This window comes from Rhipicephalus microplus, chromosome 2 (genome assembly GCF_043290135.1).
Source record: "Rhipicephalus microplus isolate Deutch F79 chromosome 2, USDA_Rmic, whole genome shotgun sequence".
NCBI lineage: Eukaryota > Metazoa > Arthropoda > Arachnida > Ixodida > Ixodidae > Rhipicephalus > Rhipicephalus microplus.
In genome coordinates, this window is record NC_134701.1 from 56078413 (window position 1) to 56150501 (window position 72089).

Sequence of the window (72089 nt, forward strand, 5' to 3'; positions counted from 1 at the left end):
GCTCGTTTTCCGTGTTTTAACACAATATAATGAAACCTAACAGACAGTAATGCCAAGGAATGTACAGGGGAAGTTATTAGAACCAATGAAATGTAAATAACAAGAAAGGAAAGTAAATGAAAAATGAAAAAATAACCAGCCGTGAGCAGGAATCGAACCTACGACCTTCGAATAACGCAGCGGATGCTCTAACCATTGAGCTACCACAGCGGCCGTCCCTCTATTCACTTTTTTGGGTTTATATGTGAATTTAGAAATAGGAGTGACAGTCAGCGCCTTATATAAGCCAAACGACGAGTGTGAAAACACTGTTATGTGCATGTTTGGCGTCAAGTAGCACGTGAACCTATTATGAGCGGGCAGCTGAATTATTGTCTCTCTTATACAACCTAAACACACCATGTCTGCCAGTACGAGACCCTCGTTCAATGAAATAAGGGAAAGCAGTGTATACCTAAGGGCTCGTTTTTCCGTGTTTTAACACAATAATAATGAGATCTAACAGACAGTAATGCCAAGGAATGTACAGGGAAGTTATTAGAACCAATGAAATGTAAATAAGAAGAAAGAAAAGTGGATGAAAAAATAACCAGCCGTGAGCCAGAATCGAACCTACGACCTTCGAATAACGCGTTCGATGCTCTAACCACTGAGCTACCACAGCGGCCATCCCTTCATCCACTTTTTTGGGTTTATATGTGAATTTAGAAATAGGAGTGACAGTCAGCGCCATCTATAAGCCAAACGACGAGTGTGAAAACACTCTTATGCGCATGTTCGGCGTCAAGTAGCACGTGAACTTATTATGAGCGGGCAGCTGATTAATTGTCTCTCTTATACAACCTAAACACACCAAGTCTGCCAGTACTAGACCCTCGTTCAATGAAATAAGGTAAAGAAGTGTATACCTAAGGGCTCGTTTTTCCGTGTTTTAACACAATATAATGAAACCTAACAGACAGTAATGCAAAAGAATGTACAGGGGAAGTTATTAGAACCAATGAAATGTAAATAACAAGAAAGGAAAGTAAATGAAAAATAAAAAAATAACCAGCCGTGAGCAGGAATCGAACCTACGACCTTCGAATAACGCAGTGGATGCTCTAACCATTGAGCTACCACAGCGGCCGTCCCTCTATTCACTTTTTTGGGTTTATATGTGAATTTAAAAATAGGAGTGACAGTCAGCGCCTTATATAGGCCAAACGACGAGTGTGAAAACACTGTTATGTGCATGTTTGGCGTCAAGTAGCACGTGAACGTATTATGAGCGGGCAGCTGATTAATTGTCTCTCTTATACTACCTAAACACACCAAGTCTGCCAGTACGAGACCCTCGTTCAATGAAATAAGGGAAAGAAGTGTATACCTAAGGGCTCGTTTTTCTGTGTTTTAACACAATAATAATGAGATCTAACAGACAGTAATGCCAAGGAATGTACAGTTGTTATTAGAACCAATGAAATGTAAATAAGAAGAAAGAAAAGTGGATGAAAAAATAACCAGCCGTGAGCCAGAATCGAACCTACGACCTTCGAATAACGCGTTCGATGCTCTAATCATCGAGCTACCACAGCTGCCGTCCCTCCATTCACTTTTTCTGGTTTATATGTGAATTTAGAAGTAGGAGTGAAAGTTAGCGCCATCTATAAACCAAACGACGAGTGTGAAAGAAACACTCCTATGCGCATGTCTGGCGTCACGTAGCAAATGAACAACTTATTATGAGTGGGCAGCTGATTAATTGCCTCTCTTATACAAGCTAAACACACCAAGTCTGCCAGTACGAGACCCTCGTTCAATGAAATAAGAGAAAGAAGTGTATACCTAATGTCTCGTTTTTCCGTGTTTTAACACAATATTAATGAGATCTAAGAGACAGTAATGTCAAGGAATGTACAGGGGAAGTTATTAGAACCAATGAAATGTAAAGAAGAAGAAAGAAAAGTGGATGAAAAAATAACCAGCCGTGAGCAGGAATCGAACCTACGACCTTCGAATAACGCGTTCGATGCTCTAACAACTGAGCTACCACAGCGGCCTTCCCTTCATCCACTTTTTTGGGTTTATATGTGGATTTAGAAATAGGAGTGACAGTCAGCGCCATCTATAAGCCAAACGACGAGTGTGAAAACACTCTTATGTGCATGTTTGGCGTCACGTAGCAAATGAACAACTTATTATGAGCGGGCAGCTGAATAATTGCCTCTCTTATACAAGCTAAACACACCAAGTCTGCCAGTATGAGACCCTCGTTCAATGAAATAAGAGAAAGAAGTGTATACCTAATGTCTCGTTTTTCCGTGTTTTAACACAATATTAATGAGATCTAAGAGACAGTAATGCCAAGGAATGTACAGGGGAAGTTATTAGAACCAATGAAATGTAAAGAAGAAGAAAGAAAAGTGGATGAAAAAATAACCAGCCGTGAGCAGGAATTGAACCTACGACCTTCGAATAACGCGTTCGATGCTCTAACAACTGAGCTACCACAGCGGCCTTCCCTTCATCCACTTTTTTGGGTTTATATGTGGATTTAGAAATAGGAGCGACAGTCAGCGCCATCTATAAGCCAAACGACGAGTGTGAAAACACTGTTATGTGCATGTTTGGCGTCACATAGCACGTGAACTTATTATGAGCGGGCAGCTGATTAATTGTCTCTTTTATACAACCTAAACACACCAAGTCTGCCAGTACGAGACCCTCGTTGAATGAAATAAGGGAAAGAAGTGTATACCTAAGGGCTCGTTTTTCCGTGTTTTAACACAATATAATGAGATCTAACAGACAGTAATGCCAGGGAATGTACAGGGGAAGTTATTAGAAGCAATGAAATGTAAATAACAAAAAAGAAAAGAGGATGAAAAATAAAAAGATAACCAGCCGTGAGGAGGAATCGAACCTACGACCTTCGAATAACGCGTTCAATGCTTTAACCACTGAGCTACCACAGCGGCCTTCCCTACATCTACTTTTTTGGTTTATATGTGAATTTAGAAGAAGGAGTGACAGTCAGCGCCAATTATAAGCCAAACGACGAGTGTGAAAACACTCTTATGCGCATGTTTGGCGTCACGTAGCACGTGAACTTATTATGAGCGGGCAGCTGATTAATTGTCTCTCTTATACAACCTAAGCACACCAAGTCTGCCAGTACGAGACCCTTCGTTCAATGAAATAAGGGAAAGAAGTGTATACCTAAGGGCTCGTTTTTCCGTGTTTTAACACAATAATAATGAAATCTAACATAACGTAATGCCAAGGAATGTACAGGGGAAGTTATTAGAACCAATGAAATGTAAAGAAGAAAGAAAAGTGGATGAAAAAATAACCAGCCGTGAGCAGGAATCGAACCTACGACCTTCGAATAACGCGTTCGATGCTTAACCACTGAGCTACCTCAGCGGCCTTCCCTCTATTCACTTTTTTGGGTTTATATGTGAATTTAGAAGTAGGAGTGACAGTCAGTGCCATCTATAAACCAAACGACGAGTGTGAAAACACTGTTATGCGCATGTGTGGCGTCAAGTAGCACGTGAACTTATTATGAGTGGGCAGCTGAATAATTGTCTCTCTCATACAACCTTAACACACCAAGTCTGCCAGTACGAGACCCTCGTTCAATGAAATAGGGGAAAGAAGTGTATACCTAAGGGCTCGTTTTTCCATGTTTCAACACAATTTTAATGAGATCTAACAGACAGTAATGCCAAGGAATGTACAGGAGAATTTATTAGAGCCAATGAAATGTAAATAAGAAGAAAGAAAAGTGGATGAAAAATTAACCAGCCGTGAGCCAGAATTGAACCTACGACCTTCGAATAACGCGTTCGATGCTCTAACCATTGAGCTACCACAGCGGCCTTCCCTCCATGCACTTTTTTGGTTTTATATGTGAATTTAAAAGTAGGAGTGACAGTAAGCGCCATCTATAAGCCAAACGACGAGTGTAAAAACACTGTTATGCGCATGTTTGGCGTCAAGTAGCACGTGAACTTATTATGAGCGGGCAGCTGATTAATTGTCTTTCTTATACAACCTAAACACACCAAGTGTGCCAATACGAGACCCTCGTTCAATGAAATAGGGGAAAGAAGTGTATAGCTAAGGGCTCGTTTTTCCGTGTTTTAACACAATATTAATGAAATATAAGAGACAGTAATGCCAAGGAATATACAGGGGAAGTTATTAGAACCAATGAAATGTAAAGAAGAAGAAAGAAAAGTGGATAAAAAAATAACCAGCCGTGAGCAGGAATCTAACCTACGACTTTCGAATAATGCGTTCGATGCTCTAACCACTGAGCTACCACAGCGGCCTTCACTCCATCCACTTTTTTGGGTTTATATGTGAATTTAGAAGTAGGAGTGACAGTCAGCGCCATCTATAAGCCAAACGACGAGTGTGACAACACTGTTATGCGCATGTTTGACGTCAAGTAGCACGTGAACTTATTATGAGCGGGCAGCTGATTTATTGTCTCTCTTATACAACCTAAACACACCAAGTCTGCCAGTACGAGACCCTCATTCAATGAAATAAGGGAAAGAAGTGTATACCTAAGGGCTCGTTTTTCCGTGTTTTAGCACAATATTAATGAGATCTAAGAGACAGTATTGCCAAGGAATGTACAGGGGAAGTTATTAGAACCAATGACATGTAAAGAAGAAGAAAGAAAAGTGGATGAAAAAATAACCAGCCGTGAGCAGGAATCGAACCTACGACCTTCGAATAACGCGTTCGATGCTCTAATCATTGAGCTACCACACCGGCCTTCACTCCATCCACTTTTTTGGGTTTATATGTGGATTTAGAAATAGGAGTAACAGTCAGCACCATCTATAAGCCAAACGACGAATGTGAAAACACTGTTATGCGCATGTGTGGCGTCAAGTAGCACGTGAACTTATTATGAGTGGGCAGCTGAATAATTGTCTCTCTTATACAACCTAAACACACCAAGTCTGCCAGTACGAGACCCTCGTTCAATGAAATAAGGGAAAGAAGTGTATACCTAAGGGCTCGTTTTTCCGTGTTTTAACACAATGTTAATGAGATCTAACAGACAGTAATGCCAAGGAATGTACAGAAGTTATTAGAACCAATGAAATGTAAATAAGAAGAAAGAAAAGTGGATGAAATTATAACCAGGCGTGAGCCAGAATCGAATCTACGACTTTCGAATAACGCGTTCGATGCTCTAACCAATGAGCTACCACAGCGGCCTTCCCTCCATCCACTTTTTTAGATTTATATGTGAATTTAGAAGTAGGAGTGACAGTAGGTGCCATCTATAAGCCAAATGACGAGGGTGAGAACACTCTAATGCGCATGTTTGGCGTCACGTAGCACGTGAACTTATTATGAGCGGGCACCTGAATAATTGTCTCTCTTATACAACCTAAGCACACCAAGTCTGCCAGTACGAGACCCTCGTTCAATGAAATAAGGGAAAGAAGTGTATACCTAAGGGCTCGTTTTTCCGTGTTTTAACACAATGTTAACGAGATCTAACAGATAGTAATGCCAAGAAATGTATAGAGGAAGTTATTAGAACCAATGAAATGTAAATAAGAAGAAAGAAAAGTGGATGAAAAAATAACCAGCCGTGAGCCAGAATCGAACCTACGACCTTCGAATAACGCGTTCGATGCTCTAACCACTGAGCTACCACAGCGGCCATCCCTCCATTCACTTTTTTATGTTTATATGTGAATTTAGAAATAGGAGTGACAGTCAGCGCCATCTATAAGCCAAACGACGAGTGTGAAAACACTCTTATGCGCATGTTCGGCGTCAAGTAGCACGTGAACTTATTATGAGCGGGCAGCTGAATAATTGTCTCTCTTATACAACCTAAACACACCAAGTCTGCCAGTACGAGACCCTCGTTCAATGAAAAAAGGGAAAGAAGTGTATACCTAAGGGCTCGTTTTTCCGTGTTTTAACACAATTAAATGAAATCTAACAGACAGTAATGCCAAGGAATGTACAGGGGAAGTTATTAGAACCAATGACATGTAAATAACAAGAAAGAAAAGTAAATGAAAAATAAAAAAATAACCAGCCGTGAGCAGGAATCGAACCTACGACCTTCGAATAACGCGTTGGATGCTCTAACCATTGAGATACCACAGCGGCCGTCCCTCCATTCACTTTTTTGGGTTTATATGTGAATTTAGAAATAGGAGTGACAGTCAGCGCCATATATAAGCCAAACGACGAGTGGGAAAACACTCTTATGCGCATGTTCGGCGTCAAGTAGCACGTGAACTTATTATGAGCGGGCAGCTGATTAATTGTCTCTCTTATACAACCTAAACACACCAAGTCTGCCAGTACGAGACCCTCGTTCAATGAAATAAGGGAAAGAAGTGTATACCTAAGGGCTCGTTTTTCCGTGTTTTAACAAAATATAATGAGATCTAACACACAGTAATGCCAAGGAATGTACAGGGAAAGTTATTAGAACCAATGAAATGTAAAGAAGAAAGAAAAGTGGATGAAAAAATAACCAGCCGTGAGCAGGAATCGAACCTACGACCTTCAAATAACGCGTTCGATGCTCTAACCACTGAGCTACCACAGCGACCTTCCCTCCATCCAATTTTTTGGGTTTATATATGAATTTAGAATTAGAAGTGACAGTCAGCGCCATCTATAAGCCAAACGACGAGTGTGAAAACACTGTTATGCGCATGTTTGGCGTCAAGTAGCACGTGAACCTATTATGAGCGGGCAGCTGATTAATTGTCTCTCTCATACTACCTAAACACACCAAGTCTGCCAGTACGAGACCCTCGTTCAATGAAATAAGGGAAAGAAGTGTATACCTAAGGGCTCGTTTTTCCGTGTTTTAACACAATATTAATGAGATCTAACAGACAGTAATGCCAAGGAATTTACAGATGTTATTAGAACCAATGAAATGTAAATAAGAAGAAAGAAAAGTGGATGAAAAAATAACCAGCCGTGAGCCAGAATCGAACCTACGACCTTCCAATAACGCGTTCGATGCTCTAATCATTGGGCTACCACAGCTGCCGTCCCTCCATTCACTTTTTCTGGTTTATATGTGAATTTAGAAGTAGGAGTGAAAGTTAGCGCCATCTATAAGCCAAACGACGAGTGTGAAAACACTGTTATGCGCATGTTTGGCGTCAAGTAGCACGTGAACTTATTATGAGCGGGCAGCTGAATTATTGTCTCTCTTATACAACCTAAACACACCATGTCTGCCAGTACGAGACCCTCGTTCAATGAAATAAGGGAAAGAAGTGTATACCTAAGGGCTCGTTTTTCCGTGTTTTAACACAATAATAATGAGATCTAACAGACAGTATTGCCAAGGAAGGTACAGGGAAGTTATTAGAACCAATGAAATTTAAATAAGAAGAAAGAAAAGTGGATGAAAAAGTAACCAGCCGTGAGCAGGAGTCGAACCTACGACCTTGGAATAACGCAGTGGATGCTCTAACCATTGAGCTACCACAGCGGCCGTCCCTCTATTCACTTTTTTGGGTTTATATGTGAATTTAGAAATAGGAGTGACAGTCAGCGCCTTATATAAGCCAAACGACGAGTGTGAAAACACTGTTATGTGCATGTTTGGCGTCAAGTAGCACGTGAACCTATTATGAGCGGGCAGCTGATTAATTGTCTCTCTTATACTACCTAAACACACCAAGTCTGCCAGTACGAGACCCTCGTTCAATGAAATAAGGGAAAGAAGTGTATACCTAAGGGCTCGTTTTTCCGTGTTTTAACACAATAATAATGAGATCTAACAGACAGTAATGCCAAGGAATGTACGGATGTTATTAGAACCATTGAAATGTAAAGAAGAAGAAAGAAAAGTGGATGAAAAAATAACCAGCCGTGAGCAGGAATCGAACCTACGACCTTCGAATAACGCGTTCGATGCTCTAACAACTGAGCTACCACAGCGGCCTTCCCTTCATCCACTTTTTTGGGTTTATATGTGGATTTAGAAATAGGAGTGACAGTCAGCGCCATCTATAAGCCAAACGACGAGTGTGAAAACACTCTTATGTGCATGTTTGGCGTCACACAGCACGTGAACTTATTATGAGCGGGCAGCTGAATAATTGTCTCTTTTATACAACCTAAACACACCAAGTCTGCCAGTACGAGACCCTCGTTCAATGAAATAAGGGAAAGAAGTGTATACCTAAGGGCTCGTTTTCCGTGTTTTAACACAATATAATGAAACCTAACAGACAGTAATGCCAAGGAATGTACAGGGGAAGTTATTAGAACCAATGAAATGTAAATAACAAGAAAGGAAAGTAAATGAAAAATGAAAAAATAACCAGCCGTGAGCAGGAATCGAACCTACGACCTTCGAATAACGCAGCGGATGCTCTAACCATTGAGCTACCACAGCGGCCGTCCCTCTATTCACTTTTTTGGGTTTATATGTGAATTTAGAAATAGGAGTGACAGTCAGCGCCTTATATAAGCCAAACGACGAGTGTGAAAACACTGTTATGTGCATGTTTGGCGTCAAGTAGCACGTGAACCTATTATGAGCGGGCAGCTGAATTATTGTCTCTCTTATACAACCTAAACACACCATGTCTGCCAGTACGAGACCCTCGTTCAATGAAATAAGGGAAAGCAGTGTATACCTAAGGGCTCGTTTTTCCGTGTTTTAACACAATAATAATGAGATCTAACAGACAGTAATGCCAAGGAATGTACAGGGAAGTTATTAGAACCAATGAAATGTAAATAAGAAGAAAGAAAAGTGGATGAAAAAATAACCAGCCGTGAGCCAGAATCGAACCTACGACCTTCGAATAACGCGTTCGATGCTCTAACCACTGAGCTACCACAGCGGCCATCCCTTCATCCACTTTTTTGGGTTTATATGTGAATTTAGAAATAGGAGTGACAGTCAGCGCCATCTATAAGCCAAACGACGAGTGTGAAAACACTCTTATGCGCATGTTCGGCGTCAAGTAGCACGTGAACTTATTATGAGCGGGCAGCTGATTAATTGTCTCTCTTATACAACCTAAACACACCAAGTCTGCCAGTACTAGACCCTCGTTCAATGAAATAAGGTAAAGAAGTGTATACCTAAGGGCTCGTTTTTCCGTGTTTTAACACAATATAATGAAACCTAACAGACAGTAATGCAAAAGAATGTACAGGGGAAGTTATTAGAACCAATGAAATGTAAATAACAAGAAAGGAAAGTAAATGAAAAATAAAAAAATAACCAGCCGTGAGCAGGAATCGAACCTACGACCTTCGAATAACGCAGTGGATGCTCTAACCATTGAGCTACCACAGCGGCCGTCCCTCTATTCACTTTTTTGGGTTTATATGTGAATTTAAAAATAGGAGTGACAGTCAGCGCCTTATATAGGCCAAACGACGAGTGTGAAAACACTGTTATGTGCATGTTTGGCGTCAAGTAGCACGTGAACGTATTATGAGCGGGCAGCTGATTAATTGTCTCTCTTATACTACCTAAACACACCAAGTCTGCCAGTACGAGACCCTCGTTCAATGAAATAAGGGAAAGAAGTGTATACCTAAGGGCTCGTTTTTCTGTGTTTTAACACAATAATAATGAGATCTAACAGACAGTAATGCCAAGGAATGTACAGTTGTTATTAGAACCAATGAAATGTAAATAAGAAGAAAGAAAAGTGGATGAAAAAATAACCAGCCGTGAGCCAGAATCGAACCTACGACCTTCGAATAACGCGTTCGATGCTCTAATCATCGAGCTACCACAGCTGCCGTCCCTCCATTCACTTTTTCTGGTTTATATGTGAATTTAGAAGTAGGAGTGAAAGTTAGCGCCATCTATAAACCAAACGACGAGTGTGAAAGAAACACTCCTATGCGCATGTCTGGCGTCACGTAGCAAATGAACAACTTATTATGAGTGGGCAGCTGATTAATTGCCTCTCTTATACAAGCTAAACACACCAAGTCTGCCAGTACGAGACCCTCGTTCAATGAAATAAGAGAAAGAAGTGTATACCTAATGTCTCGTTTTTCCGTGTTTTAACACAATATTAATGAGATCTAAGAGACAGTAATGTCAAGGAATGTACAGGGGAAGTTATTAGAACCAATGAAATGTAAAGAAGAAGAAAGAAAAGTGGATGAAAAAATAACCAGCCGTGAGCAGGAATCGAACCTACGACCTTCGAATAACGCGTTCGATGCTCTAACAACTGAGCTACCACAGCGGCCTTCCCTTCATCCACTTTTTTGGGTTTATATGTGGATTTAGAAATAGGAGTGACAGTCAGCGCCATCTATAAGCCAAACGACGAGTGTGAAAACACTCTTATGTGCATGTTTGGCGTCACGTAGCAAATGAACAACTTATTATGAGCGGGCAGCTGAATAATTGCCTCTCTTATACAAGCTAAACACACCAAGTCTGCCAGTATGAGACCCTCGTTCAATGAAATAAGAGAAAGAAGTGTATACCTAATGTCTCGTTTTTCCGTGTTTTAACACAATATTAATGAGATCTAAGAGACAGTAATGCCAAGGAATGTACAGGGGAAGTTATTAGAACCAATGAAATGTAAAGAAGAAGAAAGAAAAGTGGATGAAAAAATAACCAGCCGTGAGCAGGAATTGAACCTACGACCTTCGAATAACGCGTTCGATGCTCTAACAACTGAGCTACCACAGCGGCCTTCCCTTCATCCACTTTTTTGGGTTTATATGTGGATTTAGAAATAGGAGCGACAGTCAGCGCCATCTATAAGCCAAACGACGAGTGTGAAAACACTGTTATGTGCATGTTTGGCGTCACATAGCACGTGAACTTATTATGAGCGGGCAGCTGATTAATTGTCTCTTTTATACAACCTAAACACACCAAGTCTGCCAGTACGAGACCCTCGTTGAATGAAATAAGGGAAAGAAGTGTATACCTAAGGGCTCGTTTTTCCGTGTTTTAACACAATATAATGAGATCTAACAGACAGTAATGCCAGGGAATGTACAGGGGAAGTTATTAGAAGCAATGAAATGTAAATAACAAAAAAGAAAAGAGGATGAAAAATAAAAAGATAACCAGCCGTGAGGAGGAATCGAACCTACGACCTTCGAATAACGCGTTCAATGCTTTAACCACTGAGCTACCACAGCGGCCTTCCCTACATCTACTTTTTTGGTTTATATGTGAATTTAGAAGAAGGAGTGACAGTCAGCGCCAATTATAAGCCAAACGACGAGTGTGAAAACACTCTTATGCGCATGTTTGGCGTCACATAGCACGTGAACTTATTATGAGCGGGCAGCTGATTAATTGTCTCTTTTATACAACCTAAACACACCAAGTCTGCCAGTACGAGACCCTCGTTCAATGAAATAAGGGAAAGAAGTGTATACCTAAGGGCTCGTTTTCCGTGTTTTAACACAATGTTAATGAGATCTAACAGACAGTAATGCCAAGGAATGTACAGGGGAAGTTATTAGAACCAATGAAATGTAAATAAGAAGAAAGAAAAGTGAATGAAAAAATAACCAGCCGTGAGCCAGAATCGAACCTACGACCTTCGAATAACGCGTTCGATGCTCTAACCACTGAGCTACCACAGCGGCCATCCCTTCATCCACTTTTTTGGGTTTATATGTGAATTTAGAAATAGGAGTGACAGTCAGCGCCATCTATAAGCCAAACGACGAGTGTGAAAACACTCTTATGCGCATGTTCGGCGTCAAGTAGCACGTGAACTTATTATGAGCGGGCAGCTGATTAATTGTCTCTCTTATACAACCTAAACACACCAAGTCTGCCAGTACTAGACCCTCGTTCAATGAAATAAGGGAAAGAAGTGTATACCTAAAGGCTCGTTTTTCCATGTTTTAAAACAATATAATGAAACCTAACAGACAGTAATGCCAAGGAATGTACAGGGGAAGTTATTAGAACCAATGAAATGTAAATAACAAGAAAGGAAAGTAAATGAAAAATAAAAAAATAACCAGCCGTGAGCAGGAATCGAACCTACGACCTTCGAATAACGCAGTGGATGCTCTAACCATTGAGCTACCACAGCGGCCGTCCCTCTATTCACTTTTTTGGGTTTATATGTGATTTTAAAAATAGGAGTGACAGTCAGCGCCTTATATAAGCCAAACGACGAGTGTGAAAACACTGTTATGTGCATGTTTGGCGTCAAGTAGCACGTGAACCTATTATGAGCGGGCAGCTGATTAATTGTCTCTCTTATACTACCTAAACACACCAAGTCTGCCAGTACGAGACCTTCGTTCAATGAAATAAGGGAAAGAAGTGTATACCTAAGGGCTCGTTTTTCCGTGTTTTAACACAATAATAATGAGATCTAACAGACAGTAATGCCAAGGAATGTACAGATGTTATTAGAACCAATGAAATGTAAATAAGAAGAAAGAAAAGTGGATGAAAAAATAACCAGCCGTGAGCCAGAATCGAACCTACGACCTTCGAATAACGCGTTCGATGCTCTAATCATCGAGCTACCACAGCTGCCGTCCCTCCATTCACTTTTCTGGTTTATATGTGAATTTAGAAGTAGGAGTGAAAGTTAGCGCCATCTATAAGCCAAACGACGAGTGTGAAAACACTGTTATGGGCATGTTTGGCGTCAAGTAGCGCGTGAACTTATTATGAGCGGGCAGCTGAATTATTGTCTCTCTTATACAACCTAAACACACCATGTCTGCCAGTACGAGACCCTCGTTCAATGAAATAAGGGAAAGAAGTGTATACCTAAGGGCTCGTTTTTCCGTGTTTTAACACAATAATAATGAGATCTAACAGACAGTAATGCCAAGGAATGTACAGGGAAGTTATTAGAACCGATGAAATGTAAATAAGAAGAAAGAAAAGTGGATGAAAAAGTAACCAGCCGTGAGCAGGAATCGAACCTACGACCTTCGAATAACGCGTTCGATGCTCTAACAACTGAGCTACCACAGCGGCCTTCCCTCCATCCACTTTTTTGGGTTTATATGTGAATTTAGAAAAAGGAGTGACAGTCAGCGCCATCTATAAGCCAAACGACGAGTGTGAAACAAACACTCTTATGTGCATGTCTGGCGTCACGTAGCAAATGAACAACTTATTATGAGCGGGCAGCTGAATAATTGCCTCTCTTATACAAGCTAAACACACCAAGTCTGCCAGTACGAGACCCTCGTTCAATGAAATAAGAGAAAGAAGTGTATACCTAATGTCTCGTTTTTCCGTGTTTTAACACAATATTAATGAGATCTAAGAGAAAGTAATGTCAAGGAATGTACAGGGGAAGTTATTAGAACCAATGAAATGTAAAGAAGAAGAAAGAAAAGTGGATGAAAAAATAACCAGCCGTGAGCAGGAATCGAACCTACGACCTTCGAATAACGCGTTCGATGCTCTAACAACTGAGCTACCACAGCGGCCTTCCCTTCATCCACTTTTTTGGGTTTATATGTGGATTTAGAAATAGGAGTGACAGTCAGCGCCATCTATAAGCCAAACGATGAGTGTGAAAACACTCTTATGAGCATGTTGGGCGTCACGTAGCATGTGAACTTATTATGAGCGGGTCGCTGATTAATTGTCTCTCTTATACAACCTAAACACACCAAGTCTGCCAGTACGAGACCCTCGTTGAATGAAATAAGGGAAAGAAGTGTATACCTAAGGGCTCGTTTTTCCGTGTTTTAACACAATATAATGAGATCTAACAGACAGTAATGCCAGGGAATGTACAGGGGAAGTTATTAGAAGCAATGAAATGTAAATAACAAAAAAGAAAAGAGGATGAAAAATAAAAAGATAACCAGCCGTGAGGAGGAATCGAACCTACGACCTTCGAATAACGCGTTCAATGCTTTAACCACTGAGCTACCACAGCGGCCTTCCCTACATCTACTTTTTTGGTTTATATGTGAATTTAGAAGAAGGAGTGACAGTCAGCGCCAATTATAAGCCAAACGACGAGTGTGAAAACACTCTTATGCGCATGTTTGGCGTCACATAGCACGTGAACTTATTATGAGCGGGCAGCTGATTAATTGTCTCTTTTATACAACCTAAACACACCAAGTCGGCCAGTACGAGACCCTCGTTCAATGAAATAAGGGAAAGAAGTGTATACCTAAGGGCTCGTTTTCCGTGTTTTAACACAATGTTAATGAGATCTAACAGACAGTAATGCCAAGGAATGTACAGGGGAAGTTATTAGAACCAATGAAATGTAAATAAGAAGAAAGAAAAGTGAATGAAAAAATAACCAGCCGTGAGCCAGAATCGAACCTACGACCTTCGAATAACGCGTTCGATGCTCTAACCACTGAGCTACCACAGCGGCCATCCCTTCATCCACTTTTTTGGGTTTATATGTGAATTTAGAAATAGGAGTGACAGTCAGCGCCATCTATAAGCCAAACGACGAGTGTGAAAACACTCTTATGCGCATGTTCGGCGTCAAGTAGCACGTGAACTTATTATGAGCGGGCAGCTGATTAATTGTCTCTCTTATACAACCTAAACACACCAAGTCTGCCAGTACTAGACCCTCGTTCAATGAAATAAGGGAAAGAAGTGTATACCTAAAGGCTCGTTTTTCCATGTTTTAAAACAATATAATGAAACCTAACAGACAGTAATGCCAAGGAATGTACAGGGGAAGTTATTAGAACCAATGAAATGTAAATAACAAGAAAGGAAAGTAAATGAAAAATAAAAAAATAACCAGCCGTGAGCAGGAATCGAACCTACGACCTTCGAATAACGCAGTGGATGCTCTAACCATTGAGCTACCACAGCGGCCGTCCCTCTATTCACTTTTTTGGGTTTATATGTGAATTTAAAAATAGGAGTGACAGTCAGCGCCTTATATAAGCCAAACGACGAGTGTGAAAACACTGTTATGTGCATGTTTGGCGTCAAGTAGCACGTGAACCTATTATGAGCGGGCAGCTGATTAATTGTCTCTCTTATACTACCTAAACACACCAAGTCTGCCAGTACGAGACCTTCGTTCAATGAAATAAGGGAAAGAAGTGTATACCTAAGGGCTCGTTTTTCCGTGTTTTAACACAATAATAATGAGATCTAACAGACAGTAATGCCAAGGAATGTACAGATGTTATTAGAACCAATGAAATGTAAATAAGAAGAAAGAAAAGTGGATGAAAAAATAACCAGCCGTGAGCCAGAATCGAACCTACGACCTTCGAATAACGCGTTCGATGCTCTAATCATCGAGCTACCACAGCTGCCGTCCCTCCATTCACTTTTCTGGTTTATATGTGAATTTAGAAGTAGGAGTGAAAGTTAGCGCCATCTATAAGCCAAACGACGAGTGTGAAAACACTGTTATGGGCATGTTTGGCGTCAAGTAGCGCGTGAACTTATTATGAGCGGGCAGCTGAATTATTGTCTCTCTTATACAACCTAAACACACCATGTCTGCCAGTACGAGACCCTCGTTCAATGAAATAAGGGAAAGAAGTGTATACCTAAGGGCTCGTTTTTCCGTGTTTTAACACAATAATAATGAGATCTAACAGACAGTAATGCCAAGGAATGTACAGGGAAGTTATTAGAACCGATGAAATGTAAATAAGAAGAAAGAAAAGTGGATGAAAAAGTAACCAGCCGTGAGCAGGAACTGAACCTATGACCTTCGAATAACGCGTTCGATGCATTAACAACTGAGCTACCACAGCGGCCTTCCCTCCATCCACTTTTTTGGGTTTATATGTGAATTTAGAAAAAGGAGTGACAGTCAGCGCCATCTATAAGCCAAACGACGAGTGTGAAAGAAACACTCCTATGCGCATGTCTGGCGTCACGTAGCAAATGAACAACTTATTATGAGTGGGCAGCTGATTAATTGCCTCTCTTATACAAGCTAAACACACCAAGTCTGCCAGTACGAGACCCTCGTTCAATGAAATAAGAGAAAGAAGTGTATACCTAATGTCTCGTTTTTTCGTGTTTTAACACAATATTAATGAGATCTAAGAGACAGTAATGTCAAGGAATGTACAGGGGAAGTTATTAGAACCAATGAAATGTAAAGAAGAAGAAAGAAAAGTGGATGAAAAAATAACCAGCCGTGAGCAGGATTCGAACCTACGACCTTCGAATAACGCGTTCGATGCTCTAACAACTGAGCTACCACAGCGGCCTTCCCTTCATCCACTTTTTTGGGTTTATATGTGGATTTAGAAATAGGAGTGACAGTCAGCGCCATCTATAAGCCAAACGACGAGTGTGAAAACACTCTTATGTGCATGTTTGGCGTCACGTAGCAAATGAACAACTTATTATGAGCGGGCAGCTGAATAATTGCCTCTCTTATACAAGCTAACCACACCAAGTCTGCCAGTATGAGACCCTCGTTCAATGAAATAAGAGAAAGAAGTGTATACCTAATGTCTCGTTTTTCCGTGTTTTAACACAATATTAATGAGATCTAAGAGACAGTAATGCCAAGGAATGTACAGGGGAAGTTATTAGAACCAATGAAATGTAAAGAAGAAGAAAGAAAAGTGGATGAAAAAATAACCAGCCGTGAGCAGGAATCGAACCTACGACCTTCGAATAACGCGTTCGATGCTCTAACAACTGAGCTACCACAGCGGCCTTCCCTTCATCCACTTTTTTGGGTTTATATGTGGATTTAGAAATAGGAGTGACAGTCAGCGCCATCTATAAGCCAAACGACGAGTGTGAAGACACTGTTATGTGCATGTTTGGCGTCACATAGCACATGAACTTATTATGAGCGGGCAGCTGATTAATTGTCTCTTTTATACAACCTAAACACACCAAGTCTGCCAGTACGAGACCCTCGTTCAATGAAATAAGGGAAAGAAGTGTATACCTAAGGGCTCGTTTTCCGTGTTTTAACACAATAATAATGAGATCTAACAGACAGTAATGCCAAGGAATGTACAGGGGAAGTTATTAGAAGCAATGAAATGTAAATAAGAAGAAAGAAAAGTGGATGAAAAAGTAACCAGCCGTGAGCAGGAATCGAACCTACGACCTTCGAATAACGCGTTCGATGCTCTAATCACTGAGCTACCACAGTGGCCTTCCCTCCATCCACTTTTTTGGGTTTATAGTGAATTTATAAATAGGAGTGACAGTCAGCGCCATCTATAAGCCAAACGACGAGTGTGAAAACACTCTTATGCGCATGTTTGACGTCACGTAGCGCGTGAACTTATTATTAGCGGGAGGCTGATTATTTGTCTCTCTTATACAACCTATACACACCAAGTCTGCCAGTACGAGACCCTTGTTCAATGAAATAATGGGAAGGAGTGTATACCTAAGGGCTCGTTTTTCCGTGTTTTAACTCAATAATAATGAGATCTAACAAACAGTAATGCCAAGGAATGTACAGAAGTTATTAGAACCAATGAAATGAAAATAAGAAGAAAGAAAAGTGGATGAAAATATAACCAGCCGTGAGCCAGAATCGAACCTACGACCTCCATCCACTTTTTTGGATTTATATGTTAATTTAGAAGTAGGAGTGACAGTCGGTGCCATCTATAAGCCAAATGACGAGTGTGAGAACACTTTAATGCGCATGTTTGGCGTCACATAGCACGTGAACCTATTATGAGTGGGCAGCTGATTAATTGTCTCTCTTATACAACCTAAGCACACCAAGTCTGCCAGTACGAGACCCTTCGTTCAATGAAATAAGGGAAAGAAGTGTATACCTAAGGGCTCGTTTTTCTGTTTTTTAACACAATAATAATGAGATCTAAGAGAGAGTAATGCCAAGGAATGTACAGGAGAAGTTATTAGAACCAATGAAGTATAAATAAGAAGAAAGAAAAGTGGGTGAAAAAATAACCAGCCGTGAGCAGGAATCGAACCTACGACCTTCGAATAACGCGTTCAATGCTCTAACCACTGAGCTACCACAGCGGCCTTTTCTCCATCCGCTTTTTGGGTTTATATGTGGATTTAGAAATAGGAGTGACAGTCAGCGCCATCTATAAGCCAAACGAAGAGTGTGAAAACACTCTTATGCGCATGGCTGGCGTCACGTAGCACGTGAACTTATTATGAGCGGGCAGCTGACTAATTGTCTCTCTTATACAACCCAAACACACCAGGTCTGCCAGTACGAGACCCTCGTTCAATGAAATAACGGAAAGAAGTGTATACCTAATGTCTCGTTTTTCCATGTTTTAACACAATAATAATGAGATCTAAGAGACAGTAATGCCAAGGAATGTACAGGGGAAGTTATTGGAACCAATGAAATGTAAATAAGAAGAAAGAAAAGTGGATGAAAAAGTAACCAGCCGTGAGCAGGAATCGAGCCTACGACCTTCGAATAACGCGTTCGATGCTCTAACAACTGAGCTACCACAGCGGCCTTCCCTCCATCCACTTTTTTGGGTTTATAAGTGAATTTAGAAAAAGGAGTGACAGTCAGCGCCATCTATAAGCCAAACGACGAGTGTGAAACAAACACTCCTATGCGCATGTCTGGCGTCACGTAGCAAATGAACAACTTATTATGAGCGGGCAGCTGATTAATTGCCTCTCTTATACAAGCTAAACACACAAAGTTTGCCAGTACGAGACCCTCGTTCAATGAAATAAGGGAAAGAAGTGTATACCTAATGTCTCGTTTTTCCGTGTTTTAACACAATATTAATGAGATCTAAGAGACAGTAATGCCAAGGAATGTACAGGGGAACTTATTAGAACCAATGAAATGTAAATAGGAAGAAAGAAAAGTGGATGAAAAAGTAACCAGCCGTGAGCAGAAATCGAACCTACGACCTTCGAATAACGCGTTCGATGATCTAACAACTGAGCTACCACAGCGGCCTTCCCTCTATCCACTTTTTTGGGTTTATATGTGAATTTTGAAGTAGGAGTGACAGTCAGCGCCATCTATAAGCCAAACGACGAGTGTGAAACAAACACTCTTATGTGCATGTCTGGCGTCACGTAGCAAATGAACAACTTATTATGAGCGGGCAGCTGATTAATTGCCTCTCTTATACAAGCTAAACACACCAAGTCATCCAGTACGAGACCCTCGTTCAATGAAATAAGAGAAGTGTATACCTAATGTCTCGTTTTTCCGTGTTTTAACACAATAATAATGAGATTTAAGAGACAGTAATGCCAAGGAATGTACAGGGAAAGTTATTAGAACCAATGAAATGTAAAGAAGAAGAAAGAAAAGTGGATGAAAAAATAACCAGCCGTGAGCAGGAATCGAACCTACGACCTTCGAATAACGCGTTCGATGCTCTAACAACTGAGCTACCACAGCGGCCTTCCCTTCATCCACTTTTTTGGGTTTATATGTGGATTTAGAAATAGGAGTGACAGTCAGCGCCATCTATAAGCCAAACGACGAGTGTGAAAACACTCTTATGTGCATGTTTGGCGTCACGTAGCATGTGAACTTATTATGAGCGGGCCGCTGATTAATTGTCTCTCTTATACAACCTAAACACACCAAGTCTGCCAGTACGAGACCCTCGTTGAATGAAATAAGGGAAAGAAGTGTATACCTAAGGGCTCGTTTTTCCGTGTTTTAACACAATATAATGAGATCTAACATACAGTAATGCCAGGGAATGTACAGGGGAAGTTATTAGAAGCAATGAAATGTAAATAACAAAAAAGAAAAGTGGATGAAAAATAAAAAGATAACCAGCCGTGAGCAGGAATCGAACCTACGACCTTCGAATAACGCGTTCGATGCTCTAACCACTGAGCTACCACAGCGGCCTTCCCTACATCTACTTTTTTGGTTTATATGTGAATTTAGAAGAAGGAGTGACAGTCAGCGCCATCTATAAGCCAAACGACGAGTGTGAAAACACTCTTATTCGCATGTTTGGCGTCACATAGCACGTGAACTTATTATGAGCGGGCAGCTGATTAATTGTCTCTTTTATACAACCTAAACACACCAAGTCTGCCAGTACGAGACCCTCGTTCAATGAAATAAGGGAAAGAAGTGTATACCTAAGGGCTCGTTTTCCGTGTTTTAACACAATAATAATGAGATCTAACAGACAGTAATGCCAAGGAATGTACAGGGGAAGTTATTAGAACCAATGAAATGTAAATAAGAAGAAAGAAAAGTGGATGAAAAAGTCACCAGCCGTGAGCAGGAATCGAACCTACGACCTTCGAATAACGCGTTCGATGCTCTAATCACTGAGCTACCACTGTGGCCTTCCCTCCATCCACTTTTTTGGGTTTATATGTGAATTTAGAAAAAGGAGTGACAGTCAGCGCCATCTATAAGCCAAACGACGAGTGTGAAACAAACACTCCTATGCGCATGTCTGGCGTCACGTAGCAAATGAACAACTTATTATGAGCGGGCAGCTGATTAATTGCCTCTCTTATACAAGCTAAACACACAAAGTCTGCCAGTACGAGACCCTCGTTCAATGAAATAAGGGAAAGAAGTGTATACCTAATGTCTCGTTTTTCCGTGTTTTAACACAATATTAATGAGATCTAAGAGACAGTAATGCCAAGGAATGTACAGGGGAACTTATTAGAACCAATGAAATGTAAATAGGAAGAAAGAAAAGTGGATGAAAAAGTAACCAGCCGTGAGCAGAAATCGAACCTACGACCTTCGAATAACGCGTTCGATGATCTAACAACTGAGCTACCACAGCGGCCTTCCCTCCATCCACTTTTTTGGGTTTATATGTGAATTTTGAAGTAGGAGTGACAGTCAGCGCCATCTATAAGCCAAACGACGAGTGTGAAACAAACACTCTTATGTGCATGTCTGGCGTCACGTAGCAAATGAACAACTTATTATGAGCGGGCAGCTGATTAATTGCCTCTCTTATACAAGCTAAACACACCAAGTCATCCAGTACGAGACCCTCGTTCAATGAAATAAGAGAAGTGTATACCTAATGTCTCGTTTTTCCGTGTTTTAACACAATAATAATGAGATCTAAGAGACAGTAATGCCAAGGAATGTACAGGGAAAGTTATTAGAACCAATGAAATGTAAAGAAGAAGAAAGAAAAGTGGATGAAAAAATAACCAGCCGTGAGCAGGAATCGAACCTACGACCTTCGAATAACGCGTTCGATGCTCTAACAACTGAGCTACCACAGCGGCCTTCCCTTCATCCACTTTTTTGGGTTTATATGTGGATTTAGAAATAGGAGTGACAGTCAGCGCCATCTATAAGCCAAACGACGAGTGTGAAAACACTCTTATGTGCATGTTTGGCGTCACGTAGCATGTGAACTTATTATGAGCGGGCCGCTGATTAATTGTCTCTCTTATACAACCTAAACACACCAAGTCTGCCAGTACGAGACCCTCGTTGAATGAAATAAGGGAAAGAAGTGTATACCTAAGGGCTCGTTTTTCCGTGTTTTAACACAATATAATGAGATCTAACATACAGTAATGCCAGGGAATGTACAGGGGAAGTTATTAGAAGCAATGAAATGTAAATAACAAAAAAGAAAAGTGGATGAAAAATAAAAAGATAACCAGCCGTGAGCAGGAATCGAACCTACGACCTTCGAATAACGCGTTCGATGCTCTAACCACTGAGCTACCACAGCGGCCTTCCCTACATCTACTTTTTTGGTTTATATGTGAATTTAGAAGAAGGAGTGACAGTCAGCGCCATCTATAAGCCAAACGACGAGTGTGAAAACACTCTTATTCGCATGTTTGGCGTCACATAGCACGTGAACTTATTATGAGCGGGCAGCTGATTAATTGTCTCTTTTATACAACCTAAACACACCAAGTCTGCCAGTACGAGACCCTCGTTCAATGAAATAAGGGAAAGAAGTGTATACCTAAGGGCTCGTTTTCCGTGTTTTAACACAATAATAATGAGATCTAACAGACAGTAATGCCAAGGAATGTACAGGGGAAGTTATTAGAACCAATGAAATGTAAATAAGAAGAAAGAAAAGTGGATGAAAAAGTCACCAGCCGTGAGCAGGAATCGAACCTACGACCTTCGAATAACGCGTTCGATGCTCTAATCACTGAGCTACCACTGTGGCCTTCCCTCCATCCACTTTTTTGGGTTTATATGTGAATTTATAAATAGGAGTGACAGTCAGCGCCATCTATAAGACAAACGACGAGTGTAAAAACACTCATGCGCATGTTTGACGTCACGTAGCACGTGAACTTATTATGAGCGGGCAGCTGATTATTTGTCTCTCTTATACAACCTAAACACACCAAGTCTGCCAGTACGAGACCCTTGTTCATTGAAATAATGGAAAGAAGTGTATACCTAAGGGCTCGTTTTTCCGTGTTTTAACTCAATAATAATGAGATCTAACAAACAGTAATGCCAAGGAATGTACAGAAGTTATTAGAACCAATGAAATGTAAATAAGAAGAAAGAAAAGTGGATGAAAATATAACCAGCCGTGAGCCAGAATCGAACCTACGACCTTCGAATAACGCGTTCGATGCTCTAACCAAGGAGCTACCACAGCGGCCTTCCCTCCATCCACTTTTTTGGATTTATCTGTTAATTTAGAAGTAGGAGTGACAGTCGGTGCCATCTATAAGCCAAATGACGAGTGTGAGAACACTCTAATGCGCATGTTTGGCGTCACGTAGCACGTGAACTTATTATGAGCGGGCAGCTGATTAATTGTCTCTCTTATACAACCTAAGCACACCAAGTCTGCCAGTACGAGACCCTTCGTTCAATGAAATAAGGGAAAGAAGTGTATACCTAAGGGCTCGTTTTTCCGTGTTTTAACGCAATAATAATGAAATCTAACAGAACGTAATGCCAAGAAATGTACAGGGGAAGTTATTAGAACCAATGAAATGTAAAGAAGAAAGAAAAGTGGATAAAAAAATAACCAGCCGTGAGCAGGAATCGAACCTACGACCTTCGAATAACGCGTTCGATGCTCTAACCACTGAGCTACCACAGCGGCCTTCCCTCTATTCACTTTTTTGGGTTTATACGTGAATTTAGAAGTAGGAGTGACAGTCAGTGCCAGCTATAAACCAAACGACGAGTGTGAAAACACTGTTATGCGCATGTGTGGCGTCAAGTAGCACGTGAACTTATTATGAGTGGGCAGCTGAATAATTGTCTCTCTTATACAACCTTAACACACCAAGTCTGCCAGTACGAGACCCTCGTTCAACGAAATAGGGGAAAGAAGTGTATACCTAAGGGCTCGTTTTTCTGTATTTTAACACAATATTAATGAGATCTAAGAGACAGTAATGCCAAGGAATGTACAGAAGTTATTAGAACCAATGAAATATAAATAAGAATAAAGAAAAGTGGTTGAAAAAATAACCAGCCGTGAGCAGGAATCGAACCTACGACCTTCGAATAACGCGTTCGATGCTCTAACCACTGAGCTACCACAGCGGCCTTTTCTCCATCCGCTTTTTGGGTTTTTATGTGGATTTAGAAATAGGAGTGACAGTCAGCGCCATCTATAAGCCAAACGAAGAGTGTGAAAACACTCTTATGCGCATGGCTGGCGTCACGTAGCACGTGAACTTATTATGAGCGGGCAGCTGACTAATTGTCTCTCTTATAGAACCCAAACACACCAGGTCTGCCAGTACGAGACCCTCGTTCAATGAAATAACGGAAAGAAGTGTATACCTAAGGGCTCGTTTTTCCGTGTTTCAACACAGTAATAATGATATCTAACAGACAGTAATGCCAAGGAATGTACAGGAGAAGTTATAAGAACCAAAGAAATGTAAATTAGAAGAAAGAAAAGTGGATGAAAAATAAAAAGATAACCAGCCGTGAGCAGGAATCGAACCTACGACCTTCGAATAACGCGTTCGATGCTCTAACCACTGAGCTACCACAGCGGCCTTCCCTACATCTACTTTTTTGGTTTATATGTGAATTTGGAAGAAGGAGTTACAGTCAGCGCCATCTATAAGCCAAACGACGAGTGTGAAAACACTCTTATGCGCATGTTTGGCGTCACATAGCACGTGAACTTATTATGAGCGGGCAGCTGATTAATTGTCTCTCTTATACAACCTAAACACGCCAAGTCTGCCAGTACTAGACCCTCGTTCAATGAAATAAGGGAAAGAAGTGTATACCTAAGGGCTCGTTTTCCGTGTTTTAACATAATAATAATGAGATCTAACAGACAGTAATGCCAAGGAATGTACAGGGGAAGTTATTAGAACCAATGAAACGTAAATAAGAAGAAAGAAAAGTGGATGAAAAAGTAACCAGCCGTGAGCAGGAATCGAAGCTACGACCTTCGAATAACGCGTTCGATGCTTTAATCACTGAGCTACCACAGTGGCCTTCCCTCCATCCACTTTTTTGGGTTTATATGTGAATTTATAAATAGGAGTGACAGTCAGCGCCATCTATAAGCCAAACGACGAGTGTGAAAACACTCTTATGCGCATGTTCAGCGTCAAGTAGCACGTGAACTTATTATGAGCGGGCAGCTGATTAATTGTCTCTCTTATACAACCTAAACACGCCAAGTCTGCCAGTACTAGACCCTCGTTCAATGAAATAAGGGAAAGAAGTGTATACCTAAGGGCTCGTTTTTCCGTGTTTTAACACAATATAATGAAATCTAACAGACAGTAATGCCAAGGAATGTACAGGGGAAGTTATTAGAACCAATGAAATGTAAATACCAAGAAAGAAAAGTAAATGAAAAATAAAAAAATAACCAGCCGTGAGCAGGAATCGAACCTACGACCTTCAAATAATGCGTTGGATGCTCTAACCATTGAGCTACCACAGCGGCCGTCCCTCCATTCACTTTTTTGGGTTTATATGTGAATTTAAAATTAGGAGTGACAGTCAGTGCCATATATAAGTCAAACGACGAGTGTGAAAACACTCTTATGCGCATGTTCGGCGTCAAGTAGCACGTGAACTTATTATGAGCGGGCAGCTGATTAATTGTCTCTCTTATACAACCTAAACACACCAAGTCTGCCAGTACGAGAACCTCGTTCAATGAAATAAGGGAAAGAAGTGTATACCTAAGGGCTCGTTTTTCCGTGTTTTAACACAATAATAATGAAATCTAACAGAACGTAATGCCAAGGAATGTACAGGGGAAGTTATTAGAACCAATGAAATGTAAATAACAAGAAAGAAAAGGTAATGAAATATAAAAAAATAACCAGCCGTGAGCAGGAATCGAACCTATACGACCTTCGAATAACGCGTTGGATGCTCTAACCATTGAGCTACCACAGCTGCCGTTCCTCCCTTCACTTTTTCTGGTTTATATGTGAATTTAGAAGTTGGTGTGAAAGTTAGCGCCATCTATAAGCAAAACGACGAGTGGGAAAACACGGTTATGCGCATGTTTGGCGTCAAGTAGCACGTGAACTTATTATGAGCGGGCAGCTGATTGTCTCTCCTATACAACCTAAACACACCAAGTCTTCCAGTACGAGACCCTTCGTTCAATGAAATAAGGGAAAGAAGTGTATACCTAAGGGCTCGTTTTTCCGTGTTTTAACACAATAATAATGAAATCTAACAGAACGTAATGCCAAGGAATGTACAGGGGAAGTTATTAGAACCAATGAAATGTAAATAACAAGAAAGAAAAGGTAATGAAATATAAAAAAAATAACCAGCCGTGAGCAGGAATCGAACCTACGACCTTCGAATAACGCGTTCGATGCTCTAACCACTGAGCTACCACAGCGGCCTTTTCTCCATCCGCTTTTTGGGTTTTTATGTGGATTTAGAAATAGGAGTGACAGTCAGCGCCATCTATAAGCCAAACGAAGAGTGTGAAAACACTCTTATGCGCATGGCTGGCGTCACGTAGCACGTGAACTTATTATGAGCGGGCAGCTGACTAATTGTCTCTCTTATAGAACCCAAACACACCAGGTCTGCCAGTACTAGACCCTCGTTCAATGAAATAAGGGAAAGAAGTGTATACCTAAGGGCTCGTTTTTCCGTGTTTTAACACAATATAATGAAATCTAACAGACAGTAATGCCAAGGAATGTACAGGGGAAGTTATTAGAACCAATGAAATGTAAATACCAAGAAAGAAAAGTAAATGAAAATAAAAAAATAACCAGCCGTGAGCAGGAATCGAACCTAGGACCTTCAAATAATGCGTTGGATGCTCTAACCATTGAGCTACCACAGCGGCCGTCCCTCCATTCACTTTTTTGGGTTTACATGTGAATTTAAAATTAGGAGTGACAGTCAGTGCCATATATAAGCCAAACGACGAGTGTGAAAACACTCTTATGCGCATGTTCGGCGTCAAGTAGCACGTGAACTTATTATGAGCGGGCAGCTGATTAATTGTCTCTCTTATACAACCTAAACACACCAAGTCTGCCAGTACGAGAACCTCGTTCAATGAAATAAGGGAAAGAAGTGTATACCTAAGGGCTCGTTTTTCCGTGTTTTAACACAATAATAATGAAATCTAACAGAACGTAATGCCAAGGAATGTACAGGGGAAGTTATTAGAACCAATGAAATGTAAATAACAAGAAAGAAAAGGTAATGAAATATAAAAAAATAACCAGCCGTGAGCAGGAATCTAACCTATACGACCTTCGAATAACGCGTTGGATGCTCTAACCATTGAGCTACCACAGCTGCCGTTCCTCCCTTCACTTTTTCTGGTTTATATGTGAATTTAGAAGTTGGTGTGAAAGTTAGCGCCATCTATAAGCAAAACGACGAGTGGGAAAACACGGTTATGCGCATGTTTGGCGTCAAGTAGCACGTGAACTTATTATGAGCGGGCAGCTGATTGTCTCTCCTATACAACCTAAACACACCAAGTCTTCCAGTACGAGACCCTTCGTTCAATGAAATAAGGGAAAGAAGTGTATACCTAAGGGCTCGTTTTCCCGTGTTTTAACACAATAAGAATGAGATCTAACACAGAGTAATGCCAAGGAATGTACAGGGGAAGTTATTAGAACCAATGAAATGTAAAGAAGAAAGAAAAGTGGATGAAAAAATAACCAGCCGTGAGCAGGAATCGAACCTACGACCTTCAAATAACGCGTTCGATGCTCTAACCACTGATATACCACAGCGACCTTCCCTCCATTCACTTTTTCTGGTTTATATGTGAATTTAGAAGTAGGAGTGAAAGTTAGCGCCATCTATAAGCAAAACAACGAGTGTGAAAACACTGTTATGCGCATGTTTGGCGTCAAGTAGCACGTGAACTTATTATGAGCGGGCAGCTGAATTATTGTCTCTCTTATACAACCTAAACACACCATGTCTGCCAGTACGAGACCCTCGTTCAATGAAATAAGGGAAAGAAGTGTATACCTAAGGGCTCGTTTTTCCGTGTTTTAACACAATAATAATGAGATCTAACAGACAGTAATGCCAAGGAATGTACAGGGAAGTTATTAGAACCAATGAAATGTAAATAAGAAGACAGAAAAGTGGATGAAAAAGTAACCAGCCGTGAGCAGGAATCGAACCTATGACCTTCGAATAACGCGTTCGATGCTCTAACAACTGAGCTACCACAGCGGCCTTCCCTCCATTCACTTTTTTGGGTTTATATGTGAATTTTGAAGCAGGAGTGACAGTCAGCGCCATCTATGAGCCAAACGACGAGTGTGAAACAAACACTCCTATGCGCATGTCTGGCGTCACGTAGCAAATGAACAACTTATTATGAGCGGGAAGCTGATTAATTGCCTCTCTTATACAAGCTAAACACACCAAGTCTGCCAGTACGAGACCCTCGTTCAATGAAATAAGGGAAAGAAGTGTATACCCAATGTCTCGTTTTTCCGTGTTTTAACACAAAATTAATGAGATCTAAGAGACAGTAATGCCAAGGAATGTACAGGGGAAGTTATTAGAGCCAATGAAATGTAAATAAGAAGAAAGAAAAGTGGATGAAAAAGTAACCAGCCGTGACCAGGAATCGAACCTACGACCTTCGAATAACGCGTTCGATGCTCTAACAACTGAGCTACCACAGCGGCCTTCCCTCCATTCACTTTTTTGGGTTTATATGTGAATTTTGAAGTAGGAGTGACAGTCAGCGCCATCTATAAGCCAAACGACGAGTGTGAAACAAACACTCTTATGCGCATGTCTGGCGTCACGTAGCAAATGAACAACTTATTATGAGCGGGCAGCTGATTAATTGCCTCTCTTATACACGCTAAACACACCAAGTCTGCCAGTACGAGACCCTCGTTCAATGAAATAAGAGAAAGAAGTGTATACCTAATGTCTCGTTTTTCCGTGTTTTAACACAATATTAATGAGATCTAAGAGACAGTAATGCCAAGGAATGTACAGGGGAAGTTATTAGAACGAATGAAATGTAAAGAAGAAGAAAGAAAAGTGGATGAAAAAACAACCAGCCGTGAGCAGGAATCGAACCTACGACCTTCGAATAACGCGTTCGATGCTCTAACAACTGAGCTACCACAGCGGCCTTCCGTTCATCCACTTTTTGGGTTTATATGTGGATTTAGAAATAGGAGTGACAGTCAGCGCCATCTATAAGCCAAACGACGAGTGTGAAAACACTCTTATGTGCATGTTTGGCGTCACGTAGCATGTGAACTTATTATGAGCGGGCCGCTGATTAATTGTCTCTCTTATACAACCTAAACACACCAAGTCTGCCAGTACGAGACCCTCGTTGAATGAAATAAGGGAAAGAAGTGTATACCTAAGGGCTCGTTTTTCCGTAATTTAACACAATATAATGAGATCTAACAGACAGTAATGCCAGGGAATGTACAGGGGAAGTTATTAGAAGCAATGAAATGTAAATAACAAAAAAGAAAAGTGCATGAAAAATAAAAAGATAACCAGCCGTGAGCAGGAATAGAACCTACGACCTTCGAATAACGCGTTCGATGCTCTAACCACTGAGCTACCACAGCGGCCTTCCCTACATCTACTTTTTTGGTTTATATGTGAATTTAGAAGAAGGAGTGACAGTCAGCGCCATCTATAAGCCAAACGACGAGTGTGAGAACACTCTTATGCGCATGTTTGGCGTCACATAGCACGTGAACTGATTATGAGCGGGCAGCTGATTAATTGTCTCTTTTATACAACCTAAACACACCAAGTCTGCCAGTACGAGATCCTCGTTCAATGAAATAAGGGAAAGAAGTGTATACCTAAGGGCTCGTATTCCGTGTTTTAACACAATATTAATGAGATCTAACAGACAGTAATGCCAAGGAATGTACAGGGGAAGTAATTAGAACCAATGAAATGTAAATAAGAAGAAAGAAAAGTGGATGAAAAAATAACCAGCCGTGAGCCAGAATCGAACCTACGACCTTCGAATAACGCGTTCGATGCTCTAACCACTGAGCTACCACAGCGGCCATCCCTCCAACCACTTTTTTGGGTTTATATGTGAATTTAGAAATAGGAGTGAGAGTCAGCGCCATCTATAAGCCAAACGACGAGTGTGAAAACACTCTTATGCGCATGTTCGGCGTCAAGTAGCACGTGAACTTATTATGAGCGGGCAGCTGAATAATTGTCTCTCTTATACAACCTAAACACACCAAGTCTGCCAGTACTAGACCCTCGTTCAATGAAATAAGGGAAAGAAGTGTATACCTAAGGGCTCGTTTTTCCGTGTTTTAACACAATATAATTAAATCTAACAGACAGTAATGCCAAGAAATGTACAGGGGAAGTTATTAGAACCAATGAAATGTAAATACCAAGAAAGAAAAGTAAATGAAAAATAAAAAATAACCAGCCGTGAGCAGGAATCGAACCTACGACCTTCGAATAACGCGTTGGATGCTCTAACCATTGAGCTACCACAGCGGCCGTCCCTTCATCACTTTTTTGGGTTTATATGTGAATTTAGAAATAGGAGTGACAGTCAGCGCCATATATAAGCCAAACGACGAGTGTGAAAACACTCTTATGCGCATGTTCGGCGTCAAGTAGCACGTGAACTTATTATGAGCGGGCCGCTGATTAATTGTCTCTCTTATACAACCTAAACACACCAAGTCTGCCAGTACGAGACCCTCGTTGAATGAAATAAGGGAAAGAAGTTTATACCTAAGGGCTCGTTTTTCCGTGTTTTAACACAATATAATGAGATCTAACAGACAGTAATGCCAGGGAATGTACAGGGGAAGTTATTAGAAGCAATGAAATGTAAATAACAAAAAAGAAAAGTGGATGAAAAAGAAAAAGATAACCAGCCGTGAGCAGGAATCGAACCTACGACCTTCGAATAACGCGTTCGATGCTCTATCCACTGAGCTACCACAGCGGCCTTCCCTACATCTACTTTTTTGGTTTATATGTGAATTTAGAAGAAGGAGTGACAGTCAGCGCCATCTATGAGCCAAACGACGAGTGTGAGAACACTCTTATGCGCTTGTTTGGCGTCAAGTAGCACGTGAACTTATTATGAGCGGGCAGCTGATTAATTGCCTCTCTTATACAAGCTAAACACACCAAGTCTGCCAGTACGAGACCCTCGTTCAATGAAATAAGAGAAAGAAGTGTATACCTAATGTCTCGTTTTTCCGTGTTTTAACACAATATTAATGAGATCTAAGAGACAGTAATGCCAAGGAATGTACAGGGGAAGTTATTAGAGCCAATGAAATGTAAATAAGAAGAAAGAAAAGTGGATGAAAATGTAACCAGCCGTGACCAGGAATCGAACCTACGACCTTCGAATAACGCGTTCGATGCTCTAACAACTGAGCTACCACAGCGGCCTTCCCTCCATTCACTTTTTTGGGTTTATATGTGAATTTTGAAGCAGGAGTGACAGTCAGCGCCATCTATAAGCCAAACGACGAGTGTGAAACAAACACTCTTATGCGCATGTCTGGCGTCACGTAGCAAATGAACAACTTATTATGAGCGGGCAGCTGATTAATTGCCTCTCTTATACACGCTAAACACACCAAGTCTGCCAGTACGAGACCCTCGTTCAATGAAATAAGAGAAAGAAGTGTATACCTAATGTCTCGTTTTTCCGTGTTTTAACACAATAATAATGAGATCTAAGAGACAGTAATGCCAAGGAATGTACAGGGGAAGTTATTAAAACCAATGAAATGTAAAGAAGAAGAAAGAAAAGTGGATGAAAAAATAACCAGCCGTGAGCAGGAATCGAACATACGACCTTCGAATAACGCGTTCGATGCTCTAACAACTGAGCTACCACAGCGGCATTCCGTTCATCCTCTTTTTTGGGTTTATATGTGGATTTAGAAATAGGAGTGACAGTCAGCGCCATCTATAAGCCAAACGACGAGTGTGAAAACACTCTTATGTGCATGTTTGGCGTCACGTAGCATGTGAACTTATTATGAGCGGGCCGCTGATTAATTGTCTCTCTTATACAACCTAAACACACCAAGTCTGCCAGTACGAGACCCTCGTTGAATGAAATAAGGGAAAGAAGTGTATACCTAAGGGCTCGTTTTTCCGTGTTTTAACACAATATAATGAGATCTAACAGACAGTAATGCCAGGGAATGTACAGGGGAAGTTATTAGAAGCAATTAAATGTAAATAACAAAAAAGAAAAGTGCATGAAAAATAAAAGGATAACCAGCCGTGAGCAGGAATCGAACCTACGACCTTCGAATAACGCGTTCGATGCTCTAACCACTGAGCTACCACAGCGGCCTTCCCTACATCTACTTTTTTGGTTTATATGTGAATTTAGAAGAAGGAGTGACAGTCAGCGCCATCTATAAGCCAAACGACGAGTGTGAGAACACTCTTATGCGCATGTTTGGCGTCACATAGCACGTGAACTGATTATGAGCGGGCAGCTGATTAATTGTCTCTTTTATACAACCTAAACACACCAAGTCTGCCAGTACGAGACCCTCGTTCAATGAAATAAGGGAAAGAAGTGTATACCTAAGGGCTCGTATTCCGTGTTTTAACACAATATTAATGAGATCTAACAGACAGTAATGCCAAGGAATGTACAGGGGAAGTAATTAGAACCAATGAAATGTAAATAAGAAGAAAGAAAAGTGGATGAAAAAATAACCAGCCGTGAGCCAGAATCGAACCTACGACCTTCGAATAACGCGCTCGATGCTCTAACCACTGAGCTACCACAGCGGCCATCCCTCCTTTTTTTTTTTTTTTTATTTATTGCCTGGCATGGACATTGTACAGGGCAATCATTGCACACACATATATTACAATACAAAGAAAAGAAAAAAAAAACAAGCATTGCCATCAGTCCCATTTGTACTGATGTTGTCCTCTTAAAAATACTTAAGGTTTGCCAGGGGTTCAAACCTTGACAACCATTCTGGCTCGATATCCTCTATTTTGCTACACTCAATGAATGCAGACATGCTTTGCCTGAAATAAATTACTGCTGGCTTTGCGTCCGGGTCGAAATGGTATCCGGCCATTCGTGCACGCCATATACAGTGGAGACCGGTCAACATCACTACATCAAATGGGACCCCATCATCATTTGTTACTGCGAGGTACCTTATTCCGTGTGGGTCTAGTGGAAAATCCTTCTTTATTGTCCTCTGTAATATGTCCCAAAAATGTACCCCTTCCCAACAATGCAAAAAAACATGGTCTATTGTTTCTGGTTTCTTACATATCAAGCAGTGTGACCCCCATGGTGTAAAAAAACCCCGTTCCTCTGTGAAAGTCTTTACTGATAGTGTTCCTGTGTGTAACTTGAAGAAAAAAGTTTTCACCCCTGTAGGTACCTGCATGTTTCTCACCCGCTTCAGTACATTTTGTCCCGGTCTTGCACTGTATATGGCCCTGTACAATGGTACTGGCAAAACCATAGCACATACATCTTTGTACAATTCTTTTCTTCTAACACTTGCTAGATAATCTATCGAAAAGCGTACAGATAAAAAACGTACACTGTCTACCACTTCCTTGAGATACCCACGCAACGTCACGGGCCGGCTATCCGTAGTAACAACAAAATCTGGTAAGGCACTGCCTAACCTGAGCTGGCATACCGTACGCAAAAACGGATCCCTGACGTCACGGAAAAACAAAAATCTATTTACTACTTGTCTCACAAATAGGTGCGCCAAACCAAGACCTCCGTCCTTCACGCACCTGAACAAGTTGGTCCGTCTGCACCTTTCCCATTTCGAGCCCCATATAAAAACTGCGAACACTCTGTGCAGCCTTTGCACGTTGATCCTTGAACAATGTAACACCTGCATCACATACCACAGTTTAGCGATAAAAAACATGTTGCACACAGTAGCCCTAGCGAAAACAGACAGGTTCATGCCTTTCCACCTGTCTGCTTTTTCCTTCGTCTCTTTTGTTTGACGCGACCAATACTCCTCGCTGCCGTTATAACATTCCAGGGGAACACCGAGGTACCTTGTCGGTGTTTCCGTCCAGTGCACATTCGCAAAAAGGTCCGGCTTTGAAGGCCACCTTCCGTGCCAAAGCCCAAGAGATTTCGCCCAGTTTACGCGGCTTCCTGTGACGCTACAAAAATGTTTCACAACACTTATCGTTTCCTCTACACTTTCTTTGTTCGTACAACACACCGCAATGTCGTCTGCATATGCCAGCAGCTTAACTTCCACTGCCGCCAAGCTGAAGCCACGAATTTTTTCATTTTCATTTATCGCTAAGCACATCGCTTCGATGTAAATACAAAACAAAAGTGGACTGAGGGGGCAGCCTTGACGCACAGAACGCATTACGTGAATGGGGGCCCCCAAAGACTTGTTAACAATTAAACGTGTTGTGCAGTTCTGGTACGCCAAGGCCACTCCCTCCTTGATGATGGAACCGACATTAATATGATCTAAGATGACAAACAAAATATCATGCGCAACACAATCAAAAGCTTTCTCCAGGTCTATCTGGAGCAGAGCAACGCCAAGTGAATCTTCGTCACAACACTCTAGCACACACCGCATCTTGTGAATGTTTGAGCTAATGGTTCTGCCTTTGATTCCACAAGTTTGGTGCTCTCCAACAATTTCTTTAATGACACCTTGAAGTCGCGCTGCCAGAACCTTCATAAAGATCTTGTAGTCGACATTGGTCAGCGATATGGGCCTATACGATGTCACCAGTTTAAGTTTTTCCCCTTCGTCCGTTTTAGGGATTAATATCGTATGCGCTTTGCTGAAGGAGGGCGGCAGAGTTTTCCGTTCGTACGCCTCATTGAACAGCTCAGCTAACCCCGGGGACAGTTCTATTCTAAACGTCTTATACCATGCTGCGGTTAGGCCATCGGGTCCCGGTGACTTTCCGGGGTTCAGATGACCAATCGCGCGTTCCACTTCACCTTCCGTTATTCTGCCTTCTAAAAGCTTTTTTGTGTCGTCACTAAGCCGCGGCAAGCGCTTGAGAAACTCTTCTTTAAAACCATGTACATTCGCTTTTCGAATTGCAAAAAGTGACTGATAATACGCAACAAAGGCCCGTTCGATGCTTTCATTGTCGCTCGCGAGAGTCCCGTTGCAATAGACCTTATCGATGTGGTTTCGGCGTCCTTGCGCTTTTTCGAGACCAAGCGCCCTTTTTGTGGGCGTCTCACCCGCGGCAAGATCATTTGCGCGCGCGCGAACCCAGGCGCCTCGATAACGCTCTCTGTCATGCAGTTCTAATTTTTCCTTGACACTGCGCACCTCTTCTTTGCAAGTCCCAGGCTCCCGACTTTCTAGGGCTATCAGCTGCTGCAGTGTTTTCTTAAGACTTCTTTCTTTTATTTGCGCTTCGAATTTTAGCGTGCTCGATCTGTCAAGCGCTTTCATTTTCACCTTCTGCTTTAAACACTCCCATTTCTCTGCTACTGTTTCCGTTTTTTCCATAAGCACTTCATTAATGGTCTCGTGCACTGCTTCTAAAAATGGTTCATCTTTTAGTAACAATGCGTTCAGTTTCCATAAATCCCAGTTGAAAACCTTACGCTGTTTCTTCATGCCTATGCGACACACAACCAAACAGTGATCTGAAAACGACACTGGCTCAACCGAAAAATCGTGACACATAGGCAATACATCTAGGGATAGGTATATGCGGTCTAAACGTGCATGGCTATTGCCATGAAATCGCGTGTAGATCACTTCGCGATTTGCTGCCACACATTCATACACGTCTTCCAAGTCATTTTCGGTTATTAATTTGCCTAGCACGTCACTGCTTTTGTCACGAACGCCAGTGCTGTTGACTCTATCGCGAGCCCTTAAAACACAGTTAAAATCACCTAACAAAACCACCCTCTTATCACACTTTGTCCACTGAAACAGGTTAGAAAAAAACTGAGCACGCTCTTCTACACTATTCGGTGCGTATACGCATATAACTCTGAATTCAGTGGCACCATAAACAAAGTCACAATAAACAATTCTGCCCGACTGGCATGAAAAAACACTTTGCACAAGAAGGCTTTGCAATTTTTTTACAAAAAGAACACAACCCGCGGACGTTCCTATCGAGTGGCTTACGACCGCGTAATATCGGTCAGTGAAACGGCGCACCATGCTCCCGGTCTCCTCCTCTCCGTCTACCTTAGTTTCCTGGACGGCTAGGACGTCTATGTCTTGGTCTGTGAGCAACCGATAGAGCTGACTTTGCCTACGCCTAGCCGCCAACCCTCTGACGTTAAGCGTAGCTATACTGAATGGCGGAGTTAATGCCATAGTGACTTGTTCGCTAAAGGAGTAGGCCCGGAGCATGGCGCTTACCCTTCACGACCAGCCCTCGGCTAGCCGCCTCCAGGACCATCCTGCTTCCCAGCGCTGTTTTCTTTTGCCTTGTCCTCCAGTCTCCGGTCGGTAGGGACTTTCGGCTTAGGTTTGAGACTACGCCGCCTCCCTTGCGGCGCCTTCGCAGGCGGCTCCTGGCTGCTGGTGGACGACGCCCCGTCCTGCTCTACCGAGTCGTCGAGTGGACGCTTTAGCGTGGCGCTGGTCACGCACATCTCGTCGTCGCTGTCCGCCGCCGTCTCTCCCTGACCCTCCGTTGTATCAGCTGTCCCCACTGGAACCACGTCCGTCTCGACCCGCTCAGGCTCGGCCGCTGACGGGGCGCTGGCCGGTGTAGTCGAAAGCTGGAGAGTCTCCGGAAACTTGGGTGTGTCTGCCGGCGCCGCCCCTCCAGTAGTCACAGGGACCACTGGGCTTCCGACCCCATTGGCGGCGTCCTCTGCCTCGGCCGCGTCCATGACGTGATCAGCCATCGCCTCGTTCTTCGCTGGCCCCATTGCACTGGCGTACGTTCGAACGCAATCCGCCTCGACGTGTCCGAAGCGTTTGCACCGCGAGCAACGGGGAACCTTGCACTCTCGGCGGACGTGCCCTTTGCCTTGGCAGCGCAAGCATTGCATCGGCCGACCAGGCACAACCAGCAAGGCCAGCTCTCCATCGATCCTGATCTGGTGCGGAAGGTCTTCGACCCCGACGCCGCTTTTCAGCTTCAGGAGAGCTGTTCTCGTGGTCGAACACTTGTCGGCCATGCCCGGGACACGCCACCGCTCACGGCTCACCTCCACGACCTTGCCGAAAGCCGACAGCGCCGTCCGTACTTCTTCGTCGCTCACCCCGTGAAGCAGCCAGTGAATTCGTAGCCGCACCTGCTGGTCCTGTGGGTCGACGACGACGCAGCGCCGCCCCTTCACCTGCAGCTCCTTCAAGGCGAGCAGGCGTTTCGTGGGAGCGGCATCATTGAATGTCACCGCCCACAAGTGGTTAACCTGGTATGCACCGAGGCCTACCACATCCGGCAGCAGGCCCGTTGGCGTCAATGCGTCCCTGAAATCTTCGACCTTGTATGGCCTCGCTCGTACATCACCGTGTAAAAACACGGTGTTGATAACAAGTCGTCCTTTTGGCATTTGCGGCAAAATAAACTGGTATTCGCTATCTCCGTTCCTGTTTCCGCGGCTAAGATTGGCCGCTGTCGCCGCTCCGCTGGAGCTCATGATCCTGCGATCCGTTCAGCACGACTGCCGGAAGCAGAATGAGCGGCCATCCCTCCAACCACTTTTTTTTTTTGGGTTTATATGTGAATTTAGAAATAGGAGTGACAGTCAGCGCCATATATAAGCCAAACGACGAGTGTGAAAACACTCTTATGCGCATGTTCGGCGTCAAGTAGCACGTGAACTTATTATGAGCGGGCCGCTGAATAATTGTCTCTCTTATACAACCTAAACACACCAAGTCTGCCAGTACGAGACCCTCGTTGAATGAAATAAGGGAAAGAAGTTTATACCTAAGGGCTCGTTTTTCCGTGTTTTAACACAATATAATGAGATCTAACAGACAGTAATGCCAGGGAATGTACAGGGGAAGTTATTAGAAGCAATGAAATGTAAATAACAAAAAAGAAAAGTGGATGAAAAATCAAAAGATAACCAGCCGTGAGCAGGCATCGAACCTACGACCTTCGAATAACGCGTTCGATGCTCTAACCACTGAGCTACCACAGCGGCCTTCCCTACATCTACTTTTTTGGTTTATATGTGAATTTAGAAGAAGGAGTGACAGTCAGCGCCATCTATAAGCCAAACGACGAGTGTGAAAACACTCTTATGCGCATGTTTGGCGTCACATAGCACGTGAACTTATTATGAGCGGGCAGCTGATTAATTGTCTCTTTTATACAACCTAAACACACCAAGTCTGCCAGTACGAGACCCTCGTTCAATGAAATAAGGGAAAGAAGTGTATACCTAAGGGCTCGTTTTTCCGTGTTTTAACTCAATAATAATGAGATCTAACAAACAGTAATGCCAAGGAATGTACAGAAGTTATTAGAAACAATGAAATGTAAATAAGAAGAAAGAAAAGTGGATGAAAATATAACCAGCCGTGAGCCAGAATCGAACCTACGACCTTCGAATAACGCGTTCGATGCTCTAACCAATGAGCTACCACAGCGGCCTTCCCTCCATCCACTTTTTTGGATTTATATGTTAATTTAGAAGTAGGAGTGACAGTCGGTGCCATCTATAAGCCAAATGACGAGTGTGAGAACACTCTAATGCGCATGTTTGGCGTCACGTAGCACGTGAACTTATTATGAGCGGGCAGCTGATTAATTGTCTCTCTTACACAACCTAAGCACACCAAGTCTGCCAGTACGAGACCCTTCGTTCAATGAAATAAGGCAAAGAAGTGTATACCTAAGGGCTCGTTTTTCCGTGTTTTAACACAATAATAATGAAATCTAACAGAACGTAATGCCAAGGAATGTACAGGGGAAGGTATTAGAACCAATGAAATGTAAAGAAGAAAGAAAAGTGGATAAAAAAATAACCAACCGTGAGCAGGAATCGAACCTACGACCTTCGAATAACGCGTTCGATGCTCTAATCATCGAGCTACCACAGCGGCCTTCCCTCTATTCACTTTTTTGGGTTTATATGTGAATTTAGAAGTAGGAGTGACAGTCAGTGCCATCTATAAACCAAACGACGAGTGTGAAAACACTGTTATGCGCATGTGTGGCGTCAAGTAGCACGTGAACTTATTATGAGTGGGCAGCTGAATAATTGTCTCTCTTATACAACCTTAACACACCAAGTCTGCCAGTACGAGACCCTCGTTCAATGAAATAGGGGAAAGAAGTGTATACCTAAGGGCTCGTTTTTCTGTATTTTAACACAATATTAATGAGATCTAAGAGACAGTAATGCCAAGGAATGTACAGGAGAAGTTATTAGAACCAATGAAATATAAATAAGAAGAAAGAAAAGTGGATGAAAAAATAACCAGCCGTGAGCAGGAATCGAACCTACGACCTTCGAATAACGCGTTCGATGCTCTAACCACTGAGCTACCACAGCGGCCTTTTCTCCATCCGCTTTTTGGGTTTTTATGTGGATTTAGAAATAGGAGTGACAGTCAGCGCCATCTATAAGCCAAACGAAGAGTGTGAAAACACTCTTATGCGCATGGCTGGCGTCACGTAGCACGTGAACTTATTATGAGCGGGCAGCTGATTGTCTCTCTTTACAACCTAAACACATAGTCTGCCAGTACGAGACCCTCGTTCAATGAAATAAGGGAAAGAAGTGTATACCTAAGGGCTCGTTTTTCCGTGTTTTAACACAGTAATAATGATATCTAACAGACAGTAATGCCAAGGAATGTACATAAGAAGTTATAAGAACCAATGAAATGTAAATTAGAAGAAAGAAAAGTGGATGAAAAATAAAAAAAATAACAAGCCGTGAGCAGGAATCGAACCTACGACCTTCGAATAACGCGTTCGATGCTCTAACCATTGAGCTACCACAGCGGCCGTCCCTCCATCCACTTTTTTGGGTTTATATGTGAATTTAGAAGTAGGAGTGACAGTCAGCGCCATCAATAAGCCAAACGACGAGTGTGAAAACACTGTTATGCGCATGTTCGGCGTCAAGTAGCACGTGAACTTATTATGAGAGGGCAGCTGATTGTCTCTCTTATACAACCTAAACACACAGTCTGCCAGTACGAGACCCTCGTTCAATGAAATAAGGGAAAGAAGTGTATACCTAAGGGCTCGTTTTTCCGTGTTTTAACACAATGTTAATGAGATCTAACAGACAGTAATGCCAAGGAATGTACAGGGGAAGTTATTAGAACCAATGAAATGTAAATAAGAAGAAAGAAAAGTGGATGAAAAAATAACCAGCCGTGAGCCAGAATCGAACCTACGACCTTCGAATAACGCGTTCGATGCTCTAACCACTGAGCTACCACAGCGGCCATCCCTCCAACCACTTTTTTGGGTTTATATGTGAATTTAGAAATAGGAGTGACAGTCAGCGCCATATATAAGCCAAACGACGAGTGTGAAAACACTCTTATGCGCATGTTCGGCGTCAAGTAGCACGTGAACTTATTATGAGCGGGCAGCTGATTAATTGTCTCTCTTATACAACCTAAACACACCAAGTCTGCCAGTACTAGACCCTCGTTCAATGAAATAAGGGAAAGAAGTGCATACCTAAGGGCTCGTTTTTCCGTGTTTTAACACAATATAATGAAATCTAACAGACAGTAATGCCAAGGAATGTACAGGGGAAGTTATTAGAACCAATGAAATGTAAATACCAAGAAAGAAAAGTAAATGAAAAATAAAAAAATAACCAGCCGTGAGCAGGAATCGAACCTACGACCTTCGAATAATGCGTTGGATGCTCTTATCATTGAGCTACCACAGCGGCCGTCCCTCCATTCACTTTTTTGGGTTTATATGTGAATTTAGAAATATGAGTGACAGTCAGCGCCATATATAAGCCAAACGACGAGTGTGAAAACACTCTTATGCGCATGTTCGGCGTCAAGTAGCACGTGAACTTATTATGAGCGGGCAGCTGATTAATTGTCTCTCTTATACAACCTAAACACACCAAGTCTGCCAGTACGAGACCCTCGTTCAATGAAATAAGGGAAAGAAGTGTATACCTAAGGGCTCGTTTTTCCGTGTTTTAACACAATAATAATGAGATCTAAGAGACAGTAATGCCAAGGAATGTACAGGGGAAGTTATTAGAGCCAATGATTTGTAAATAAGAAGAAAGAAAAGTGGATGAAAAAGTAACCAGCCGTGACCAGGAATCGAACCTACGACCTTCGAATAACGCGTTCGATGCTCTAACAACTGAGCTACCACAGCGGCCTTCCCTCCATTCACTTTTTTGGGTTTATATGTGAATTTTGAAGTAGGAGTGACAGTCAGCGCCATCTATAAGCCAAACGACGAGTGTGAAACAAACACTCTTATGCGCATGTCTGGCGTCACGTAGCAATTGAAGAACTTATTATGAGCGGGCAGCTGATTAATTGCCTCTCTTATACACGCTAAACACACCAAGTCTGCCAGTACGAGACCCTCGTTCAATGAAATAAGAGAAAGAAGTGTATACCTAATGTCTCGTTTTTCCGTGTTTTAACACAATATTAATGAGATCTAAGAGACAGTAATGCCAAGGAATGTACAGGGGAAGTTATTAGAACCAATGAAATGTAAAGAAGAAGAAAGAAAAGTGGATGAAAAAATAACCAGCCGTGAGCAGGAATCGAACCTACGACCTTCGAATAACGCGTTCGATGCTCTAACAACTGAGCTACCACAGCGGCCTTCCGTTCATCCACTTTTTTGGGTTTATATGTGGATTTAGAAATAGGAGTGACAGTCAGCGCCATCTATAAGCCAAACGACGAGTGTGAAAACACTCTTATGTGCATGTTTGGCGTCACGTAGCATGTGAACTTATTATGAGCGGGCCGCTGATTAATTGTCTCTCTTATACAACCTAAACACACCAAGTCTGCCAGTACGAGACCCTCGTTGAATGAAATAAGGGAAAGAAGTGTATACCTAAGGGCTCGTTTTTCCGTGTTTTAACACAAGATAATGAGATCTAACAGACAGTAATGCCAGGGAATGTACAGGGGAAGTTATTAGAAGCAATGAAATGTAAATAACAAAAAAGAAAAGTGCATGAAAAATAAAAAGATAACCAGCCGTGAGCAGGAATCGAACCTACGACCTTCGAATAACGCGTTCGATGCTCTAACCACTGAGCTACCACAGCGGCCTTCCCTACATCTACTTTTTTGGTTTATATGTGAATTTAGAAGAAGGAGTGACAGTCAGCGCCATCTATAAGCCAAACGACGAGTGTGAGAACACTCTTATGCGCATGTTTGGCGTCACATAGCACGTGAACTGATTATGAGCGGGCAGCTGATTAATTGTCTCTTTTACACAACCTAAACACACCAAGTCTGCCAGTACGAGACCCTCGTTCAATGAAATAAGGGAAAGAAGTGTATACCTAATGTCTCGTTTTTCCGTGTTTAACACAATATTAATGAGATCTAAGAGACAGTAATGCCAAGGAATGTACAGGGGAAGTTATTAGAGCCAATGATTTGTAAATAAGAAAAAAGAAAAGTGGATGAAAAAGTAACCAGCCGTGACCAGGAATCGAACCTACGACCTTCGAATAACGCGTTCGATGCTGTAACAACTGAGCTACCACAGCGGCCTTCCATCCATTCACTTTTTTGGGTTTATATGTGAATTTTGAAGTAGGAGTGACAGTCAGCGCCATCTATAGGCCAAACGACGAGTGTGAAACAAACACTCTTATGCGCATGTCTGGCGTCACGTAGCAAATGAACAACTTATTATGAGCGGGCAGCTGATTAATTGCCTCTCTTATACACGCTAAACACACCAAGTCTGCCAGTACGAGACCCTCGTTCAATGAAATAAGAGAAAGAAGTGTATACCTAATGTCTCGTTTTTCCGTGTTTTAACACAATATTAATGAGATCTAAGAGACAGTAATGCCAAGGAATGTACAGGGGAAGTTATTAGAACCAATGAAATGTAAAGAAGAAGAAAGAAAAGTGGATGAAAAAATAACCAGCCGTGAGCAGGAATCGAACCTACGACCTTCGAATAACGCGTTCGATGCTCTAACAACTGAGCTACCACAGCGGCCTTCCGTTCATCCACTTTTTTGGGTTTATATGTGGATTTAGAAATAGGAGTGACAGTCAGCGCCATCTATAAGCCAAACGACGAGTGTGAAAACACTCTTATGTGCATGTTTGGCGTCACGTAGCATGTGAACTTATTATGAGCGGGCCGCTGATTAATTGTCTCTCTTATACAACCTAAACACACAAAGTCTGCCAGTACGAGACCCTCGTTGAATGAAATAAGGGAAAGAAGTGTATACCTAAGGGCTCGTTTTTCCGTGTTTTAACGCAAGATAATGAGATCTAACAGACAGTAATGCCAGGGAATGTACAGGGGAAGTTATTAGAAGCAATGAAATGTAAATAACAAAAAAAAGTGCATGAAAAATAAAAAGATAACCAGCCGTGAGCATCAATCGAATCTACGACCTTCGAATAACGCGTTCGATGCTCTAACCACTGAGCTACCACAGCGGCCTTCCCTACATCTACTTTCTTGGTTTATATGTGAATTTAGAAGAAGGAGTGACAGTCAGCGCCATCTATAAGCCAAACGACGAGTGTGAGAACACTCTTATGCGCATGTTTGGCGTCACATAGCACGTGAACTGATTATGAGCGGGCAGCTGATTAATTGTCTCTTTTACACAACCTAAACACACCAAGTCTGCCAGTACGAGACCCTCATTCAATGAAATAAGGGAAAGAAGTGTATACCTAAGGGCTCGTATTCCATGTTTTAACACAATATTAATGAGATCTAACAGACAGTAATGCCAAGGAATATACAGGGGAAGTTATTAGAACCAATGAAATGTAAATAGGAAGAAAGAAAAGTGGATGAAAAAGTAACCAGCCGTGAGCAGGAATCGAACCTACGACCTTCGAATAACGCGTTCGATGCTCTAACAACTGAGCTACCACAGCGGCCTTTTCTCCATCCGCTTTTTGGGTTTTTATGTGGATTTAGAAATAGGAGTGACAGTCAGCGCCATCTATAAGCCAAACGAAGAGTGTGAAAACACTCTTATGCGCATGGCTGGCGTCACGTAGCACGTGAACTTATTATGAGCGGGCAGCTGATTGTCTCTCTTATACAACCTAAACACATAGTCTGCCAGTACGAGACCCTCGTTCAATGAAATAAGGGAAAGAAGTGTATACCTAAGGGCTCGTTTTTCCGTGTTTTAACACAGTAATAATGATATCTAACAGACAGTAATGCCAAGGAATGTACAGGAGAAGTTAGAAGAACCAATGAAATGTAAATTAGAAGAAAGAAAAGTGGATGAAAAATAAAAAAAATAACAAGCCGTGAGCAGGAATCGAACCTACGACCTTGGAATAACGCGTTCGATGCTCTAACCATTGAGCTACCACAGCGGCCGTCCCTCCATCCAATTTTTTGGGTTTATATGTGAATTTAGAAGTAGCAGTGACAGTCAGCGCCATCAATAAGCCAAACGACGAGTGTGAAAACACTGTTATGCGCATGTTCGGCGTCAAGTAGCACGTGAACTTATTATGAGCGGGCAGCTGATTGTCTCTCTTATACAACCTAAACACACAGTCTGCCAGTACGAGACCCTCGTTCAATGAAATAAGAGAAAGAAGTGTATACCTAAGGGCTCGTTTTTCCGTGTTTTAACACAATGTTAATGAGATCTAACAGACAGTAATGCCAAGGAATGTACAGGGGAAGTTATTAGAACCAATGAAATGTAAATAAGAAGAAAGAAAAGTGGATGAAAAAATAACCAGCCGTGAGCCAGAATCGAACCCACGACCTTCGAATAACGCGTTCGATGCTCTAACCACTGAGCTACCACAGCGGCCATCCCTCCAACCACTTTTTTGGGTTTATATGTGAATTTAGAAATAGGAGTGACAGTCAGCGCCATATATAAGCCAAACGACGAGTGTGAAAACACTCTTATGCGCATGTTCGGCGTCAAGTAGCACGTGAACTTATTATGAGCGGGCAGCTGAATAATTGTCTCTCTTATACAACCTAAACACACCAAGTCTGCCAGTACTAGACCCTCGTTCAATGAAATAAGGGAAAGAAGTGTATACCTAAGGGCTCGTTTTTCCGTGTTTTAACACAATATAATTAAATCTAACAGACAGTAATGCCAAGAAATGTACAGGGGAAGTTATTAGAACCAATGAAATGTAAATACCAAGAAAGAAAAGTAAATGAAAAATAAAAAATAACCAGCCGTGAGCAGGAATCGAACCTACGACCTTCGAATAACGCGTTGGATGCTCTAACCATTGAGCTACCACAGCGGCCGTCCCTTCATCACTTTTTTGGGTTTATATGTGAATTCAGAAATAGGAGTGACAGTCAGCGCCATATATAAGCCAAACGACGAGTGTGAAAACACTCTTATGCGCATGTTCGGCGTCAAGTAGCACGTGAACTTATTATGAGCGGGCCGCTGATTAATTGTCTCTCTTATACAACCTAAACACACCAAGTCTGCCAGTACGAGACCCTCGTTGAATGAAATAAGGGAAAGAAGTTTATACCTAAGGGCTCGTTTTTCCGTGTTTTAACACAATATAATGAGATCTAACAGACAGTAATGCCAGGGAATGTACAGGGGAAGTTATTAGAAGCAATGAAATGTAAATAACAAAAAAGAAAAGTGGATGAAAAAGAAAAAGATAACCAGCCGTGAGCAGGAATCGAACCTACGACCTTCGAATAACGCGTTCGATGCTCTAACCACTGAGCTACCACAGCGGCCTTCCCTACATCTACTTTTTTGGTTTATATGTGAATTTAGAAGAAGGAGTGACAGTCAGCGCCATCTATGAGCCAAACGACGAGTGTGAGAACACTCTTATGCGCTTGTTTGGCGTCAAGTAGCACGTGAACTTATTATGAGCGGGCAGCTGATTAATTGCCTCTCTTATACAAGCTAAACACACCAAGTCTGCCAGTACGAGACCCTCGTTCAATGAAATAAGAGAAAGAAGTGTATACCTAATGTCTCGTTTTTCCGTGTTTTAACACAATATTAATGAGATCTAAGAGACAGTAATGCCAAGGAATGTACAGGGGAAGTTATTAGAGCCAATGAAATGTAAATAAGAAGAAAGAAAAGTGGATGAAAATGTAACCAGCCGTGACCAGGAATCGAACCTACGACCTTCGAATAACGCGTTCGATGCTCTAACAACTGAGCTACCACAGCGGCCTTCCCTCCATTCACTTTTTTGGGTTTATATGTGAATTTTGAAGCAGGAGTGACAGTCAGCGCCATCTATAAGCCAAACGACGAGTGTGAAAACACTGTTATGCGCATGTGTGGCGTCAAGTAGCACGTGAACTTATTATGAGTGGGCAGCTGAATAATTGTCTCTCTTATACAACCTTAACACACCAAGTCTGCCAGTACGAGACCCTCGTTCAATGAAATAGGGGAAAGAAGTGTATACCTAAGGGCTCGTTTTTCTGTATTTTAACACAATATTAATGAGATCTAAGAGACAGTAATGCCAAGGAATGTACAGGAGAAGTTATTAGAACCAATGAAATATAAATAAGAAGAAAGAAAAGTGGATGAAAAAATAACCAGCCGTGAGCAGGAATCGAACCTACGACCTTCGAATAACGCGTTCGATGCTCTAACCACTGAGCTACCACAGCGGCCTTTTCTCCATCCGCTTTTTGGGTTTTTATGTGGATTTAGAAATAGGAGTGACAGTCAGCGCCATCTATAAGCCAAACGAAGAGTGTGAAAACACTCTTATGCGCATGGCTGGCGTCACGTAGCACGTGAACTTATTATGAGCGGGCAGCTGATTGTCTCTCTTTACAACCTAAACACACAGTCTGCCAGTACGAGACCCTCGTTCAATGAAATAAGGGAAAGAAGTGTATACCTAAGGGCTCGTTTTTCCGTGTTTTAACACAGTAATAATGATATCTAACAGACAGTAATGCCAAGGAATGTACATAAGAAGTTATAAGAACCAATGAAATGTAAATTAGAAGAAAGAAAAGTGGATGAAAAATAAAAAAAATAACAAGCCGTGAGCAGGAATCGAACCTACGACCTTCGAATAACGCGTTCGATGCTCTAACCATTGAGCTACCACAGCGGCCGTCCCTCCATCCACTTTTTTGGGTTTATATGTGAATTTAGAAGTAGGAGTGACAGTCAGCGCCATCAATAAGCCAAACGACGAGTGTGAAAACACTGTTATGCGCATGTTCGGCGTCAAGTAGCACGTGAACTTATTATGAGAGGGCAGCTGATTGTCTCTCTTATACAACCTAAACACACAGTCTGCCAGTACGAGACCCTCGTTCAATGAAATAAGGGAAAGAAGTGTATACCTAAGGGCTCGTTTTTCCGTGTTTTAACACAATGTTAATGAGATCTAACAGACAGTAATGCCAAGGAATGTACAGGGGAAGTTATTAGAACCAATGAAATGTAAATAAGAAGAAAGAAAAGTGGATGAAAAAATAACCAGCCGTGAGCCAGAATCGAACCTACGACCTTCGAATAACGCGTTCGATGCTCTAACCACTGAGCTACCACAGCGGCCATCCCTCCAACCACTTTTTTGGGTTTATATGTGAATTTAGAAATAGGAGTGACAGTCAGCGCCATATATAAGCCAAACGACGAGTGTGAAAACACTCTTATGCGCATGTTCGGCGTCAAGTAGCACGTGAACTTATTATGAGCGGGCAGCTGATTAATTGTCTCTCTTATACAACCTAAACACACCAAGTCTGCCAGTACTAGACCCTCGTTCAATGAAATAAGGGAAAGAAGTGCATACCTAAGGGCTCGTTTTTCCGTGTTTTAACACAATATAATGAAATCTAACAGACAGTAATGCCAAGGAATGTACAGGGGAAGTTATTAGAACCAATGAAATGTAAATACCAAGAAAGAAAAGTAAATGAAAAATAAAAAAATAACCAGCCGTGAGCAGGAATCGAACCTACGACCTTCGAATAATGCGTTGGATGCTCTAATCATTGAGCTACCACAGCGGCCGTCCCTCCATTCACTTTTTTGGGTTTATATGTGAATTTAGAAATATGAGTGACAGTCAGCGCCATATATAAGCCAAACGACGAGTGTGAAAACACTCTTATGCGCATGTTCGGCGTCAAGTAGCACGTGAACTTATTATGAGCGGGCAGCTGATTAATTGTCTCTCTTATACAACCTAAACACACCAAGTCTGCCAGTACGAGACCCTCGTTCAATGAAATAAGGGAAAGAAGTGTATACCTAAGGGCTCGTTTTTCCGTGTTTTAACACAATAATAATGAGATCTAAGAGACAGTAATGCCAAGGAATGTACAGGGGAAGTTATTAGAGCCAATGATTTGTAAATAAGAAGAAAGAAAAGTGGATGAAAAAGTAACCAGCCGTGACCAGGAATCGAACCTACGACCTTCGAATAACGCGTTCGATGCTCTAACAACTGAGCTACCACAGCGGCCTTCCCTCCATTCACTTTTTTGGGTTTATATGTGAATTTTGAAGTAGGAGTGACAGTCAGCGCCATCTATAAGCCAAACGACGAGTGTGAAACAAACACTCTTATGCGCATGTCTGGCGTCACGTAGCAAATGAAGAACTTATTATGAGCGCGCAGCTGATTAATTGCCTCTCTTATACACGCTAAACACACCAAGTCTGCCAGTACGAGACCCTCGTTCAATGAAATAAGAGAAAGAAGTGTATACCTAATGTCTCGTTTTTCCGTGTTTTAACACAATATTAATGAGATCTAAGAGACAGTAATGCCAAGGAATGTACAGGGGAAGTTATTAGAACCAATGAAATGTAAAGAAGAAGAAAGAAAAGTGGATGAAAAAATAACCAGCCGTGAGCAGGAATCGAACCTACGACCTTCGAATAACGCGTTCGATGCTCTAACAACTGAGCTACCACAGCGGCCTTCCGTTCATCCACTTTTTTGGGTTTATATGTGGATTTAGAAATAGGAGTGACAGTCAGCGCCATCTATAAGCCAAACGACGAGTGTGAAAACACTCTTATGTGCATGTTTGGCGTCACGTAGCATGTGAACTTATTATGAGCGGGCCGCTGATTAATTGTCTCTCTTATACAACCTAAACACACCAAGTCTGCCAGTACGAGACCCTCGTTGAATGAAATAAGGGAAAGAAGTGTATACCTAAGGGCTCGTTTTTCCGTGTTTTAACACAAGATAATGAGATCTAACAGACAGTAATGCCAGGGAATGTACAGGGGAAGTTATTAGAAGCAATGAAATGTAAATAACAAAAAAGAAAAGTGCATGAAAAATAAAAAGATAACCAGCCGTGAGCAGGAATCGAACCTACGACCTTCGAATAACGCGTTCGATGCTCTAACCACTGAGCTACCACAGCGGCCTTCCCTACATCTACTTTTTTGGTTTATATGTGAATTTAGAAGAAGGAGTGACAGTCAGCGCCATCTATAAGCCAAACGACGAGTGTGAGAACACTCTTATGCGCATGTTTGGCGTCACATAGCACGTGAACTGATTATGAGCGGGCAGCTGATTAATTGTCTCTTTTACACAACCTAAACACACCAAGTCTGCCAGTACGAGACCCTCGTTCAATGAAATAAGGGAAAGAAGTGTATACCTAATGTCTCGTTTTTCCGTGTTTAACACAATATTAATGAGATCTAAGAGACAGTAATGCCAAGGAATGTACAGGGGAAGTTATTAGAGCCAATGATTTGTAAATAAGAAAAAAGAAAAGTGGATGAAAAAGTAACCAGCCGTGACCAGGAATCGAACCTACGACCTTCGAATAACGCGTTCGATGCTGTAACAACTGAGCTACCACAGCGGCCTTCCATCCATTCACTTTTTTGGGTTTATATGTGAATTTTGAAGTAGGAGTGACAGTCAGCGCCATCTATAGGCCAAACGACGAGTGTGAAACAAACACTCTTATGCGCATGTCTGGCGTCACGTAGCAAATGAACAACTTATTATGAGCGGGCAGCTGATTAATTGCCTCTCTTATACACGCTAAACACACCAAGTCTGCCAGTACGAGACCCTCGTTCAATGAAATAAGAGAAAGAAGTGTATACCTAATGTCTCGTTTTTCCGTGTTTTAACACAATATTAATGAGATCTAAGAGACAGTAATGCCAAGGAATGTACAGGGGAAGTTATTAGAACCAATGAAATGTAAAGAAGAAGAAAGAAAAGTGGATGAAAAAATAACCAGCCGTGAGCAGGAATCGAACCTACGACCTTCGAATAACGCGTTCGATGCTCTAACAACTGAGCTACCACAGCGGCCTTCCGTTCATCCACTTTTTTGGGTTTATATGTGGATTTAGAAATAGGAGTGACAGTCAGCGCCATCTATAAGCCAAACGACGAGTGTGAAAACACTCTTATGTGCATGTTTGGCGTCACGTAGCATGTGAACTTATTATGAGCGGGCCGCTGATTAATTGTCTCTCTTATACAACCTAAACACACAAAGTCTGCCAGTACGAGACCCTCGTTGAATGAAATAAGGGAAAGAAGTGTATACCTAAGGGCTCGTTTTTCCGTGTTTTAACGCAAGATAATGAGATCTAACAGACAGTAATGCCAGGGAATGTACAGGGGAAGTTATTAGAAGCAATGAAATGTAAATAACAAAAAAAGTGCATGAAAAATAAAAAGATAACCAGCCGTGAGCAGGAATCGAATCTACGACCTTCGAATAACGCGTTCGATGCTCTAACCACTGAGCTACCACAGCGGCCTTCCCTACATCTACTTTCTTGGTTTATATGTGAATTTAGAAGAAGGAGTGACAGTCAGCGCCATCTATAAGCCAAACGACGAGTGTGAGAACACTCTTATGCGCATGTTTGGCGTCACATAGCACGTGAACTGATTATGAGCGGGCAGCTGATTAATTGTCTCTTTTACACAACCTAAACACACCAAGTCTGCCAGTACGAGACCCTCATTCAATGAAATAAGGGAAAGAAGTGTATACCTAAGGGCTCGTATTCCATGTTTTAACACAATATTAATGAGATCTAACAGACAGTAATGCCAAGGAATATACAGGGGAAGTTATTAGAACCAATGAAATGTAAATAGGAAGAAAGAAAAGTGGATGAAAAAGTAACCAGCCGTGAGCAGGAATCGAACCTACGACCTTCGAATAACGCGTTCGATGCTCTAACAACTGAGCTACCACAGCGGCCTTTTCTCCATCCGCTTTTTGGGTTTTTATGTGGATTTAGAAATAGGAGTGACAGTCAGCGCCATCTATAAGCCAAACGAAGAGTGTGAAAACACTCTTATGCGCATGGCTGGCGTCACGTAGCACGTGAACTTATTATGAGCGGGCAGCTGATTGTCTCTCTTATACAACCTAAACACATAGTCTGCCAGTACGAGACCCTCGTTCAATGAAATAAGGGAAAGAAGTGTATACCTAAGGGCTCGTTTTTCCGTGTTTTAACACAGTAATAATGATATCTAACAGACAGTAATGCCAAGGAATGTACAGGAGAAGTTAGAAGAACCAATGAAATGTAAATTAGAAGAAAGAAAAGTGGATGAAAAATAAAAAAAATAACAAGCCGTGAGCAGGAATCGAACCTACGACCTTGGAATAACGCGTTCGATGCTCTAACCATTGAGCTACCACAGCGGCCGTCCCTCCATCCACTTTTTTGGGTTTATATGTGAATTTAGAAGTAGCAGTGACAGTCAGCGCCATCAATAAGCCAAACGACGAGTGTGAAAACACTGTTATGCGCATGTTCGGCGTCAAGTAGCACGTGAACTTATTATGAGCGGGCAGCTGATTGTCTCTCTTATACAACCTAAACACACAGTCTGCCAGTACGAGACCCTCGTTCAATGAAATAAGAGAAAGAAGTGTATACCTAAGGGCTCGTTTTTCCGTGTTTTAACACAATGTTAATGAGATCTAACAGACAGTAATGCCAAGGAATGTACAGGGGAAGTTATTAGAACCAATGAAATGTAAATAAGAAGAAAGAAAAGTGGATGAAAAAATAACCAGCCGTGAGCCAGAATCGAACCCACGACCTTCGAATAACGCGTTCGATGCTCTAACCACTGAGCTACCACAGCGGCCATCCCTCCAACCACTTTTTTGGGTTTATATGTGAATTTAGAAATAGGAGTGACAGTCAGCGCCATATATAAGCCAAACGACGAGTGTGAAAACACTCTTATGCGCATGTTCGGCGTCAAGTAGCACGTGAACTTATTATGAGCGGGCAGCTGAATAATTGTCTCTCTTATACAACCTAAACACACCAAGTCTGCCAGTACTAGACCCTCGTTCAATGAAATAAGGGAAAGAAGTGTATACCTAAGGGCTCGTTTTTCCGTGTTTTAACACAATATAATTAAATCTAACAGACAGTAATGCCAAGAAATGTACAGGGGAAGTTATTAGAACCAATGAAATGTAAATACCAAGAAAGAAAAGTAAATGAAAAATAAAAAATAACCAGCCGTGAGCAGGAATCGAACCTACGACCTTCGAATAACGCGTTGGATGCTCTAACCATTGAGCTACCACAGCGGCCGTCCCTTCATCACTTTTTTGGGTTTATATGTGAATTCAGAAATAGGAGTGACAGTCAGCGCCATATATAAGCCAAACGACGAGTGTGAAAACACTCTTATGCGCATGTTCGGCGTCAAGTAGCACGTGAACTTATTATGAGCGGGCCGCTGATTAATTGTCTCTCTTATACAACCTAAACACACCAAGTCTGCCAGTACGAGACCCTCGTTGAATGAAATAAGGGAAAGAAGTTTATACCTAAGGGCTCGTTTTTCCGTGTTTTAACACAATATAATGAGATCTAACAGACAGTAATGCCAGGGAATGTACAGGGGAAGTTATTAGAAGCAATGAAATGTAAATAACAAAAAAGAAAAGTGGATGAAAAAGAAAAAGATAACCAGCCGTGAGCAGGAATCGAACCTACGACCTTCGAATAACGCGTTCGATGCTCTAACCACTGAGCTACCACAGCGGCCTTCCCTACATCTACTTTTTTGGTTTATATGTGAATTTAGAAGAAGGAGTGACAGTCAGCGCCATCTATGAGCCAAACGACGAGTGTGAGAACACTCTTATGCGCTTGTTTGGCGTCAAGTAGCACGTGAACTTATTATGAGCGGGCAGCTGATTAATTGCCTCTCTTATACAAGCTAAACACACCAAGTCTGCCAGTACGAGACCCTCGTTCAATGAAATAAGAGAAAGAAGTGTATAACTAATGTCTCGTTTTTCCGTGTTTTAACACAATATTAATGAGATCTAAGAGACAGTAATGCCAAGGAATGTACAGGGGAAGTTATTAGAGCCAATGAAATGTAAATAAGAAGAAAGAAAAGTGGATGAAAATGTAACCAGCCGTGACCAGGAATCGAACCTACGACCTTCGAATAACGCGTTCGATGCTCTAACAACTGAGCTACAACAGCGGCCTTCCCTCCATTCACTTTTTTGGGTTTATATGTGAATTTTGAAGCAGGAGTGACAGTCAGCGCCATCTATAAGCCAAACGACGAGTGTGAAACAAACACTCTTATGCGCATGTCTGGCGTCACGTCGCAAATGAACAACTTATTATGAGCGGGCAGCTGATTAATTGCCTCTCTTATACACGCTAAACACACCAAGTCTGCCAGTACGAGACCCTCGTTCAATGAAATAAGAGAAAGAAGTGTATACCTAATGTCTCGTTTTTCCGTGTTTTAACACAATATTAATGAGATCTAAGAGACAGTAATGCCAAGGAATGTACAGGGGAAGTTATTAGAACCAATGAAATGTAAAGAAGAAGAAAGAAAAGTGGATGAAAAAATAACCAGCCGTGAGCAGGAATCGAACATACGACCTTCGAATAACGCGTTCGATGCTCTAACAACTGAGCTACCACAGCGGCCTTCCGTTCATCCTCTTTTTTGGGTTTATATGTGGATTTAGAAATAGGAGTGACAGTCAGCGCCATCTATAAGCCAAACGACGAGTGTGAAAACACTCTTATGTGCATGTTTGGCGTCACGTAGCATGTGAACTTATTATGAGCGGGCCGCTGATAAATTGTCTCTCTTATACAACCTAAACACACCAAGTCTGCCAGTACGAGACCCTCGTTGAATGAAATAAGGGAAAGAAGTGTATACCTAAGGGCTCGTTTTTCCGTGTTTTAACACAATATAATGAGATCTAACAGACAGTAATGCCAGGGAATGTACAGGGGAAGTTATTAGAAGCAATTAAATGTAAATAACAAAAAAGAAAAGTGCATGAAAAATAAAAGGATAACCAGCCGTGAGCAGGAATCGAACCTACGACCTTCGAATAACGCGTTCGATGCTCTAACCACTGAGCTACCACAGCGGCCTTCCCTACATCTACTTTTTTGGTTTATATGTGAATTTAGAAGAAGGAGTGACAGTCAGCGCCATCTATAAGCCAAACGACGAGTGTGAGAACACTCTTATGCGCATGTTTGGCGTCACATAGCACGTGAACTGATTATGAGCGGGCAGCTGATTAATTGTCTCTTTTATACAACCTAAACACACCAAGTCTGCCAGTACGAGACCCTCGTTCAATGAAATAAGGGAAAGAAGTGTATACCTAAGGGCTCGTATTCCGTGTTTTAACACAATATTAATGAGATCTAACAGACAGTAATGCCAAGGAATGTACAGGGGAAGTTATTAGAACCAATGAAATGTAAATAAGAAGAAAGAAAAGTGGATGAAAAAATAACCAGCCGTGAGCCAGAATCGAACCTACGACCTTCGAATAACGCGCTCGATGCTCTAACCACTGAGCTACCACAGCGGCCATCCCTCCAACCACTTTTTTGGGTTTATATGTGAATTAAGAAATAGGAGTGACAGTCAGCGCCATCTATAAGCCAAACGACGAGTGTGAAAACACTCTTATGCGCATGTTCGGCGTCAAGTAGCACGTGAACTTATTATGAGCGGGCAGCTGATTAATTGTCTCTCTTATACAACCTAAACACACCAAGTCTGCCAGTACTAGACCCTCGTTCAATGAAATAAGGGAAAGAAGTGTATACCTAAGGGCTCATTTTTCCGTGTTTTAACACAATATAATTAAATCTAACAGACAGTAATGCCAAGAAATGTACAGGGGAAGTTATTAGAACCAATGAAATGTAAATACCAAGAAAGAAAAGTAAATGAAAAATAAAAAAATAACCAGCCGTGAGCAGGAATCGAACCTACGACCTTCGAATAACGCGTTGGATGCTCTAACCATTGAGCTACCACAGCGGCCGTCCCTTCATTCACTTTTTTGGGTTTATATGTGAATTTAGAAATAGGAGTGACAGTCAGCGCCATATATAAGCCAAACGACGAGTGTGAAAACACTCTTATGCGCATGTTCGGCGTCAAGTAGCACGTGAACTTATTATGAGCGGGCCGCTGAATAATTGTCTCTCTTATACAACCTAAACACACCAAGTCTGCCAGTACGAGACCCTCGTTGAATGAAATAAGGGAAAGAAGTTTATACCTAAGGGCTCGTTTTTCCGTGTTTTAACACAATATAATGAGATCTAACAGACAGTAATGCCAGGGAACGTACAGGGGAAGTTATTAGAAGCAATGAAATGTAAATAACAAAAAAGAAAAGTGGATGAAAAATCAAAAGATAACCAGCCGTGAGCAGGCATCGAACCTACGACCTTCGAATAACGCGTTCGATGCTCTAACCACTGAGCTACCACAGCGGCCTTCCCTACATCTACTTTTTTGGTTTATATGTGAATTTAGAAGAAGGAGTGACAGTCAGCGCCATCTATAAGCCAAACGACGAGTGTGAAAACACTCTTATGCGCATGTTTGGCGTCACATAGCACGTGAACTTATTATGAGCGGGCAGCTGATTAATTGTCTCTTTTATACAACCTAAACACACCAAGTCTGCCAGTACGAGACCCTCGTTCAATGAAATAAGGGAAAGAAGTGTATACCTAAGGGCTCGTTTTTCCGTGTTTTAACTCAATAATAATGAGATCTAACAAACAGTAATGCCAAGGAATGTACAGAAGTTATTAGAACCAATGAAATGTAAATAAGAAGAAAGAAAAGTGGATGAAAATATAACCAGCCGTGAGCCAGAATCGAACCTACGACCTTCGAATAACGCGTTCGATGCTCTAACCAATGAGCTACCACAGCGGCCTTCCCTCCATCCACTTTTTTGGATTTATATGTTAATTTAGAAGTAGGAGTGACAGTCGGTGCCATCTATAAGCCAAATGACGAGTGTGAGAACACTCTAATGCGCATGTTTGGCGTCACGTAGCACGTGAACTTATTATGAGCGGGCAGCTGATTAATTGTCTCTCTTACACAACCTAAGCACACCAAGTCTGCCAGTACGAGACCCTTCGTTCAATGAAATAAGGCAAAGAAGTGTATACCTAAGGGCTCGTTTTTCCGTGTTTTAACACAATATAATTAAATCTAACAGACAGTAATGCCAAGAAATGTACAGGGGAAGTTATTAGAACCAATGAAATGTAAATACCAAGAAAGAAAAGTAAATGAAAAATAAAAAAATAACCAGCCGTGAGCAGGAATCGAACCTACGACCTTCGAATAACGCGTTGGATGCTCTAACCATTGAGCTACCACAGCGGCCGTCCCTTCATTCACTTTTTTGGGTTTATATGTGAATTTAGAAATAGGAGTGACAGTCAGCGCCATATATAAGCCAAACGACGAGTGTGAAAACACTCTTATGCGCATGTTCGGCGTCAAGTAGCACGTGAACTTATTATGAGCGGGCCGCTGAATAATTGTCTCTCTTATACAACCTAAACACACCAAGTCTGCCAGTACGAGACCCTCGTTGAATGAAATAAGGGAAAGAAGTTTATACCTAAGGGCTCGTTTTTCCGTGTTTTAACACAATATAATGAGATCTAACAGACAGTAATGCCAGGGAATGTACAGGGGAAGTTATTAGAAGCAATGAAATGTAAATAACAAAAAAGAAAAGTGGATGAAAAATCAAAAGATAACCAGCCGTGAGCAGGCATCGAACCTACGACCTTCGAATAACGCGTTCGATGCTCTAACCACTGAGCTACCACAGCGGCCTTCCCTACATCTACTTTTTTGGTTTATATGTGAATTTAGAAGAAGGAGTGACAGTCAGCGCCATCTATAAGCCAAACGACGAGTGTGAAAACACTCTTATGCGCATGTTTGGCGTCACATAGCACGTGAACTTATTATGAGCGGGCAGCTGATTAATTGTCTCTTTTATACAACCTAAACACACCAAGTCTGCCAGTACGAGACCCTCGTTCAATGAAATAAGGGAAAGAAGTGTATACCTAAGGGCTCGTTTTTCCGTGTTTTAACTCAATAATAATGAGATCTAACAAACAGTAATGCCAAGGAATGTACAGAAGTTATTAGAACCAATGAAATGTAAATAAGAAGAAAGAAAAGTGGATGAAAATATAACCAGCCGTGAGCCAGAATCGAACCTACGACCTTCGAATAACGCGTTCGATGCTCTAACCAATGAGCTACCACAGCGGCCTTCCCTCCATCCACTTTTTTGGATTTATATGTTAATTTAGAAGTAGGAGTGACAGTCGGTGCCATCTATAGGCCAAATGACGAGTGTGAGAACACTCTAATGCGCATGTTTGGCGTCACGTAGCACGTGAACTTATTATGAGCGGGCAGCTGATTAATTGTCTCTCTTACACAACCTAAGCACACCAAGTCTGCCAGTACGAGACCCTTCGTTCAATGAAATAAGGCAAAGAAGTGTATACCTAAGGGCTCGTTTTTCCGTGTTTTAACACAATAATAATGAAATCTAACAGAACGTAATGCCAAGGAATGTACAGGGGAAGGTATTAGAACCAATGAAATGTAAAGAAGAAAGAAAAGTGGATAAAAAAATAACCAACCGTGAGCAGGAATCGAACCTACGACCTTCGAATAACGCGTTCGATGCTCTAATCATCGAGCTACCACAGCGGCCTTCCCTCTATTCACTTTTTTGGGTTTATATGTGAATTTAGAAGTAGGAGTGACAGTCAGTGCCATCTATAAACCAAACGACGAGTGTGAAAACACTGTTATGCGCATGTGTGGCGTCAAGTAGCACGTGAACTTATTATGAGTGGGCAGCTGAATAATTGTCTCTCTTATACAACCTTAACACACCAAGTCTGCCAGTACGAGACCCTCGTTCAATGAAATAGGGGAAAGAAGTGTATACCTAAGGGCTCGTTTTTCTGTATTTTAACACAATATTAATGAGATCTAAGAGACAGTAATGCCAAGGAATGTACAGGAGAAGTTATTAGAACCAATGAAATATAAATAAGAAGAAAGAAAAGTGGATGAAAAAATAACCAGCCGTGAGCAGGAATCGAACCTACGACCTTCGAATAACGCGTTCGATGCTCTAACCACTGAGCTACCACAGCGGCCTTTTCTCCATCCGCTTTTTGGGTTTTTATGTGGATTTAGAAATAGGAGTGACAGTCAGCGCCATCTATAAGCCAAACGAAGAGTGTGAAAACACTCTTATGCGCATGGCTGGCGTCACGTAGCACGTGAACTTATTATGAGCGGGCAGCTGATTGTCTCTCTTTACAACCTAAACACACAGTCTGCCAGTACGAGACCCTCGTTCAATGAAATAAGGGAAAGAAGTGTATACCTAAGGGCTCGTTTTTCCGTGTTTTAACACAGTAATAATGATATCTAACAGACAGTAATGCCAAGGAATGTACATAAGAAGTTATAAGAACCAATGAAATGTAAATTAGAAGAAAGAAAAGTGGATGAAAAATAAAAAAAATAACAAGCCGTGAGCAGGAATCGAACTTACGACCTTCGAATAACGCGTTCGATGCTCTAACCATTGAGCTACCACAGCGGCCGTCCCTCCATCCACTTTTTTGGGTTTATATGTGAATTTAGAAGTAGGAGTGACAGTCAGCGCCATCAATAAGCCAAACGACGAGTGTGAAAACACTGTTATGCGCATGTTCGGCGTCAAGTAGCACGTGAACTTATTATGAGCGGGCAGCTGATTGTCTCTCTTATACAACCTAAACACACAGTCTGCCAGTACGAGACCCTCGTTCAATGAAATAAGGGAAAGAAGTGTATACCTAAGGGCTCGTTTTTCCGTGTTTTAACACAATGTTAATGAGATCTAACAGACAGTAATGCCAAGGAATGTACAGGGGAAGTTATTAGAACCAATGAAATGTAAATAAGAAGAAAGAAAAGTGGATGAAAAAATAACCAGCCGTGAGCCAGAATCGAACCTACGACCTTCGAATAACGCGTTCGATGCTCTAACCACTGAGCTACCACAGCGGCCATCCCTCCAACCACTTTTTTGGGTTTATATGTGAATTTAGAAATAGGAGTGACAGTCAGCGCCATATATAAGCCAAACGACGAGTGTGAAAACACTCTTATGCGCATGTTCGGCGTCAAGTAGCACGTGAACTTATTATGAGCGGGCAGCTGTATAATTGTCTCTCTTATACAACCTAAACACACCAAGTCTGCCAGTACTAGACCCTCGTTCAATGAAATAAGGGAAAGAAGTGTATACCTAAGGGCTCGTTTTTCCGTGTTTTAACACAATATAATGAAATCTAACAGACAGTAATGCCAAGGAATGTACAGGGGAAGTTATTAGAACCAATGAAATGTAAATACCAAGAAAGAAAAGTAAATGAAAAATAAAAAAATAACCAGCCGTGAGCAGGAATCGAACCTACGACCTTCGAATAATGCGTTGGATGCTCTAATCATTGAGCTACCACAGCGGCCGTCCCTCCATTCACTTTTTTGGGTTTATATGTGAATTTAGAAATAGGAGTGACAGTCAGCGCCATATATAAGCCAAACGACGAGTGTGAAAACACTCTTATGCGCATGTTCGGCGTCAAGTAGCACGTGAACTTATTATGAGCGGGCAGCTGATTAATTGTCTCTCTTATACAACCTAAACACACCAAGTCTGCCAGTACGAGACCCTCGTTGAATGAAATAAGGGAAAGAAGTGTATACCTAAGGGCTCGTTTTTCCGTGTTTTAACGCAAGATAATGAGATCTAAGAGACAGTAATGCCAAGGAATGTACAGGGGAAGTTATTAGAACCAATGAAATGTAAAGAAGAAGAAAGAAAAGTGTATGAAAAAATAACCAGCCGTGAGCAGGAATCGAACCTACGACCTTCGAATAACGCGTTCGATGCTCTAACAACTGAGCTACCACAGCGGCCTTCCGTTCATCCACTTTTTTGGGTTTATATGTGGATTTAGAAATAGGAGTGACAGTCAGCGCCATCTATAAGCCAAACGACGAGTGTGAAAACACTCTTATGTGCATGTTTGGCGTCACGTAGCATGTGAACTTATTATGAGCGGGCCGCTGATTAATTGTCTCTCTTATACAACCTAAACACACCAAGTCTGCCAGTACGAGACCCTCGTTGAATGAAATAAGGGAAAGAAGTGTATACCTAAGGGCTCGTTTTTCCGTGTTTTAACACAAGATAATGAGATCTAACAGACAGTAATGCCAGGGAATGTACAGGGGAAGTTATTAGAAGCAATGAAATGTAAATAACAAAAAAGAAAAGTGCATGAAAAATAAAAAGATAACCAGCCGTGAGCAGGAATCGAACCTACGACCTTCGAATAACGCGTTCGATGCTCTAACCACTGAGCTACCACAGCGGCCTTCCCTACATCTACTTTTTTGGTTTATATGTGAATTTAGAAGAAGGAGTGACAGTCAGCGCCATCTATAAGCCAAACGACGAGTGTGAGAACACTCTTATGCGCATGTTTGGCGTCACATAGCACGTGAACTGATTATGAGCGGGCAGCTGATTAATTGTCTCTTTTACACAACCTAAACACACCAAGTCTGCCAGTACGAGACCCTCGTTCAATGAAATTAGGGAAAGAAGTGTATACCTAATGTCTCGTTTTTCCGTGTTTTAACTCAATAATAATGAGATCTAACAAACAGTAATGCCAAGGAATGTACAGAAGTTATTAGAACCAATGAAATGTAAATAAGAAGAAAGAAAAGTGGATGAAAATATAACCAGCCGTGAGCCAGAATCGAACCTACGACCTTCGAATAACGCGTTCGATGCTCTAACCAATGAGCTACCACAGCGGCCTTCCCTCCATCCACTTTTTTGGATTTATATGTTAATTTAGAAGTAGGAGTGACAGTCGGTGCCATCTATAAGCCAAATGACGAGTGTGAGAACACTCTAATGCGCATGTTTGGCGTCACGTAGCACGTGAACTTATTATGAGCGGGCAGCTGATTAATTGTCTCTCTTACACAACCTAAGCACACCAAGTCTGCCAGTACGAGACCCTTCGTTCAATGAAATAAGGCAAAGAAGTGTATACCTAAGGGCTCGTTTTTCCGTGTTTTAACACAATATTAATGAAATCTAACAGAACGTAATGCCAAGGAATGTACAGGGGAAGGTATTAGAACCAATGAAATGTAAAGAAGAAAGAAAAGTGGATAAAAAAATAACCAACCGTGAGCAGGAATCGAACCTACGACCTTCGAATAACGCGTTCGATGCTCTAATCATCGAGCTACCACAGCGGCCTTCCCTCTATTCACTTTTTTGGGTTTATATGTGAATTTAGAAGTAGGAGTGACAGTCAGTGCCATCTATAAACCAAACGACGAGTGTGAAAACACTGTTATGCGCATGTGTGGCGTCAAGTAGCACGTGAACTTATTATGAGTGGGCAGCTGAATAATTGTCTCTCTTATACAACCTTAACACACCAAGTCTGCCAGTACGAGACCCTCGTTCAATGAAATAGGGGAAAGAAGTGTATACCTAAGGGCTCGTTTTTCTGTATTTTAACACAATATTATTGAGATCTAAGAGACAGTAATGCCAAGGAATGTACAGGAGAAGTTATTAGAACCAATGAAATATAAATAAGAAGAAAGAAAAGTGGATGAAAAAATAACCAGCCGTGAGCAGGAATCGAACCTACGACCTTCGAATAACGCGTTCGATGCTCTAACCACTGAGCTACCACAGCGGCCTTTTCTCCATCCGCTTTTTGGGTTTTTATGTGGATTTAGAAATAGGAGTGACAGTCAGCGCCATCTATAAGCCAAACGAAGAGTGTGAAAACACTCTTATGCGCATGGCTGGCGTCACGTAGCACGTGAACTTATTATGAGCGGGCAGCTGATTGTCTCTCTTTACAACCTAAACACACAGTCTGCCAGTACGAGACCCTCGTTCAATGAAATAAGGGAAAGAAGTGTATACCTAAGGGCTCGTTTTTCCGTGTTTTAACACAGTAATAATGATATCTAACAGACAGTAATGCCAAGGAATGTACATAAGAAGTTATAAGAACCAATGAAATGTAAATTAGAAGAAAGAAAAGTGGATGAAAAATAAAAAAAATAACAAGCCGTGAGCAGGAATCGAACCTACGACCTTCGAATAACGCGTTCGATGCTCTAACAACTGAGCTACCACAGCGGCCTTCCGTTCATCCTCTTTTTTGGGTTTATATGTGGATTTAGAAATAGGAGTGACAGTCAGCGCCATCTATAAGCCAAACGACGAGTGTGAAAACACTCTTATGTGCATGTTTGGCGTCACGTAGCATGTGAACTTATTATGAGCGGGCCGCTGATAAATTGTCTCTCTTATACAACCTAAACACACCAAGTCTGCCAGTACGAGACCCTCGTTGAATGAAATAAGAGAAAGAAGTGTATACCTAATGTCTCGTTTTTCCGTGTTTTAACACAATATTAATGAGATCTAAGAGACAGTAATGCCAAGGAATGTACAGGGGAAGTTATTAGAGCCAATGAAATGTAAATAAGAAGAAAGAAAAGTGGATGAAAATGTAACCAGCCGTGACCAGGAATCGAACCTACGACCTTCGAATAACGCGTTCGATGCTCTAACAACTGAGCTACCACAGCGGCCTTCCCTCCATTCACTTTTTTGGGTTTATATGTGAATTTTGAAGCAGGAGTGTCAGTCAGCGCCATCTATAAGCCAAACGACGAGTGTGAAACAAACACTCTTATGCGCATGTCTGGCGTCACGTAGCAAATGAACAACTTATTATGAGCGGGCAGCTGATTAATTGCCTCTCTTATACACGCTAAACACACCAAGTCTGCCAGTACGAGACCCTCGTTCAATGAAATAAGAGAAAGAAGTGTATACCTAATGTCTCGTTTTTCCGTGTTTTAACACAATATTAATGAGATCTAAGAGACAGTAATGCCAAGGAATGTACAGGGGAAGTTATTAGAACCAATGAAATGTAAAGAAGAAGAAAGAAAAGTGGATGAAAAAATAACCAGCCGTGAGCAGGAATCGAACATACGACCTTCGAATAACGCGTTCGATGCTCTAACAACTGAGCTACCACAGCGGCCTTCCGTTCATCCTCTTTTTTGGGTTTATATGTGGATTTAGAAATAGGAGTGACAGTCAGCGCCATCTATAAGCCAAACGACGAGTGTGAAAACACTCTTATGTGCATGTTTGGCGTCACGTAGCATGTGAACTTATTATGAGCGGGCCGCTGATAAATTGTCTCTCTTATACAACCTAAACACACCAAGTCTGCCAGTACGAGACCCTCGTTGAATGAAATAAGGGAAAGAAGTGTATACCTAAGGGCTCGTTTTTCCGTGTTTTAACACAATATAATGAGATCTAACAGACAGTAATGCCAGGGAATGTACAGGGGAAGTTATTAGAAGCAATTAAATGTAAATAACAAAAAAGAAAAGTGCATGAAAAATAAAAGGATAACCAGCCGTGAGCAGGAATCGAACCTACGACCTTCGAATAACGCGTTCGATGCTCTAACCACTGAGCTACCACAGCGGCCTTCCCTACATCTACTTTTTTGGTTTATATGTGAATTTAGAAGAAGGAGTGACAGTCAGCGCCATCTATAAGCCAAACGACGAGTGTGAGAACACTCTTATGCGCATGTTTGGCGTCACATAGCACGTGAACTGATTATGAGCGGGCAGCTGATTAATTGTCTCTTTTATACAACCTAAACACACCAAGTCTGCCAGTACGAGACCCTCGTTCAATGAAATAAGGGAAAGAAGTGTATACCTAAGGGCTCGTATTCCGTGTTTTAACACAATAATAATGAGATCTAACAGACAGTAATGCCAAGGAATGTACAGGGGAAGTTATTAGAACCAATGAAATGTAAAGAAGAATAAAGAAAAGTGGATGAAAAAATAACCAGCCGTGAGCCAGAATCGAACCTACGACCTTCGAATAACGCGCTCGATGCTCTAACCACTGAGCTACCACAGCGGCCATCCCTCCAACCACTTTTTTGGGTTTATATGTGAATTAAGAAATAGGAGTGACAGTCAGCGCCATCTATAAGCCAAACGACGAGTGTGAAAACACTCTTATGCGCATGTTCGGCGTCAAGTAGCACGTGAACTTATTATGAGCGGGCAGCTGATTAATTGTCTCTCTTATACAACCTAAACACACCAAGTCTGCCAGTACTAGACCCTCGTTCAATGAAATAAGGGAAAGAAGTGTATACCTAAGGGCTCATTTTTCCGTGTTTTAACACAATATAATTAAATCTAACAGACAGTAATGCCAAGAAATGTACAGGGGAAGTTATTAGAACCAATGAAATGTAAATACCAAGAAAGAAAAGTAAATGAAAAATAAAAAAATAACCAGCCGTGAGCAGGAATCGAACCTACGACCTTCGAATAACGCGTTGGATGCTCTAACCATTGAGCTACCACAGCGGCCGTCCCTTCATTCACTTTTTTGGGTTTATATGTGAATTTAGAAATAGGAGTGACAGTCAGCGCCATATATAAGCCAAACGACGAGTGTGAAAACACTCTTATGCGCATGTTCGGCGTCAAGTAGCACGTGAACTTATTATGAGCGGGCCGCTGAATAATGGTCTCTCTTATACAACCTAAACACACCAAGTCTGCCAGTACGAGACCCTCGTTGAATGAAATAAGGGAAAGAAGTTTATACCTAAGGGCTCGTTTTTCCGTGTTTTAACACAATATAATGAGATCTAACAGACAGTAATGCCAGGGAATGTACAGGGGAAGTTATTATAAGCAATGAAATGTAAATAACAAAAAAGAAAAGTGGATGAAAAATCAAAAGATAACCAGCCGTGAGCAGGCATCGAACCTACGACCTTCGAATAACGCGTTCGATGCTCTAACCACTGAGCTACCACAGCGGCCTTCCTACATCTACTTTTTTGGTTTATATGTGAATTTAGAAGAAGGAGTGACAGTCAGCGCCATCTATAAGCCAAACGACAAGTGTGAAAACACTCTTATGCGCATGTTTGGCGTCACATAGCACGTGAACTTATTATGAGCGGGCAGCTGATTAATTGTCTCTTTTATACAACCTAAACACACCAAGTCTGCCAGTACGAGACCCTCGTTCAATGAAATAAGGGAAAGAAGTGTATACGTAAGGGCTCGTTTTTCCGTGTTTTAACTCAATAATAATGAGATCTAACAAACAGTAATGCCAAGGAATGTACAGAAGTTATTAGAACCAATGAAATGTAAATAAGAAGAAAGAAAAGTGGATGAAAATATAACCAGCCGTGAGCCAGAATCGAACCTACGACCTTCGAATAACGCGTTCGATGCTCTAACCAATGAGCTACCACAGCGGCCTTCCCTCCATCCACTTTTTTGGATTTATATGTTAATTTAGAAGTAGGAGTGACAGTCGGTGCCATCTATAAGCCAAATGACGAGTGTGAGAACACTCTAATGCGCATGTTTGGCGTCACGTAGCACGTGAACTTATTATGAGCGGGCAGCTGATTAATTGTCTCTCTTACACAACCTAAGCACACCAAGTCTGCCAGTACGAGACCCTTCGTTCAATGAAATAAGGCAAAGAAGTGTATACCTAAGGGCTCGTTTTTCCGTGTTTTAACACAATAATAATGAAATCTAACAGAACGTAATGCCAAGGAATGTACAGGGGAAGGTATTAGAACCAATGAAATGTAAAGAAGAAAGAAAAGTGGATAAAAAAATAACCAACCGTGAGCAGGAATCGAACCTACGACCTTCGAATAACGCGTTCGATGCTCTAATCATCGAGCTACCACAGCGGCCTTCCCTCTATTCACTTTTTTGGGTTTATATGTGAATTTAGAAGTAGGAGTGACAGTCAGTGCCATCTATAAACCAAACGACGAGTGTGAAAACACTGTTATGCGCATGTGTGGCGTCAAGTAGCACGTGAACTTATTATGAGTGGGCAGCTGAATAATTGTCTCTCTTATACAACCTTAACACACCAAGTCTGCCAGTACGAGACCCTCGTTCAATGAAATAGGGGAAAGAAGTGTATACCTAAGGGCTCGTTTTTCTGTATTTTAACACAATATTAATGAGATCTAAGAGACAGTAATGCCAAGGAATGTACAGGAGAAGTTATTAGAACCAATGAAATATAAATAAGAAGAAAGAAAAGTGGATGAAAAAATAACCAGCCGTGAGCAGGAATCGAACCTACGACCTTCGAATAACGCGTTCGATGCTCTAACCACTGAGCTACCACAGCGGCCTTTTCTCCATCCGCTTTTTGGGTTTTTATGTGGATTTAGAAATAGGAGTGACAGTCAGCGCCATCTATAAGCCAAACGAAGAGTGTGAAAACACTCTTATGCGCATGGCTGGCGTCACGTAGCACGTGAACTTATTATGAGCGGGCAGCTGATTGTCTCTCTTTACAACCTAAACACACAGTCTGCCAGTACGAGACCCTCGTTCAATGAAATAAGGGAAAGAAGTGTATACCTAAGGGCTCGTTTTTCCGTGTTTTAACACAGTAATAATGATATCTAACAGACAGTAATGCCAAGGAATGTACATAAGAAGTTATAAGAACCAATGAAATGTAATTTAGAAGAAAGAAAAGTGGATGAAAAATAAAAAAAATAACAAGCCGTGAGCAGGAATCGAACCTACGACCTTCGAATAACGCGTTCGATGCTCTAACCATTGAGCTACCACAGCGGCCGTCCCTCCATCCACTTTTTTGGGTTTATATGTGAATTTAGAAGTAGGAGTGACAGTCAGCGCCATCAATAAGCCAAACGACGAGTGTGAAAACACTGTTATGCGCATGTTCGGCGTCAAGTAGCACGTGAACTTATTATGAGCGGGCAGCTGATTGTCTCTCTTATACAACCTAAACACACAGTCTGCCAGTACGAGACCCTCGTTCAATGAAATAAGGGAAAGAAGTGTATACCTAAGGGCTCGTTTTTCCGTGTTTTAACACAATGTTAATGAGATCTAACAGACAGTAATGCCAAGGAATGTACAGGGGAAGTTATTAGAACCAATGAAATGTAAATAAGAAGAAAGAAAAGTGGATGAAAAAATAACCAGCCGTGAGCCAGAATCGAACCTACGACCTTCGAATAACGCGTTCGATGCTCTAACCACTGAGCTACCACAGCGGCCATCCCTCCAACCACTTTTTTGGGTTTATATGTGAATTTAGAAATAGGAGTGACAGTCAGCGCCATATATAAGCCAAACGACGAGTGTGAAAACACTCTTATGCGCATGTTCGGCGTCAAGTAGCACGTGAACTTATTATGAGCGGGCAGCTGATTAATTGTCTCTCTTATACAACCTAAACACACCAAGTCTGCCAGTACTAGACCCTCGTTCAATGAAATAAGGGAAAGAAGTGTATACCTAAGGGCTCGTTTTTCCGTGTTTTAACACAATATAATGAAATCTAACAGACAGTAATGCCAAGGAATGTACAGGGGAAGTTATTAGAACCAATGAAATGTAAATACCAAGAAAGAAAAGTAAATGAAAAATAAAAAAATAACCAGCCGTGAGCAGGAATCGAACCTACGACCTTCGAATAATGCGTTGGATGCTCTAATCATTGAGCTACCACAGCGGCCGTCCCTCCATTCACTTTTTTGGGTTTATATGTGAATTTAGAAATAGGAGTGACAGTCAGCGCCATATATAAGCCAAACGACGAGTGTGAAAACACTCTTATGCGCATGTTCGGCGTCAAGTAGCACGTGAACTTATTATGAGCGGGCAGCTGATTAATTGTCTCTCTTATACAACCTAAACACACCAAGTCTGCCAGTACGAGACCCTCGTTCAATGAAATAAGGGAAAGAAGTGTATACCTAAGGGCTCGTTTTTCCGTGTTTTAACACAATAATAATGAGATCTAAGAGACAGTAATGCCAAGGAATGTACAGGGGAAGTTATTAGAGCCAATGATTCGTAAATAAGAAGAAAGAAAAGTGGATGAAAAAGTAACCAGCCGTGACCAGGAATCGAACCTACGACCTTCGAATAACGCGTTCGATGCTCTAACAACTGAGCTACCACAGCGGCCTTCCCTCCATTCACTTTTTTGGGTTTATATGTGAATTTTGAAGTAGGAGTGACAGTCAGCGCCATCTATAAGCCAAACGACGAGTGTGAAACAAACACTCTTATGCGCATGTCTGGCGTCACGTAGCAAATGAAGAACTTATTATGAGCGGGCAGCTGATTAATTGCCTCTCTTATACACGCTAAACACACCAAGTCTGCCAGTACGAGACCCTCGTTCAATGAAATAAGAGAAAGAAGTGTATACCTAATGTCTCGTTTTTCCGTGTTTTAACACAATATTAATGAGATCTAAGAGACAGTAATGCCAAGGAATGTACAGGGGAAGTTATTAGAACCAATGAAATGTAAAGAAGAAGAAAGAAAAGTGTATGAAAAAATAACCAGCCGTGAGCAGGAATCGAACCTACGACCTTCGAATAACGCGTTCGATGCTCTAACAACTGAGCTACCACAGCGGCCTTCCGTTCATCCACTTTTTTGGGTTTATATGTGGATTTAGAAATAGGAGTGACAGTCAGCGCCATCTATAAGCCAAACGACGAGTGTGAAAACACTCTTATGTGCATGTTTGGCGTCACGTAGCATGTGAACTTATTATGAGCGGGCCGCTGATTAATTGTCTCTCTTATACAACCTAAACACACCAAGTCTGCCAGTACGAGACCCTCGTTGAATGAAATAAGGGAAAGAAGTGTATACCTAAGGGCTCGTTTTTCTGTGTTTTAACACAAGATAATGAGATCTAACAGACAGTAATGCCAGGGAATGTACAGGGGAAGTTATTAGAAGCAATGAATTGTAAATAACAAAAAAGAAAAGTGCATGAAAAATAAAAAGATAACCAGCCGTGAGCAGGAATCGAACCTACGACCTTCGAATAACGCGTTCGATGCTCTAACCACTGAGCTACCACAGCGGCCTTCCCTACATCTACTTTTTTGGTTTATATGTGAATTTAGAAGAAGGAGTGACAGTCAGCGCCATCTATAAGATAAACGACGAGTGTGAGAACACTCTTATGCGCATGTTTGGCGTCACATAGCACGTGAACTGATTATGAGCGGGCAGCTGATTAATTGTCTCTTTTACACAACCTAAACACACCAAGTCTGCCAGTACGAGACCCTCGTTCAATGAAATTAGGGAAAGAAGTGTATACCTAATGTCTCGTTTTTCCGTGTTTTAACTCAATAATAATGAGATCTAACAAACAGTAATGCCAAGGAATGTACAGAAGTTATTAGAACCAATGAAATGTAAATAAGAAGAAAGAAAAGTGGATGAAAATATAACCAGCCTTGAGCCAGAATCGAACCTACGACCTTCGAATAACGCGTTCGATGCTCTAACCAATGAGCTACCACAGCGGCCTTCCCTCCATCCACTTTTTTGGATTTATATGTTAATTTAGAAGTAGGAGTGACAGTCGGTGCCATCTATAAGCCAAATGACGAGTGTGAGAACACTCTAATGCGCATGTTTGGCGTCACGTAGCACGTGAACTTATTATGAGCGGGCAGCTGATTAATTGTCTCTCTTACACAACCTAAGCACACGAAGTCTGCCAGTACGAGACCCTTCGTTCAATGAAATAAGGCAAAGAAGTGTATACCTAAGGGCTCGTTTTTCCGTGTTTTAACACAATAATAATGAAATCTAACAGAACGTAATGCCAAGGAATGTACAGGGGAAGGTATTAGAACCAATGAAATGTAAAGAAGAAAGAAAAGTGGATAAAAAAATAACCAACCGTGAGCAGGAATCGAACCTACGACCTTCGAATAACGCGTTCGATGCTCTAATCATCGAGCTACCACAGCGGCCTTCCCTCTATTCACTTTTTTGGGTTTATATGTGAATTTAGAAGTAGGAGTGACAGTCAGTGCCATCTATAAACCAAACGACGAGTGTGAAAACACTGTTATGCGCATGTGTGGCGTCAAGTAGCACGTGAACTTATTATGAGTGGGCAGCTGAATAATTGTCTCTCTTATACAACCTTAACACACCAAGTCTGCCAGTGCGAGACCCTCGTTCAATGAAATAGGGGAAAGAAGTGTATACCTAAGGGCTCGTTTTTCTGTATTTTAACACAATATTAATGAGATCTAAGAGACAGTAATGCCAAGGAATGTACAGGAGAAGTTATTAGAACCAATGAAATATAAATAAGAAGAAAGAAAAGTGGATGAAAAAATAACCAGCCGTGAGCAGGAATCGAACCTACGACCTTCGAATAACGCGTTCGATGCTCTAACCACTGAGCTACCACAGCGGCCTTTTCTCCATCCGCTTTTTGGGTTTTTATGTGGATTTAGAAATAGGAGTGACAGTCAGCGCCATCTATAAGCCAAACGAAGAGTGTGAAAACACTCTTATGCGCATGGCTGGCGTCACGTAGCACGTGAACTTATTATGAGCGGGCAGCTGATTGTCTCTCTTTACAACCTAAACACACAGTCTGCCAGTACGAGACCCTCGTTCAATGAAATAAGGGAAAGAAGTGTATACCTAAGGGCTCGTTTTTCCGTGTTTTAACACAGTAATAATGATATCTAACAGACAGTAATGCCAAGGAATGTACATAAGAAGTTATAAGAACCAATGAAATGTAAATTAGAAGAAAGAAAAGTGGATGAAAAATAAAAAAATAACAAGCCGTGAGCAGGAATCGAACCTACGACCTTCGAATAACGCGTTCGATGCTCTAACCATTGAGCTACCACAGCGGCCGTCCCTCCATCCACTTTTTTGGGTTTATATGTGAATTTAGAAGTAGGAGTGACAGTCAGCGCCATCAATAAGCCAAACGACGAGTGTGAAAACACTGTTATGCGCATGTTCGGCGTCAAGTAGCACGTGAACTTATTATGAGCGGGCAGCTGATTGTCTCTCTTATACAACCTAAACACACAGTCTGCCAGTACGAGACCCTCGTTCAATGAAATAAGGGAAAGAAGTGTATACCTAAGGGCTCGTTTTTCCGTGTTTTAACACAATGTTAATGAGATCTAACAGACAGTAATGCCAAGGAATGTACAGGGGAAGTTATTAGAACCAATGAAATGTAAATAAGAAGAAAGAAAAGTGGATGAAAAAATAACCAGCCGTGAGCCAGAATCGAACCTACGACCTTCGAATAACGCGTTCGATGCTCTAACCACTGAGCTACCACAGCGGCCATCCCTCCAACCACTTTTTTGGGTTGATATGTGAATTTAGAAATAGGAGTGACGGTCAGCGCCATATATAAGCCAAACGACGAGTGTGAAAACACTCTTATGCGCATGTTCGGCGTCAAGTAGCACGTGAACTTATTATGAGCGGGCAGCTGATTAATTGTCTCTCTTATACAACCTAAACACACCAAGTCTGCCAGTACTAGACCCTCGTTCAATGAAATAAGGGAAAGAAGTGTATACCTAAGGGCTCGTTTTTCCGTGTTTTAACACAATATAATGAAATCTAACAGACAGTAATGCCAAGGAATGTACAGGGGAAGTTATTAGAACCAATGAAATGTAAATACCAAGAAAGAAAAGTAAATGAAAAATAAAAAAATAACCAGCCGTGAGCAGGAATCGAACCTACGACCTTCGAATAATGCGTTGGATGCTCTAACCATTGAGCTACCACAGCGGCCGTCCCTCCATTCACTTTTTTGGGTTTATATGTGAATTTAGAAATAGGAGTGACAGTCAGCGCCATATATAAGCCAAACGACGAGTGTGAAAACACTCTTATGCGCATGTTCGGCGTCAAGTAGCACGTGAACTTATTATGAGCGGGCAGCTGATTAATTGTCTCTCTTATACAACCTAAACACACCAAGTCTGCCAGTACGAGACCCTCGTTCAATGAAATAAGGGAAAGAAGTGTATACCTAAGGGCTCGTTTTTCCGTGTTTTAACACAATATAATGAGATCTAACAGACAGTAATGCCAAGGAATGTACAGGGGAAGTTATTAGAACCAATGAAATGTAAATAACAAGAAAGAAAAGGTAATGAAATATAAAAAAATAACCAGCCGTGAGCAGGAATCGAACCTATACGACCTTCGA